The sequence below is a fragment of the Arachis ipaensis genome, chromosome B7 (genome assembly GCF_059453495.1).
Source record: "Arachis ipaensis isolate K30076 ecotype BB chromosome B7, ASM5945349v1, whole genome shotgun sequence".
Taxonomy (NCBI): domain Eukaryota; kingdom Viridiplantae; phylum Streptophyta; class Magnoliopsida; order Fabales; family Fabaceae; genus Arachis; species Arachis ipaensis.
The window spans coordinates 26,060,801-26,132,889 of NC_142442.1; the positions used below are offsets into that span (position 1 = coordinate 26,060,801).

Below are 72,089 nucleotides of genomic sequence, written 5' to 3' on the forward strand. Positions count from 1 at the left end.
AATATTGCCATGAGTGGTTAAAGATGGAAGCGTATAAGCGTACCTACTGTTTTAATGTCAATCCGGTTAAGGGGCAGGATCTATGGGAGAAAACGCCACATCCATCCCCAGTCCCACCCCCAGTGAAGCCTAAACCTGGGAGGCCAACAAAGAAGCGAAGAAGGGACAAAGAAGAACAACCTAGTGGGTCAAAGACAAAAATGAAAAGAAAATACAACTCAATCCGGTGCATGTACTGCGGTGAGGTTGGACACAACAAGAGAGGGTGCGCAAAGAAAAAGGCTGTGGATGCTGAGGAACATGCGAAGCAGATGCAGCTACAATTGGCAGTTGTTACCCCTGCTCCACAAGGTTCTGAACCCCAAGTAAACCCTTCTCCTACTGATACTGACATTGGTACACAAGCTGAGGCACTTATGCCTTCACTTCCATCACCCACTCAGGCTGACTCAGAGAGTGACAGCAGTGACTCGGAGTGCATCCCACCAACCCAGGAGCCCCTTAAGGTAGTATCATATATCATCACTCCTAAAAAAATTTAGATGTAGCCTAATCATGTAAGAATCTCATTTGCTACTAAATTATACAGGATCAATTGATTGGTAGGCCACCTAAGTTGCAAGTGATCAAAAGAAAAGCAAGGTCAATTTCCTCCCCTAAGCATATTGCAACTGGATCTGTGGCTGTTTCTGCTGAGACCATTAAAGGGACAAGCTCCGGAACTGCTAAGCGGCTGGAAAAATTCATGACCTTTGTGCCTACTCCAGTCTTCAAGGCTCCAAGGAAGAATGATGATAAAGTTTGAGTTGTTAGGAATGTCTACTTGTTAACTCATTTTGTGTATGAAATAACATTCTGTTTGTTGCTTTTGTTTTGTGTGTGGTAATTTAGTCTATGGACAATGTATTTTGTCAGCTAACAACCTTATGACTTTGTTATGCTATTTATGTATTAAGACAATGTGACAATTAGCCATCAATGACAAGTTACTATTAAGCTTTCTTATTATCTTCATTTTGTTTATGCCTCAACATAATTCATGTAAACACAGAATTAGTTCCACAGTTTATAAAATTATTCACAGTTGACAGGAAATTGCTTCCAACTTCAAATAACTACTCTCATTCAAATCAACAATTTCAATACATCATTACATGTTCATACAGTATAATCTATTCATTTAGAATTACATAAGAAACAACATATTATCACAACTACTACAAACAGCAAAATCATTAGCAGTTTCAAAGCTCTAACTTCAGCTTCCACAGTGCCCAACTTCCATGCCACCTTCACCCGCCATTCATCATACTCACCTTCAACCTCCATATCAGCTCCTGCATCTTTCTTTGTACCACACACACCCACTGCTTCAAATTCATCATCATCAACCCACTTAAAATAATTGCAGTGACTGCCCTTCTGCAATTTCATATGGGAGTAAACCAAAAAATCAGAGAACACCCAACAGAGGATAAGAACATGAAAAAGCTTTAACTTCCTTTACCATCACTCACCCGGTACCTTGGACATGCATGGAACAATCTATTCGGGTTCTCCGCTGTCCCAGATTTCTTAATCACAGTCTTCAGCCCACAGAAACATGATCCATCATGAGCATTCACTCTCCTCCTTCGCATCGAAACACTGGATCCATGACTGTCGTGCGATGCATGTGACAAACCGCCACCACAACCACCATCTCCTCTCTCCATCGACGCAGCTAGCCAGGGATTACGCCTCCTAGTTACCTCTACTGCCACCGAAAGTGATCACCTCGAAGTATTTATCGTTCGTTTTGGGATTAGGGTTTATAAACTCGAAGGACTGATTTGATGGCTTAACCAAAACTTATCTTGTCAGCAACAACATCCTACACCCTGGCGTTGGCCAGCTTGGCAATTAACGTGCCACGTAAGCGGCCGTTTGCCATCTCATCAACCCAGAAGACGGAAGGACGAACGTGATCAACACGGGTATCTTTCGAGGACGTTTTTGATTAATTTTGACTTTCGGGGACGAAAATGGAGATCGAGGACACTTTCAGGGACGAAATTGACTATTAACTCTTATCACTATTGTTATTTCCGTCATAAAATATAGGGTAATTTACCGAAATAAAATGTTTAGAAACACATTTTACCTGATTACAATTTTTTCAATCTAAAGACGCAATTACAACTTTCACTACTCTATAGAACCGCTACTGGTACCAGCGGATTAGGGATGAACATAAACCGCTACTGATAGCCATAGTTTATGTTAAGAATGTGCAACCAGAAGCCGCTATAGGCAGCAGCGATTTCTGAAGGAAGAGATTTGTACATAAACCGCTATAGACAGTAGCGGTTTATGTGTTGCATTTCTTAGGCGTAAACTGCTAGAGGCAACCGCAGTTTACGTGAAGAGGGGGCTATAAAATCGTGATAGCTAGTTGCGGATTCTTCATTTGGTGTAGAGTGACAATTTTGTTAGAGAGAGAAAATTCTAGAGAAGGGGAGGAGAACTTTGGGAGAGGGTTCGGGTTTTCTCAGCAATGACCTTCAACTGGACAGCATGGCAGATAAACAGAGCTTGTACCGATTGAACGGCGTTACCCACATTGCCGGTGCCATTGTTGACGAGGTTAGCTTTTTTTTTTTTAGTATTAGAATTTGGAAAATAGAATTTAGTATATAGGGTATAGGAGCTAGAATTTATAATTTCACCTTTATAGTTAAGTATTAGGTTTTGGAATATAGGATCTAGAATAAAGGGTATGAAAAATAAAATATATAATTTAATATTATAGTTTAGTATTAGACTTTAGAATATAGAATGCAGTATATAGTGTACAGGACATGGACAATATCATACCTTAATATTTATAGTTTAGGATGTAAGATTTAATGCAGATGAAGTATTAGACTTTGTTCTGTTTTTGTAATTAGGGAGGCTGCAGATGTTATTTAATTTTATGCGTGTATCAAGTAGAATTATTTTTAAATATTTAGTGTTTATGCGTTGTGGTTATTTATAATTATTTAATTATTTAGGATTTATGCGTGTATCAAGTAGAATTTAATTGCGTTGTGGTTATTTTTACTACATGGTATAATGGTATAGTCTACTAGGTGTATCTACAGCGTTCGGCGACAACAGAATATGCTTATGCATGAACAGATCATACCTTATTTAGAGAGGGTTGGTTTGTACTACTTGGCCAGGCTGAACAGTTGTTGATTCTGGTTGGATGAGCCTATGGTCAGTGCATTCATTGAGAGGTGGCGTCCCGAGACGCACACTTTTCATATGTCTTTCGGAGAGTGCACCATCACGCTGCAAGATGTGGCGTATCAGCTTGGGTTGCCTGTCGATGGGAAGGCCGTTAGTCGGTGCCTAGCTGAGTTCGAAAATTTCATGGAGGGTGGCCAACCAGCTTGGGAATGGTTTCAGGAGTTATTCGGCGAGCTGCCACCGTCTTGAGCAATTGCTAGCAGCAAAGTTGCTCCATACTTTCCATACAAGTGAGCACCGTCGATGCTGACTAGCAGCTTGCAGTGTCGAAAAGCCTCAATACAGGGAGAAAATGACCAAAAAATATGATGAAAGTAGACGGTTGATTCATCAACCTGATCACCAACTCTAATAGGAAAGGTTTTCAACAGAGCAATGGTACCCTCTATGGTGGATGTCACCCCAAGGATCCAACAGGGCAACTCGCTGTAAGACTCCTCCCAGTTGCCGTAGATCTGTGCTACTGTCTTCTGCTTCGCCATCCAGACCTTCCTATAGCTAGGGGTGAATCCATAGGTTGCCTCAGTAGCTTTTTGCAACACATTTATCGTAAATAATGCATCAACTCTAACCAACAGAAAGATCCTCGCACATATGACATTATGATCAAGCTGCTTATGATCGCTTGATATCGATGTGGCCAAGCACGTGTGCAGTCCGTTGTACCTCCGCACTTCCCAAGTGCTCTTCCTTTGCCGGGGCGTGATACGATAAATGTGGAAGATGTTGTAATTCTTTACACTCATCACAGCTTCCTCCTTACTTTGAAAAGATTGGCCAATCTGAAATTATGTTAGAGCAGTTGCATCGACTCCCGACTGTTGGCCTATGGCTTTCAAGTTCAAGGTCGATAAATATGGAAGATGTTGCTGTGTGCTGGAACTCAATTGCCCATGGGGTATAGGTGAACTGCTCAGAGTATCGTCATCACTGTCCCCAACAATGTCGACTGGCTCATCGTTCGAATCATCCTCTCGCATCGCATTTTCAACTCGATCCGATCCAGACTCAACTGCAAAATCAGGAACACACCGAGGTAAACTAGCAGTACCAACTACAACACATAGTGGATCAACCAATAGACAAGCAGGTGCTACCACAGACATCCACATTGAGGCACCCCATCATCGTCGAGTGAGGATTCGGCGTTGATGCCCCAGAGCTGTCGATGCCATCTTCCAACTTGGGAAATAATTCAGGTATTCTAACTTCGGAAAAAATTCGCCTACAATGAAACAAGACCTACTTATCTTCATCGGACCTTACCACAAATGTTTCATAGTTCACACTGCTTGACACAACAGCAATAGATATCTTGTAGAACAATTTTTTTACCCACTTTATCCTATACACCCTCAACTTCTGTAATATGCTGCTTTTTATATCGGCCAATGTACTTGATGACCGGATAAAAACGCTAAGCGGTTTCCCTATCCATAAATTTAACATTGTGCCTTTTGCTTTTCTGCATTTTACCAAAGCAATGCACTAGAGTTAGGAAACTCTCCTCACCATCCATTTGTGGAAAATGACACTCCACTACTACCTTATTGTCTTAGAGGGATATATATAGACAAGAAACGTAACCACAAACCACACATAAACCGCTACCGTCTATAGTGATTTATGTACAAATTTCTTCCTTCAAAAACCGCTGCTGCCTATAGTAGTTTTTGGTTACACCTTCTTCAACATAAATCGCGGTTATCAGTAATAATTTACGTTCATCCCTAATCCGCTGATACTAATTCGCTGGTGCGAGTTACGATTTTTATAGAATAGTAAAATTTGCAATTGTGTCTTCGGTTTGAAAAAGTTATAATATAGTAAAATGTGATTTTAAACATTTTATTTTAATAAATTATCCTAAAATATAAATTAAATCAAACTACAGATATAGGATTAAGATTAAAATTAGGATTGATAATAATTCTTTAGTCTTACATTTCTATTAATTTTTTTTATTCATTCCAAATTTTGATCGTTATAAATATTTCAAATTATGTCTTTAATCCTTCAAATAAAATAGAAGAAATATTATAATATTAGATATTTTTTGAATTTTCTTTGAACACGACATAAAATTAAGTTTAAATGAGAAAGAAGAAAACAAATTACTAAAAAAGAAAAATAAAAATTGATGAAGTGAAAATTACATGAGACGTTTTGTGAAATTATAAGTATGTATTATAGCATTAATAAAGAATCACATGGAAAAATTCTAACCTTGAATTGAATTGTTGCGAATGAATGGTCCAAAGCCAGATGAAGGGAGCAACACCCTTGCCTGCTTTGCTTCATCTGCTAATTTCAATTGCAGTCCTCTCAGCCTCTCAACTTCCCCTTTGTTCTTTTCAATCGAAGCTGGGAATTAAAACACAATCATTTTTAACTTATATATATTTGTAATTTAGAGACTAACATATATTTGCATTTTAAAATTTAATATATAGAAATCATTCATAATATCTCTAAGAATTATTTTTAAATTATATATATATAAAGGAAAAACAGAAGGGGTGAGATATGCCACCTTCTTGAATTAATCTTTGCTTTTCACAAGTTGCCATGAGTAGTTTCAGTTTATGCTGCTCCATTCTCAATGTGTTGACTTGACTTTGTTCAGATTCAATTTGTGATAGAATGACCGCTATCTGCTCCTGATGAATAGTAAAAATAAATAAATGAGTTCACAAATTAGCTTTTTATTTTTAGTATGGTGATTCAAGTGGTATTTTTCAGTAATGTGAATACTTGATAAATTTTTTTTGGTGTGAAAACTATAAATTTGTGGTTTATAATTTTTTGGAAAAAAGACAAATAGGTCCTTGATTTTTTAAATTTTTGACAAATACATTTCTGACAAAATTTAAATACAAAAAAGTCCCTGACTTTAACAAACGAATGACAATTTAATTCTTCTGTCTATTTTTCTCTCATACACAAAACGGAACTGGCTGACGTGGTTGAAATGGTGTTCAGGTGTCCGTTACGGCTGGAAGATGAATAAAGTTCAATAGACAAATAAGTCCTTAGTGATGAAAACGATGTCGTGGCACCGTAACGGACACCTGGATACTTGGACAGCGTTTCAACCACGTCAGCCAGTTCTGTTTTGTGTATGAGAGGAAAATAGACGGAAGGATTAAATTGTCCTCCGTTTGTTAAAGTCAGGGACTTTTTTGTATTTAAATTTTATCAAGAATGCATTTGTCAAAAATTTAAAAAGTCAGGACTTATTTATCTTTTTCTTTAATTTTTTTTCACAAAACTGATTAAATAAAAACTTTAGTCCCCATAAATATGTTATTTATCTTTTTTTAAAAAAAAATAGCCCACATAAATTTGAAGTTCAGATTTTTTCTATTATTCCAAATCGGATTTTAAGTTTTGTTTTTAAAACAAAATTGAACTTTAGATGTGTGAATTTCAATTAAAAAAAATTATTTCTATATCCATAAAAAATACATTATTTTTTCATAATTGAGCATAACACATTCTAAATTTTCATAACTAAAAAAATTAGCCTCACAAATTTATCCCAAAAATAAAAATAAAAACACAAACTAATTAAATAATAAGATAAACTTTTTAAAGAAATATGCAACAATGTTTATATGACCAATAAATATTATTTCTTTATACTAGTATTTAGTTTATAATAATTTATACCTAAATTTATAAAAATTTACATACAAAAAATACATAATTTATATATATTTATTTGCACCAATATTTATTAGAATTTATATTTAGGAGTTAGTAAAATTTATTTAATAAAAATAATTTGATATTTGTATGAATTAAATACTGACTAAAATTGCTAAAAACAACTTATTACTAAGAGTTTCTATATGCAAAACTACACTCACAGTTTGAAACTTTTATGTATCTATTTGTTTTATTATTATTTACATTCCACCAAAATCTCGTTTAAAAGAAAACCACTATGTTTAAAAGTTACTGTTTCCATTAAGCAAAACAACCAAGATTCTAAGAAGCCTTTGTTTTAATGTATTAAGATGGAAATAAAAAAATTGAAATTTAATATTATGTTTGTTGATTTAGAAGTTGGTACTAAAATTTTAATTTCTATTTTTAAAATTTTAGTATTTTAGTACCTCTAAAAAATGAAAATATATGAGACTAAAATTTTTTGAGATCAAAACTTAAACTTTAATAACATTTTATACTTAAAATACCCCTATTTCAATTAATTAATCCAACTTTACCTTTTATATAAATTAAATTAAAATTTCATTCTTATCTGACCTGAGAAAAACTTTTTCAGAGCGAGTAAATGACCACGTTGCTTCAAAACATTTAAGTGTGTGTTTGAATTCATGTTGGACAAACTGGAGTTTGAATGAAAGTGATTTTGTAGAATTGATTTTGGGTAAAAGTGAGTTTGTGCCAACATGATTTATGTTTGACAATTTTTACTAAAATTGATTTTGATAAAATAAATATTGTTTGGATAATATAGTTAAAATCACTTCTAGATAAATAATTAATTATTTACTAAAAAATATAATATTAAATTATAATATTATTTTTTTAAGTATATTTAATCTTTTTTTTTATATTTTTTTAGTATTTTTTATATAGTATTTTTTTTATAGTACTCTATTTTAATATATTATAATTTTTTATTATTATAATAAAAATTAGTATTTATTTATGAAATTAAAAATAACATATAAAATTGACAACTTTTTAAGTATTTTTTTATAATAAAAATTAATATTTATTTATTAAATTAAAAATAATATATAAAATAATATATTTTAATACTTTTTTAAGTACTCTTAATAATTTTATTTTTATTATTATTTTAAGTTCTAATTTTTTATAAGTTATATTTTTATTATTATTTATAATTAATTTTTTATTTAATTTATCATTTCTAATAGGAACAATAATACATATTATAAAAAATTAAAATAGTAAATAGTACACAAAAATTAGAATAATTGTTTTAATATTCTCAGTATTTATTTAAAAAAAATTATGAAAAAACCAATAATAACTAGCAACAACCTAAACATGCGTTGAGTAAACGCAGAAGCTATAATTTTTTGCTTCCAATGAACGAGTGTTCAGAGCATTAAAACGCACTTTTATCCTTTCTAACGTGTTTCACAAACATACCCTAACTAATGTTCCGTTCTAGTGTTTAATTGGCGAACCACAACAAACTAATTTCATTCTTAACAGTTCTGAAAAATGAAGAATCCAAATCAAATGGCTCCTTGAGAGCGATATAGTGAAAGATGTCAAACAATGTATTAGTTAAAAATTTTGCCTGAGAAGAATTACGATGTGTATAGAAGATAGTTGTAAAACAAAATTTTGAAAAGATACATGGGTGGGAGAAATGTGCTTGAAAGTAAAATTTTCGCAATCTCTTCAAATAAAGTCGACGTAATAGCAAATTGTGATTTTTGAGATGGTTTATCCTGAAGTTGGAATTTTCAATGGCAGAAAATCCTTTGGACTGGGAACATAAATTTTGTGAGGAATTACATTATCTTTTACAGAATATTTAGGATGAAGCAGTTTGGTCTTTTGCTGAGGATAGTAGCTTCTCAATCTCTAATTGCTTTTTGGTCCTCTTTGCCAAACTTGGGAACGGATTGGAATAACTTCTTTCAACATATCTTCTTTAAAAATACTTTCTCTTACTTCTTGTACTTCCTCTTCAACAACTTGTTGTACTTCTTTCTCAACTTTCACATCTTTTACCTCAATAATATCTTCATCTAGAGTAGTCTCCTTTACACTTGACTCCTTGTGACTTCCTTCTTATAGTGTGGTGCCGGACCTTGTTTCTGATCAATGTGGCAAATGAAAAAAATCTGGAGCTGTCTGAATCGAAACTTATTTTTGATAATATTTGAAGGGGAACAGTACCTCCAAGGGTTGAAATCATTACTTGGACAGCAATATTTGAAAGATTGAATACAAAAAAAATATTAACTAGACTGAATATTATAAGTCAAAATGAAGCGAAATGCATATTTTGTGGGCTGGAGGGTGAAAATCATCTCTTTATATACTGGACTGGCTATGGAGTGTGAGAATCATCTCTTTGTATACTGTAGCTTTGTGGAATTGATGTGGGCAAAGGCAATGCATCTTAAAAATATTTGTTGGGTGAAACAGAAATGGCTTAAAGACTTCTTTGACTCTTGATGCAACTAAAAAGTAGTGAATTATCTAAGAAAACAGTGGATCAATCTATGATTCGCTATTATTTGGTCTACATGAAAGGCAAAAAATAAAAAAATTTTGAAAATAAAAAAGTCAAGAGTGGAGAAATTTGGGATGAAATTATGTTTCATTAATCAGAATGGATAAAGATCAACATAGAAGGGGCTCAATGAAAAGTCAGTGTGAAAGGAAGCTGTTTGAGAGAAGACTTGCTACTAATCAAAATAATGGCAACAAGTTATGGTGGTTCTGTGTGTAATTCATATGTGAAAAATAGATTACGGCCTATGATGCACGGACACTGACACGGACACGGGACACGTCAACACGCGAATTTTAAAATCTTACATGACACGGGGATACACATATATATAAAATATAAAGTATTTTTTAGATAAATTGTAATGATATTTTGATATTTTATTAATATTAAAATATAAATTAAAAATTTTAATTATTTTTAATGTCTTATTTTAATTATATCAAGTATTTAAAATATTTTTTGTTTTAATAAATAATAATATGTACTATATCTAAATATATTTTAAGAATATATGTTAAGAATAAGACTGGACACGCGGACACGTGATTGTATTTAGGTGTGTCCAGGCGTGTCCGGAGAAGAATTTTTTATTTTGTATTAAGATACGGTTGCCGGTTGGACACAGCAGACATGCGTGTCGGACGAGTGTCGGTGAGTGTCGTGTCCGAAATGTGTCCGACACGCGGACACGATAACTCAACGAAGTGTCCGTGCTTCATAGATTACAGCAGTAGGAGGTTATCTCCTCAATTCAAATCATTTTCCTTTGGTGTTCTTATGTGAGTTCTTGAGTGACGAAAATAATATTGCAGTCGGGGTAGAAGGAGTAGAAAATGTTATCCAATTTATTCTTGAAGAAGTAATAACTTCAATGAAGGAGCTTGTCATTGTCACCATTAGTCAAATTTTGGTACACTAATCAATAAATAAAAACATCAAGAATTGACATCTCAACTTTGAACGAAATAGATTGATGAACCTGATAAAAAGTCTTGGATCATTGAATATTAAACACCGAGTATTAAGAGACTTTAGCCACCTGAATAAGTGGAGAAGCATTGCAAGACCATCGGAAACTAAGAGGATAATATGGTATAATAATTTTTAATTTTATCAAAGAAAGGTTGTATACATGGATGAAATTGAAGGAATGTAAACTAGGATTGTTATTTTCTAATATAAAATGAGATGTTTAACTACTTTTAATTTGGAACCATAGTCTGGAATTAGATACACTATTCGACAGAAGTGTATAAATTAGTAGTTTATATATATGAGTACAGGGTGTTAAGAAGAGATAATGCATTTGATGTGAATAACCTCAATTATTATGAGTGTTAATTTCTACAGGAAGGTGAAGTATAAATATTTGGTTTGGCACTTATCATTGAAAGTCTATAAACTTTTTAGAAGGTAAAAATGTAGTTATGTTGGTGTCTTAAAAGTGAATACTTAGTTGTTAGTTCTTTGAGTGTTTTTATAATCTTTTAGGCCTTATTTTGCTGTTGATACAGGGTTTTTTGTGTTTGTCTTTGGTTTGATTGATTTTGATTGATTATTTATTTTTTATGGTAATGTCAAAGAGAATTTCAATTAATTAAGGATCAGTCTTTCTATATTTTTCCCTTTCTTGAGTTGAAGTTGTAACTCAATAATAAAAAAAAAATTAATAGTCTTAATAATAAAAGTTTTTAATAAATAAATTTAAAAAAGAAAAGATGACAAACCATCAAATCATTGTAAAACAATTTTGTTACATATATGTCATGTTAAGTTTTAAAACTCCACAAAGTATCACGATTTATCGCTTCATTTAGATTTTAGCATAACATTATTTGTTCATAAAATCCAACACCATATAGCTGGAAGAAAACAGAAGTTATAACAACAGCCATATTTTTTAAGTGAAAAATACTATTTGTACACTAAAATTAGTTAGTAAAATTAGTCATTAATATATTTGTATATAAATATATGTGTGATTTAATTTATTTTTAATATATATTTATATTTTAATATGTATTTTATACTAGTGACTAAGTTTAGTAGTTAATTTTAATATACACGTAGCATAAACCTTTGCAAGTTATATGAGCAAATATTAAAATCTAAGCTCCTATAATCACATAAACCATGATACCTTATAACAATTTATGAACAAATCCATTTTAGGATTATCTGGTTATTCCACCTTTTTCACTTTATTAATTTCCTTAAAAAACCTAAAATAATAACTATATATTGTAACCTCGTTTGCAACAAAAAACCACGAGTTTGAATAATCACCTCGTAACCTTTTGATTTGTTTTCCAAATCCGCCACATATGCATTATTCTTCTCCCTTGTTTTTTGGGCAGAATTTCGATTTGCCATGATTCTGCGCACAACAAGTAAAATAAGGAGTAAAATAATAAATAAATTTCTAAAAAATTATATTTTAAATAAATTAATTTAAAAAAAAACATTAATAAGGTCCTTCAAGATATATTTAAAATGATAAAAATTTAGGTGCAGTCAACTTCACGTGAAGTTAATATATAATTGAAAGCCGTTAAATAAAAATTTAGTCAAATCATTAAAATTATTTAACGACTTTCAGATATAAATTTCACGTAAAGTTGATTATACCTAAATTTTCCCCATTTAGATTACTACAAATATACAAACCTCTTGAGCCTCTTTGGATCCATTTCTAGGTTGGTGTTGCTACTAGAACCAAGTTGGACTTCATTAGTGTGGTTGTCTTGGTCACAATCAATAATAATGCTGTCATGAGAGGGGTTTTTCCAAGGCTTAAATGACGAACCAAAACATAGAGGCGTTTTAGCTGAATTCCTTAGCGGTAAAGGTTTGATTAGAGTAGGTTTCTTAGGCCATGATTGTTCTTCTAACCTCTCATCATCGCTTCCTATGTTTCTCTTTCCATTACGGTCTATCGTCATTCCTCAATTCTCTTCTTGATTTTGTTTCTACAAAACAAAGAAATTAACATTGTCAAAGAGGCCGGTATTAGCATCATATCATAGATAGATTTTTTCATAATTTTTCATATAAAAATTTCTTAGAAATTGAATCGTTTTCTTACAAGAGAAAGTAGTGATTTGAATTGCACTAACTAAGAGTAATTAATCTCTCTCTCTCTCACATATATTGCTTTAACTTAATTGGTAATTGGGCTAACCGCTTTATTAATACAAAGCAGTACAATGTATCTATCAAAATATAATTATTGCAAGAAGATTTTTTACCTTTTATATCGCGTGAAATATGTATTTCAATTTGAAAGTAATAAAATCTCTTAATTATACGTGCATTAATGCAAAAGTGTCATTGAATTATATTGGGCGTTGAATTCTTTTTTGTTATTTAATTTAGAAAAAGTATAGTTAGACAATGAAAATATTAAATAATGTAAATAATGGATATATATCAATTTATTAGGTGTGTGGATGGTTATCCTAATATTAAGATTTAGGTGGATAATTTGAGGATGTAATGTATTTTTATTTTATTTGGCCAATTTTAAAACTTATTATTCATATTGTTCACAAAAACCATTGTTTACTTAACAAAATCCTTTAATTTATTTACCAGTTTAGCTAATTCAAAGATACATGTATAAGTAATTATTAGTATAAATTTTATTTCACAAATATCTTAAAAACTTAGATTTTATATATTTTTCATAAAAAAAATTAATTGATAATCTTAACATGCATGTGTGATAAGAATATTTGTTAGTTAAATATTTATTTATTTCTTTTATGATTATCGGAATAGGCCATTTAATCATTTTTAAAAATGTTTAGAGACAATAAAAAAAATCTAAAATATCTCTTAAAATTATTTTATTTTGTATTTATTAATTATTGTTGATCTTATTTTGTATTTTTAAATTAAGATTATAATAATTGAATAATTTTAGATGTAATAAATGTATAATTATAAATGTTAAGTTAAATAAAATAATTTTTAGAGTATCATTTTTCTAGTATTATTAAGTCGTTTTAATGATGACACATTACGTCGAACAAAAATACTATGTGTACATAAAAAACTAATTATCAAAATTAATTATCATTAATTATTATGTATTTATATATGTAAAAATATTATGTACATATAAAAATTAATCAATATATATATATATATATTATTTAACATATTTTTAATGTGTGTTTTATATTTTAATATATATTAAATAAAATGACTAATTATATATATATATATATATATAATAATTGTTATATATAAATATATGTATTATTTAATGTGTATTTTATATTTAATTTTAAGTATTCTGAAAATACGAACTGATTTTTTCTTCTTTACTATGAAGATCGAAATACTTGCTTGTATTTGCTTGTATTATCTTAGATATTAACTTAAGGCAACAATATTTAGGAAAGAAAATAATTGCATATCTTATCCATATTTGAATAATGCTGTTGTTTAAATTTATTTAAGAATATATATTTAAATAAATTCTTATGAAATTTGTTGTACAATATTTTTGTTTTTAAAAAAATTTATTACGTTGAGGTGTTTAAATTTTATAAAAATAAAATATTAAGTATTTTTGTCATATTTTTAAAGAAATAAAAAATATTTATCTTAATTAAAATAATAGATTTAATTAAAATAAAAATTTATATGTCTTTTTTTTTATAAAATTTAGGAATCTCAATTTAATAAAAAAATTTTGAGAGACAAAAATGTTCAACTTAAATCTTTTTAGAAACCTATTTGAGATATACAATAATATTTTTACTATCAGAATATTATACTTAAATCATGATATTATTAATGATAAAAGTACTATATGAATATCCTGTATTACTTATTTACATTCATAGAAGCCTTTAAAAAACAAAATTTAAAATTAAAGGGATTTTTTTTTTTAAATACATACATACATACAAGAAATTGTTTACCATGAAAAAAGTAAAGATTAGACCTTTAAAAAGTAAGCTCTCAGATTTTATATTAATAGTAAAAAATGATGCTGTACCATTATCTATGGTATTTAAAAGTTTTCCCCTAGAAATACAGTCAATTGGAAACATTCAGTCTCCTTGTTTGAAGGTTTAACATTTTTTTGTTAAATATTTTGCAATAATTATTAATAATATAATTATGAATAGAATAACTAATATAGAGATATTGTAAACTAAGTTAAACAAAAAAATAGGTTTTTTTATATAAATAAATATTAAAAATATTTTATTTTTCAATATAAGCACGGTTAGAAATGGTTACCGTATTGCTAATTCTGATAGCGCCTACGAATTGGGTTTATACTCCAAATCAAGGGGAAGGCCACAAGTTGGGAGAAATCAGGCTGGCGGGAGCGAATTGGAGTCAGTGCCCAATTGGAGCCAATGCGCACTCTCATAGATACACTTTTTTTTATTTATTATTTTATTAAATTGCATTGAGTATATATTATGTACATCTTTTATATATATATATATATATATATATATATATATAATATTTTTACTTTATATCAATTTTAAAATTATAGATTTTTTATTTTATAAAAAATAGTGATAATGAGTAGAAATAGTATCATTTATATAAGTACTTAAAATAAAAAATTAAGTTAAAAGTATAATTTAGACTTTAAAATAAGTCAATATTTATACATAATTGCATAATGATTAATTTAGTCTTTAATTATATATATATATATAATATTTTTACAAAAAATATGAGTACTAATAGTACAGAAATATAAAAAATTTCTAAAATAAGGAGTACACAAAATACCAAAAATTTATAATAATAAAAACTTAAAAGTATTAAAAATTAAAAAAAATTAATAATAAATCAATTTATACATGGTACTGGCTAATGATAAATCGATTCCATTAGCATTGATTTACTATGAATTTTTGTTTTTGTTAGTTTTAATACTTTTGAATTTTTATTATTATAAATTTTTGATATTTTGTGTACTCCTTATTTTAAAGATTTTTAATATTCTTGTACTATTAGTACTCATATTTTTAGTAAAAATATTATAAATACATAAAAAATTAAATACTAAATTAATCGTTATGCAATTGTGTATAAATATTATTTAACTTGTTTTAAAATCTAAATTATACTTTCAATTTAATTTTTTATTTTATTTTAAGTACTTATATAAATGATACTACTTTTTTGTGCAGTTCCCTCATAATTTTGACAACATTCTCAAACATGACATATACAGCAGCACTCTATTAAGTATTAACACTAATTGATGTGAGTCACTCCATCTTCACCAATATAAATAAATTAAAAAATATTTAAATGATTCATTTTTTTTCTTGTATTGATTATTATTTCTATTATTATTATGTGAAGGTGGAAATGCATGGTGCGGATGGTTATGATGGCCCTTTGTACATTGGAACATGCTGCTTTCATAGGAAGGATGCTGTATGTGGGATGAAGTTTAATGTTGGGTATAAGAATGAGTTATTAAAGAGTGAGAGAGACAATTGCTTAGAAGTAAACTTGAATGAATTAGAAGTACAATCAAAGGCTCTGGTAAGTTGCACCTACAAAGAAAACACACTTCGAAAAAAATACACTTTGACAAAAACACACATTGACTCTAATTCGCTGCAGTCGGTCCTAATTTCTACTAACTTGTGGGCGTCAGAGGTGATGTGCTCCGCGTATGCCAGTCGCGTAATGGGAGTGTAACTTTTTTTACCTACTACTGCTAGTGCTATTTCGTGGCCTTCCCTTTAATTTGGAGTGTAAACCCAATTTGTAGGCGCCATCCTAGAATTGAATTGACAATGCGTATTTCGGTAACCATTTTTAGCGATGCGTATATTGAAAAATAAAATATTTTCAATATTTATTTATATAAAAAAGTCCAAAAAGATATATTATTATTATTGAATAAATTAAAAAAATTAATTAAAAAATATCATTAATCTTGCATCTAATTCTATCTATTATGCAAAATTTCTGTTTATATGATTTATTTCTCATTATATCTAGATTAGATCTCATTAATAATTTTTTTTATAGATAAATTTCTTTTATTAATTGCATTGTAATTTTCCAATTATATCTTAGAACTAATTTTTTTTTATCTAAAGTTAATGTAAAAAAATAAAAAAATATTCATACCAAGTCATCTAGACTCTAGAATCATTAATAAGTTTTTTGACCAATAATATGTTATTAATAATTTCCTTTAAAAGTTTAAGTTGTATAAATATAATTAAATAATTTTAATAAGAATAATACTACATATCCAAATATTTTTATTAATCAAGTTCAATTAAGTTGGTCTAATATAATAAAAATAAATTATGACTAACATTATTCTTAGTCATATTATTTAACTTAGTTGAACTTAATTCGCAAAAAGACTTAGATATGCAGTATTATTTGAACTTCTCTAGAATCTGACCTCCATCCAACTTACTCCATTCCTCTCTGACCTTATTAACAAAGTTTTCATGCAACAACCAAGCATCCAAAATCCTAAAAGGCTAAGGTCCCCAGTCAAGATCCTTTGAGACTAGGAGCAAAGGACAATGATCTGAGAGAGCCCTATTCAACCCCTTTAAGCATAGGTCATTAGTCACTTCCTGCCACTCACAACTCTAAAAAAATACGGTCAATTCTACTACAGCACTTCCTCCCATATCACATCAATTTTCTCCCACTCAAATTCATTTCAATCAGTTCCATGTGACTCATCCATTGTTTAAACTCCCGACTGCTTTGCGATAGAGGCCTATTTCCTTTCCTTTCTTCCAACTTCAAAATCTCGTTAAAATCCCCACCATACATAATCGGAACTCCCACCGTCTTTTTAACCTCCTTCAGACCTTTCCAAAAAATTACTTTTTCACCTCTTAGGTGCGGACCGTATACCACACAAATAGCACAATCAAACCTCAGCTCTTTGATACAACCCTTCACTACAACCCATCTTTCACTTATAAAAATATTCGAACAAACAAAAAACTCTTTACGCCACATACAAATAATATCCCATGCTAAAAAAAAGACTCCACACTAGCCCACTCAATACCAATATTTTTTTCACAAGTTTCTAATCAACCCTATGTGAATTCCACCTTTCTTTGTTTCGAACAAGCCCACAAAATCAACTCTATTTCTTATACACACCCTTTTGACCATCTGTTCTTTTTCCCTTCCCCCCAAACCTCTAACATTCCAAAACAAGAACTTTATTGAAATAAATTTAGCACCTGAATGTAGAACTCTGCAGTAGCTCCCGTCGTTGGTCAAGCTTCCTTTCTTCCCTAGGTTCTTGTTTCCTCTGACATCACGCTTCCCTATTTTCTTCATGCCTTTCGCAATCCTTGAAGCTCCTCCAGTATGACCTTTTTCTCATTTTTTGAGAAGATCATGCCACCTTCTTCACAGAAACTCATAGTTCTTCATGTCTCACACAGCTCTGTCTCATCGTCTTCATCAACGTTATCATCGGAAAAGTTATCATTTTCACACTGGCATACCGACTTAAAGCCCTGGCTAGGTGCTTGCTCACGCCGCAGACCCTGGTCACCATCCCTCCTCAACAGTTTGTGTATGTGGTTGCCATCCTTAAAAGTCCCATAGCCAGGTTGAAATGGGCAAGAAGACTGGAAATCTATGCCTAAAAAAACTTTAATCTCTTTCAATCTACAACCCTTCCCTTCACTATCCACATCCAAGTAGTGCTCCGCATTAGCCCCAAAAGGTATATGAGTCAAAAAACCCAAAGGCCCACGTTCATTATACACAACGACATTCTCCCTTTTTCTGCACTATTCCACCTTCTAGACCCAATAGATTTTGGGCTGCATCTAACCGTAGCCCAATGTCTTCACTATGTTCCTCCATCCGATACCCTGTAACACCCTTTGAACAAAGAGGCCATATTCCCTTAACAACCCCCCCTTAATAATGCTTCATCAAGCACGATTCTGCTGGTTATGCCGATTCGTCGTACTTAGTTAGCATGCTCCAATCTCGCGCCATCAATTCCTCGAGAATAGTGTCATGCGCATAGAAAATGTCGTCACCTTATTCAATCAACTTGGACTCTTGGACGACACTTGAGCTTCGTAACGCCTCTTCCATGGCTACTGAGCTTAACGCCCTGTATTTATGCCCAGACACTGGACTGTTATTCCTTCCCGATTCGTTTTCTTCTCCCATACCTTCTTCCGACTTAGAAGGATGCACTTGGGCACTATACACCTCTCTACCCACCTCCTTCGCAAAAACTTGAAACTCAGACTCATCCACATTTAGGGTCAGCCATTCTTGAATAGGTTCCCACAAATAAGATTCCACAAGGATCCTTGCAGCACTAAAAGAACATGCCGCCTCCGCTATATCTTCCAACGTCACTAATCTTCCCCACAAGCTCCCAAACTTTGAGAAAGATTCCCAAGACCAAACATGCATAGGAACACCCATCAGTTCCACCCAAACTCTCTGAGACAGACTCCATGTGTTGCCTCCATGGGGCTTAAGCTCGTCAGTAGGGCTTCATTTTCTAACGCCTTATCCCTAGATTCTATAGATTCTAACGTCAGTAGGCATTTATAAGGACCTAGATCACGACATTCAATCCTCCCCAACCCAAACCACTTCTCACGTAGTCTTTCTATAACATCTCCAAACTTAATAGGGTGAAAGCTAGCCGCCACAATGCTACATGCTAGGACGTCCTTCTGTGGCGTAGAGACTTTAACGACCACCACCCTTCTTTCCTTTTTTTCCTGAGGCACCCTTCTATGAATGGAATATCTACTTGTCTCCTGCATTCCTATCGTTCATTTGAAGTTGTTGCCTTTACTATTCTAGATCTTCTCTTTCCTAGACCAAGCCTCTCCTCTTCTTGCTTCATCCTACGTTCAAACAGATCTACGAACATGTTTTGATTCCGATACAATCAAATTCCTCCCATTAACCCGAGTTTCATTAAACCTATCCACTGTCCTGATGATTTCCCCTGGAGTCAAAACGAACAAAGGCAAATGAGATTTTTTTATCTTTTCTTATTTTACGAGAGACGTAGACATCTACAATACCTCCAACCACACTAAACATTTTAAAAATGTCCCTCCTCAAAATGTCATCTGATAGATTATCAACAAATAGGGTGTAGCTTCTATCCTCACTCGCTACGTAGTCATTGCTACTTCGTACCCTTCGAATCGTACTTCTTTTCTAAACTTGCCATTCTTGTCCTCTCTACTTGCCCTCTTTCATCAAATATGAAAATTGCTTGTATGTTTATATTGGGATTGTGAATTCACAAAAAAAAAAAAATCTAAAATCTTACTATCAAATTTTTTCAAGTTTTTTGTAAGAATCTTTGGTTTCTTTACAATTTGAGTAATATATAATTTGAATAATATATGTTATTTTTTTAAATAATATTTTGAATATCTGAATAAATTTATAAAAAAATATAAAATAATACTTTAGATTCTTAAAAAATTGTTAGTCAAACATTTTAATCATTAACAAATTAATAGTAATTCAATTTTTAAAAGAATATCACGTCTGACAAATTAATTTTTACATTAGATTATTTAAAATAAAAGGTCATAGACTAATTTAATCATTAAAATTTCTTCAAAATTAAGTTATTCGATTAAATATTTTTTAAGAATTGAATTGTGATATCACTAAAAAATATAAAATAGAAAAATCATGTGTAAATAATATTAAGAAAATAGTAATTATATTATTATTCTATTAAATTGTATTATTAACATTAATATTATTAATAATCGTATATTTTTATTACTAATAATAATAGTATAATGAATTGAATTACTATTAATTACTAATAACATTAGTAATAGTAATTATTAATGTTATTAATATCATATATATGAATAATATCAATAGTAAATAATATTAATATCATAATTATTATTATTATTATTATTTGTACCTGTAGTAGAGTATTAGTGGGGGCACGTATGCTTTCTGAATCCTTTTTTTTTCCTTAATGTGAAACGGGGTCGTTTCATTATTTTCGGTTTGATTTTCAACTGATTCATCGAGTCATATTCTTTTTTAATTAGTAGTACTAGTTTTTTGTTTTTTGTTTTGTTTTTCATAGTATTTTTTAATTCGACAGGCTAAAGATTAATTTGTTACGGTACTGAACTTCATTTAAACATTTGTTGCTGGCTAATAAATTATTGCATGCACAAATTATATCTTTTTTTTATAATAGACCCAATATCTATGCATCTCATACAATAAAAAATACAAAAAACCCATATTACCAAGTGTAATTCAAACATGTACCTGACTGGACCAGTAGATCAAGTGTAATTCAAACATTATTTTTCAATACCTGCCATACTTAACACACATACATACACAGAGTAATTTGGCTATATTTTACTAACTTAACAATGACGCATGTAATCATAAATATTATATTATCAGTTCTAAACACAAGATATTTATTAAAAGTTACTTTTATTTTAATTTATCAAACATATATAGCTGTTATAACTTTTTTTAAAAAAATTTAATAAACTATTTTTGAATAGTAAAAATATTATCAAAACTCGAAATTAATTCGACAGATACAAAATATTAATAAAGAAAAAAAAAACACTTTTTGTTAGTGATATGGTAAAAGAAGATGACATTGGTAAATGGGTTAAAGTCAACCAAGTGGGAACACGAATCTACTCCGAAGGAGAAAGAACATTCAACAACTCAACCCAAAATCAAAATAAGGCCACTTAACGTAAGAAAAAACCGGTCTTAAACTGCTTACTGGAAGAATTTACAAAGATGTTAATGCAAGAAGGGGAACAAAGTTTGAAACTACAAGACACTGGTAATAGGACAGCACCTGAGTCACCTCAATCATCCAATTCTAGAACAGAATGCATGGAGGTTATTATAGCTGGTCAGTCCAATGCCAAGGAGGATGAAGGGCAGCCTATGCAATTCGCTATTGGACAGTGCCTCACAACAGAGAAAGGTAGGAAGTGAAAAAAGTTAGCAAGATAAGGGGTTGGAGGGTTGGATACTAAAAGTGGATCCAAAAGAAAGGTTGATGAGTGGTATAGATGAAGGATCTACAAAGAAAGTAAGGACAGAGGATGAAAATGCAGTTGAACACAGGGTGGAGGGTGCCAGCCTACAAATGACACCCAAGGCGCCATGAGAACTATAGTTTGAAATTATCGGGGTTTGGGGAGACCCTTGACAATTCACACCCTAAAAGGGATCTGTAAATCCCACTCCCCCAAGATTGTGTTCATAAGTGAAACAAAGAACCAATCTCGACAGGTGGAAGCAAAACTTCGGGTATGTGGCTACGAAAAATGGCATATTGTTAACTCGATAGGAGTGGCAGGAGGACTTATGCTAGCTTGGAAGGAGAGCATCAATGTTCAAATTATTAACAGTGGAGAATTCTTTGTGGCAGCCGAAGTTAAGAAATTCGGAAGCAGTGAGGTATGGGCGTTCATTGGTGTCCCTTTGAGTTGTTCGGAACAAATTCGATCCTTACAGTTTGAGGAGCTTACAACAATGAGTCAACACCTGGAAGAAAAGGTGGTAATAGCAGGCGATTTTAATGCTATAACAAGCCAAGCGAAAAAGGAGGGTGGAGGCCAAAAATCAGCAACCACCATTGCAATATTCACTAATTTTATTGACAGCAACGAATTAGTGGATATTGGAATAGTGGGGTGGCCTTTCACGTGGATAAATCAAAGACAAGGAGAGAATTTGGTGAAGGAGAGACTTGACCGCTATTTAGTTGGGATGGGATGGAAGCTGAAATTTCTGAATGTAGTGGTGCACAGGCTCACAGAGTCAGGTTCGGATCATACTCCTATCTTGATGGAAACCGAACCTCAATCCTGGTATAGTAAAAGGAATTTTAAATACCTGGAATGTTAGTGTGGAGAAAAGGATATCAAGAGAATTATTAGTGAAGTGTGGAGAATGGAAGTAGTAGGCTCAGCTATGTTCTCCTTGGCCCAAAAGTTGAAAGATTGTAGACATAGATTTGCTCAATGAAAAAACTTACAAAGCAAACTCCCAGAAAGAAATTAAGGGCCTTCAAGCTAAACTAGAGGAGTTGTGGGTGACTGGAATCAGTGGGGGAGAGGAGGTTACCAGTTTGGAGGAGAAGCTGGAGCTGGCATATTTGAAAGAAGAGAGCTATTGGTGCGAAAAATATAGAGTCAAGTGGCTAAAAGAAGGAGATCAGAATACCAGATTCTTTCACCAGAAATTTCAATCAAGGGTGCGAAGGAACATAATTTGGAGATTAGTTAAGAAGGACAATGAGATTGCATCGAAACCGGAGGATATTGCAAAGGTAGCTGAAGACTACTTTTACGATATTTTTACTTCTTCTTGTTCGGCTAATCCGAATCCATACTTAGAGGATTTGGAGCCTAAGGTTACAGCTTCCATGAACCGCAGGCTCCAAAGGCTCGTAACTATGGACGAGGTCAAAAGAGCTACATTTAGTGTTCATGCTCAGAGTACTCCTGGTGATGACGGGTTTACAGCTAAGTTTTTTCACTTTATCTGGGATATAGTTAGAGGTGACATTTTTAAGGCAGTGAGAAATTTCTTTCACAGTAGCAGAATTCTAAAAAGCTTCAACCATACTCAAATTTGTTTGATTCCAAAGGTGCCAGATGCCAGTGACATGACTCAGGTACGACCGATTAGTTTGTCCTCAATTATGTATAAAATTATTTCTAAAGTTATGGTGCATCGATTACAAGGTATTATGAATAAAATCATAAGTTATCAGAGTGCGTTTCTCAAAGGTAGACTCATTTCAGATAATATTCTAATTGCCCACGAATGTATGCACTATTTGAAAAATAAGAGAAGTGGGACAGAGCATGAGATGGCTACTAAACTAGACATGATCAAGGCTTATGATAGGGTTGAATGGCATTTCTTATGGTATATTATGGATAAGCTAGGCTTTGATGCTAAATGGATTAACTGGACTAAGGAATTAGTAACGACTGTTTCTTTCTCTGTTGTTGTGGAAGGTCAACCTTTTGGCTATTTTAGGCCAAATAGGGGCATCCGACAGGGTGACCCCCTATCTCCATATCTCTTTCTTTTTTGTGTAGAAGGGCTTTCCTTCTTGCTACACAAGGCAGAGCAAAACAAATTAATTCAAGGAGTTCAAGTTAATCGGAGATGCCAAACAGTTAATCACCTTTTGTTTGCTGATGATTCAATTCTTTTTTACAAGAGCTCACCTAACACAAGCCAAAGTATTCTAGAATTATTAGAGATCTATGAGGGTTTCATTGGAAAAAAAGTCAATTTGAATAAGTCGGCCATATTTTTTAGTCACAACACACCTTAAAACACAAGACTAGCAATTGCACAGAAACTAAATATTGAACATATCGGAGCACAAGACAAATACCTGGGGCTGCCCTCTATAGTTCAAAAATCAAAGAAAGCAACCTTTGAAGCTATCAAGGATAAAGTTCAAAAGAGAATCATGGGTTGAAAAAGAAGTTTATTGTCCTCAGGTGGCAGACACACGCTATTGAGAGCAATGGGAGAAGCGATTCCTATTTATACACTCTCTTGTTTCAAGCTCCCAGACAGCTGTTGACTGAGATTCATAGCATGCTCTCGCAATTTTGGTGGGGTAAAAAAGGAGCAGAATGAAGAATGGTTTGGATTAAATGGGACACAATGACGAGACCGAAGAAAGATGGAGTGTTGGGGATCAAGGACCTAAGGGCGCAAAATTTGGCCTTATTAGGCAAGCAATGTTGGCGTCTTATGAAATACCCTAATTCTACTCTATCAAAAATGCTCAAAACTAAATATTTCAGATATACAGATTTTTTACATGCAGAGATAGGAAGTATACCGTCGTGGGGCTGGAGAAGTATTCTTGAAGGGCGCAAGGTAATTGAGAAAGGCTTGTTATGAAAAATAGGCTCTGGTGCTAATATCCGCATCTTTCATGATCCATGGCTCCCACCACCATTACCCTTTAATGTCCATCAAGATGCAATCACAATCCTACCTGACGTGTACCCCGCTAAGCTCGGGATTAGCATCAACAACAACAATCCGACCATGAATCTCGGAAACAAACCAAAACTGAAACAATCACGCACGTGAGTTATACACTATCCCATAGACGTTACTTGCGAAAACAGAACTCACCATTCAAGCCACCAATATTGGAACAAATCAGGCAATACATGACGCTCCAGTCATCTATAAAATAAGAGTAAAAACAACCTAAGAAGGACAGGTGACAGAGTTTACTCTAACTTATTCTCTTTACTTCTCATAACTCATACACTTACTTGAGCGTCGGAGTGCTTTTTGCAGGTGCTCCCCCCGTCGTGTTTCACCACACCAAGGTCACCCTTGGAGACTACCTCCCTGACGACGCACGACTCCTGAAACTAAGCAAATCTCGTTGGGGACCTATACCTCGGTTGGTTTGAACGGAACATTTGGCGCCCACCGTGGGGCCCGGTTACACTGACCCCACTCTTTCTTTTGTATAGCACCTCGTGTTTTCTTTTTATGCAGGGATTCTCAACCTTCACACATGGCTGATAATGGAGTCCATCAAAACACTCAGGCCGAGCTCATGGCTCAAATGGCCGAACTGCAAGCGGAAGTCAAAAGGCTGGCCAAACTAACCAACCAAAATGACGCCAGTAAACGTGAAGACAACGGTCATAAAGGAAAAACAGACCTACGGAGTATTTACCCACCAAAGGAGAAGCTGACCTTGGACAACCCATTCTTTGAGGAGATCACCAACTACCAGATGCCAAAACATTTCACATTACCTTCTTCCCTCGAGCCATATAAGGGGATTGGTGACCCCCGGGCTCACATCAAGAAATTTCAATCTATGATGTTCTTTAATGGTCCTAATAACGAACCTGTCTTCTGCAGGGCCTTTCCTACTTACCTCGATGGCGCAGCTCTGCTTTGGTTCTCAAAACTACCTGCAAGATCAATCTCTTCTTTCGAGGAATTAGCAAAATCCTTCATAGACTACTTTGCTGCTGCGAGAATATATGTACATGGATCGGACTACCTCGGCACCATTCGCCAAGGACCCCAGGAGAACTTGAAAGACTACCTAACCAGGTTTGCAGAAGCGACAATGGAAATACCCGACTTAGACCCCGCCGTCCATCTGCACGCCATAAAAGCAGGACTCCGACCCAGAAAATTCAGGGAAACAATTGCAGTAACAAAGCCAAAGACGTTGGAAGAATTCTGAGAAAGGGCGGCAGGGCAGATGGAGATCGAAGAGTTCCGCGAAACCGAAAAGACAGAAAAAAGACAACCTAAAAGAGAGGATGAAAAATCCACAAGATCGGCAAACATCAAAGACCTCAAGAGACCCTTCAAGCTAACCCCAAAAAAAGTGACAATTACACCAAGTTCAACACAAGAAGGGAAAGGATAATCAAAGAAATACTCAACGCCAAAATTATAAAACCACCAGCAAGGGCCGGGAGCTATCAAGACCAGAGATTCGTCGACAAAAGCAAGCACTGTGCTTTCCACCAAAAGTACGGCCACACAACCGACGAATGTATAATAGCCAAAGACCTATTAGAAAGATTGGCCCGGCAGGGCCTCCTAGATAAATACATCGAGGGAAGGAAGCATAAAGAGATCGATAGAGAAGAACGCCAACAGACCTCGGGAGCAAAAGAAACCAACAAATGGCCAAACAACACACCACCTAAGGGGATCATAAACACCATATCAGGAGGATTCGCCGGAGGAGGAGAAACAACTTCGGCGAGAAAACGTAACTATCGCGCGATGCTTGCAATAGAAGGGACAACACTACATAACAACAAGGACACATCAAACCTAGAAATCATTTTCAACCAGAGGGACATATGCTCGGCCGCACCACACTCAGACGACCTAGTGGTAATTTCTATCCAAACAGGCGAGTTATTGGTAAGAAAAGTCCTCTTGGACCCAGGTAGCAGTGCCGATGTTCTGTTTTACGCTACTTTTCTAAAAATGCAAATATCTGAAAAACTTATACAACCTTCATCCGGAGAATTAGTCGGATTCTCCGGAGAAAGAGTACCAATTAAGGGCTACATATGGTTGAAGACAATGATGGGAAACCACCCATTGTCACGAACCACCGACATACAATACCTTATAGTTGACTGCCCTAGTCCTTATAACATTATTCTCGGAAGACCTGCTCTGAACATGTTCAGGGCAGTAGTTTCAACCTTTCATCTATGTGTAAAATTTTAGGCACAGGACGGAAAAATAGCGACACTTCACTCGGACCGACAACAAGCTCGGCAATGTTACAACGCAAGCCTGAAAAGGTCGGCTCTAAGACTAGAGTTCCAGCAAGAAGTCAAAGCGATCCATAACGCAATAGAGGTACTGTCCTTGGCAGAGCTTGATCCGCGTGAGGACACCCAAGAAAGGCCTCAACCAGCAGACGAGCTCCAGAAAATCCCACTGATGGAGAAACCAGAACGGTTCACATACATCGGCCAGGCACTACAGGGAAAGGAAAGATCAGAACTGGTGAAAGTGTTGCAAGACAACGCCGACCTATTTGCATGGACCCCGGCAGATATACCAGGAATAGATCCGAGCATTATCTGCCATAAACTCGCCACAAACAAGGCGAGCCGACCTATAGCTCAGAAAAAGAGGAATCTCGGAGCAGACAAATCAAGGGCCGCACTGGAAGAAACCGAAAAGCTACTTAAAGCCAACTTCATCAAAGAAATCAGATTCACTACATGGCTCTCGAACGTAGTAATGGTAAGAAAAAATTCAGGTAAATGGCGCATGTGCGTCGACTTCACAGATTTAAATAAAGCATGCCCCAAGGATGCTTATCCTCTACCATGCATCGATAAACTCGTAGACAGTGCATCAGGTTTCAAAAGCTTGAGCTTCATGGATGCATACTTTGGTTACAACCAGATACTCATGCACCCAGAAGACCAAAGCAAAACCGCATTTATAACCGAGCATGGAAATTTTTGTTATAGAGTAATGCCATTTGGACTAAAGAATGCAGGTGCGACATACCAGCGACTGATGGACAAGGTGTTCCATCATCAGATAGGTCGGAACATGGAGATCTATGTGGATGATATGGTCGCCAAGACCACCCATGGGAAATTACACTGCGATGATCTTAAAGAGGTATTTGAACAAGTCCAAACATACAGAATGAGGCTCAACCCAGAAAAATGTGCTTTTGGAGTACGAGGGGGGCAAATTCCTCGAATTCATGCTAACATCACGAGGTATAGAGGCAAACCCAGAAAAATGTGAGGCAATACTCAACATGGCAAGCCCCAAAACAGTAAAAGAAGTACAACAGCTAGCAGGGAAAATAGCAGCATTATCCCGGTTCCTACCGTCAGCATCAAGCCGATCATATCATTTCTTCCAAACAATAACAAAGAACAAAAAGTTTCTATGGACAGAAGAATGTGAAAAAGCTTTCGCTGAACTCAAAGTCGTCTTATCATCACCTCCAGTACTACAAAGACCTGAAATCGGCAAGCCCTTATACTTATACCTATCTGCTTCCGAGCATTCTATAAGCTCGGCCTTAGTGATCGAATCAGGAAAAGCACAACAACCAGTATACTTCGTCAGCAGAGTCATGCAGCCAACAGAACAAAGGTACCCAAGGATTGAACAGCTAGCTTTAGCGCTTGTAACAACGGCGAGAAGACTTAGACATTACTTTCAAAGCCATACAATAATAGTACGAACAAACCAACCATTACGACAAATACTAACAAAGCCGGAATTAGCTGGACGACTGACCAAATGGTCCATAGAGCTCTCAGAATTCGATATCCAGTTTCAACCAAGATCAGCACTAAAGGCACAAATCCTAGCCGACTTCGTATCAGAATTAACCTCGGCCGAACACAACAAGCACTGGGAGCTACATGTAGACGGAGCATCCAGCCGAGAAGGAAGCGGAGCCAGAGTGATTCTGAAAGAAGGAGAAAACGTAGTGGCCGAGCAGTCGCTACAATTCCACTTCCCAGCAAGCAACAACCAGGCCGAATATGAAGCCCTCATAGCCGGACTCAAGCTCGCCCTCAACCTCCAGATACAAAGCCTGACAGCACACTGTGATTCCCTCTTGGTAGTCCAACAAATCCGAGGGGAATACCAGGTAAAAGATCCCTTGCTAGAGCGTTACTGGCTGATAGCAAAGGATCTTATTTCAAAATTCAGTTCATTCACCATTCTACATGTGCATAGAGAAAAGAACACTAGAGCCGACGTATTATCTAAACTTGCATCCACTAGGGCAGACACACAAACATCAGCATTAACACAGCTGACACTTAAAAAACCCAGCATTGAATTTATATCTATAAGAAACATTAACCATCTCCATGACTGGAGAATGCCCTTTCTTGAGTACATCAATACAGGTACCGTGCCTAAAAACGAGCTTAATCCACAACACTTCAGACGAAGGGCAAGCCTATATACAAGCGTAGCAGGGGAACTGTATAAGCGCGGCATCTCACAACCATTACTGAAATGCCTGAACAACGAGGAGGCAAGAGAAGTAATGAACGAAGTACATGAAGGCGTATGCAGAAACCACATCGGAGGGAGAGCCCTAGCCGCAAAAATCGTCCGAACAGGATACTTCTGGCCGACCATGAAAAGAGATTGCATAGCGAAGGTCAAGAAATGCGACAAATGCCAAAAGCATGAAGCCATTTCTACAAAGCCAGCCGAACTATTGCACAGTATGGAGGTAAGCTGGCCTTTTCAAAGATGGGGACTCGATATCCTCGGCCCATTTCCAGTAGCACCAGGTCAGGTAAAGTTTCTTTTAGTGTCAATTGACTACTTCTCAAAATGGATAGAAGCGCAACCTTTAGCAAAGATAACAGCCGAAAAGGTAAGATCTTTTATATGGAAAAACATAATATGCAGATTTGGAATACCAAGAGAAATAATATCAGATAACGGTAGGCAATTTATCGATAATAAGCTCGGCACATTTTTAAGCAATTTTAATATACAGCACTATTTTAGCTCGGTCGAACACCCACAAACCAATGGGCAAGCCGAAGCTGCTAACCGAGTTATATTGCAGGCAATAAAGAGAAAACTTGACAATGCGAAGGGTGAATGGGCCGAGCTAATCCCAGAAATACTATGGAGCTACAACACTACAATACAAACAACCACAGGCGAAACACCCTTCAAGCTGGTATACGGGGCAGAGGCACTAATCCCGGTAGAAGTCGGAACACCCACAATTAGGACCGAGCTATACGACGAACAAAACAACACCCTCATAAGAGGCGCCGAGCTTGACCTCATCGAAGAAGATAGGGATATCGCAGCAATCAAACAAAGAGCCACGAAACAATTGGCTGCAAGAAGACACAATAGCAAAGTCGTCCCAAGGACTTTCTCAGAAGACGATCTTGTCCTCAGGCGAACTGAAGATGCAAGACGACCTCCTTCACACGGCAAGCTCGCCGCGAACTGGGAGGGGCCTTTCCGAATAGCAAAAGTACTCGAAATGGGGGCTTATCAACTACAGACACTACAGGGCAGCCCAGTATCAGGAAACTGGAATGTTTCCTCATTGAAAATGTATAGATCATAAATTGTACAATTAGCGGATGAAGGCACTCTTTTTCCCCCTTAGAGCTTTTTTCCCAAAACAAAAAGGGTTTTGCCTAAGGAAGGGTTTTAACGAGGCCGGACGCCCAATATATCCAAATTATCGAATGTTTCTCTCAAATCTAAGCCTAACAAACAAAATATAAAGGAGAACGACGTATACAAAATCACAACAAAGTGACATCACTAACTTGGCCTAAACCTTGGCCAAAGCAAAATAGTTCAAAATATCAACAAAACAAGACCAAACCTCGGTCAAAATAGTCAATAATAGTCAATCATACACAAACTAAGAGGGAGGAGCGTTCTCATCATGCTCCTCCGCAGTTCTATCTACAACTAATTTCCCATCAACAACTATCTTAGTCATATCAAGCTGATCACTGTCGAAATCCGGGGCCAGTACAGCGATCTGACTCACAGCTCGTTCAAATCCATAAGAGAACATCTCCATACCATGCTCCTCCAACTCATGAACACGAGAAGTGATCCGACCTTTGGCCAGATCATGTTCCATAACTTCGGCTTGCAGCAAACGGATCTGATCCCTTAAGCGAGTCACCTCCTCTTCGGAATCCTTTGCCCTAGCCAAAGCGCTGATAACAGCATCATCTTTCTCCTTAGCAGCCTTTTCCAACTCAGCTATCCTCATATTATGCGACTTCTCCAGATCGGCAACTCGATTCACAATCTCCTGTTGCTCGGCGCCGATAAGCTCGGTGGTTCGACCGACACACATCAGGCGAGAAGCAACAATCTACACAAACATAAAAAACCACAAAAAGTCAAAAGGCAAGGAAAAAGTATACCAAAATGCTCGAACTATAGCAGGCATTACCTGAACAAATTTACCAAGAGACTCCATGCCAACACGGCGAGTCATCAGCATATCTCCAGGGTATTGAGACACTTTATCAGAAAGATTGGCAAAGTCAAATTGATCACTCCACAAGGAATGCGATCCAGAGCCAGGAATAAAGCCATGGAGTTTTCTTTGACGATCAAAAGCAACCCCACCACCTCCAGCAACTTCCCTTACTTCCTCCGAGATCACTTCCACAGATTTTTCAACATTATCCCTCTTCCTCTTAAAGGAAGACGTAGCTTGAGCAACAGATTGAGCAATATCACCTCTCCCCTCATTTACTGCCAGAGAGGCATCGGTGAGTCTTTTCTTTTTCTTTTTTAGAAAAGTCTGAAGACGTTCTGGATCAAGAAGAGGTACCCGTTCACCTACACAGAAGACAAAAGGTCAGAATAAATAAAGCAAGTGAGAAACAAACACAAAACAGTCAAGAAATACCTAAATATGCTTTCAAACCATCCATATCACCAGAGTCATAATAGCGAAGAAGGTCAGGAATAGACAAACATTCCCCCCAGCAAAACTCTCAACCAAAAAATCTAGTAACCGCTCCTCCTCCTCACTCCGTTCAACAGCTTCAAGAATCTGGCAAGGTTCCGAACACCAGTATAAGGGAAATCTCTCTACCAACTCGTCATCTAGATAGAAGGGGTATTCAGATTCCACCGACCTCACCTTTACAAACAAATATTTAAAGTTTTTGAAGGAAGACTTATAAAGAAGGAAGAGAGACCAACCAGGGTAACTGCTCAGACATATCCATAACCCCTTTCGAACCCCTTTCGCTTGAAACAACGAGAAAAAGACAGCAAGAGAACAAGGGACAGAAAGAAAGCTCATTAAACACTGGAAAGCACGCAAAAATGCCCAAGAGTTAGGGTGTAACTGTGAAGGTGCACAGTTCAACTGGGTTAACACATCACATTCAAATGCAGAAAACGGGAACCTAACGTGAAGCTCAATAAGACAAGGCGTATAAAAATAGAAATACTGCCAATCCCCCCTCCTCTCGCAAACCCTATCTTCACTAGAACAGGGAAAGAACTCAACCGCAATACCAGAACCCTCCTTCACAACATGCAAGCTACGAAGCTCACTCATGGAGTCAGCACTAACAAATGAAGAGGAGCGGGTCCTCACATCATCATGAACCCAGTAATAGGGATTAGATTCATCCTCTTCCACAACTTTATCTTTTTCTTTATCTCTCGCCATCCCAGAAGAAAGAATAGAGAAAAGAAAACAAACTACAGAGGAAAAAACGAACCTTTAGAAGTCATGGCAAGGGTCAGAAAGAATTTGAAACAGCAACGAAATCCCCAAAGAAAAATTATTGCAAGCCCACTAACTTAGTGGGTAAATACCTCGCAACCGTTAAACAAGCGTGGATAACCCAAACAGCAAATAAAAGCATTAAAAGCGGGCACGTTTTGCAAGAAAAGCAATAGCAACGCCTTCCAAGACCATTTAACACCGTTGAAGACCAATTTGGAGCGGCCCAAGACCAGAAGACACAACGAAAGCAACTCAATAAGCTCGTCTATCATTTACATGCAATGCCAGCCGAGCTTGGGGGCTATGACGTGTACCCCGCTAAACTCGGGATTAGCATCAACAACAACAATCCGACCATGAATCTCAGAAACAAACCAAAACTGAAACAATCACGCACGTGAGTTATACACTATCCCATAGACATTACTTACGAAAACAGAACTCACCGTCCAAGCCACCAATATCGGAACAAATCAGGCAATACATGACGCTCCAGTCATCTATAAAATAAGAGTAAAAACAACCTAAGAAGGACAGGTGACAGAGTTTACTCTAACTTATTCTCTTTACTTCTCATAACTCATACACTTACTTGAGCGTCGGAGTGCTTTTTGCAGGTGCTCCCGCCGTCGTGTTTCACCATACCGAGGTCACCCTTGGAGACTACCTCCCTGACGACGCACAACTCCTGGAACTAAGCAAATCTCGTTGGGGACCTATACCTCGGTTGGTTTGAACGGAACACTACCAAATCTGCAAGTATACTACGTTAGTTCGCTACTAAATCCTGATAGAAGTTGGAACAGAAATCTGATTGAGTCAATTTTTTCAGTTGATATATGCAATAAATTTTTTCAATCAAACCACCAGAGGAGGAGGATGAAGTTAATTGGTACTGGACAAAATATGGTATATATGAAGTTGGGTTAGGATACAAAATTGCTTATGGATTCTTTCATTCTCCTACTTCATTGAGGCCCCAGAACATACAGAACAACAAAGTATGGAATAGCATTTGGGAATTGAAATTACCTCATAAAATTAAGATTTTCCTATAGAAGAGTCTTCATAAAAAGCTTCCGGTGTTACAACAAGTTCACAGTCGATTTGCATCTACCCCTGCCACTTGCCCAAGATGCATGCCGAAGGACGAATCAATTTCTCATGCTTTGTTCCAATGCCCCCTTCTTCAATAATTTGGAGTCTAAACTTAATAACTCCTGACCTATGGATGAGAGAAGAAGAGACATTTTTCAGTTGATGGCAACAAGCCTTATTCTGGACAGCAGCTCAATTCGACAGTAGACAAAAAAAGACCTTCTTCATAGCGGCGCTGTGCTGGAGCACTTGGAAAGTAAGGAATCCATGTGTTTTTGAGAAGATAATACGCCCAGCACCAGAAATAATAGAAATAATGAAAGAAGCTAGCAGTTTAGTGCGTGAACTCATTATCCATACCTGATGGATGCTGCTAACTTCCTTTATTCTTACTTTACTTGTTCTTAAACTAATAGTCTTTCAGTCACAATTGATGATAAATGAAAATATCCAATTCTTTTGTACTTCCTTACGAAAATACTTTTATTTTATATTAATAAAATAACATTTATCTTGGGAAAAAAAAAAACACTTTCTGTTTATTTATGTCATAGAGAACATAATATACATGTATGTATGTTAATTTGTATAACGCCTAAAGAAAACAACTTAGAAAGGACAATTGTTTATCACTCAAACAATTCCCAATTTTGAGTGATGATAGTAGTTGATAATTTGAATGGAGTTGGTGACGTGAAGCTTCCAATTCCTGATTCAAATGGCTCCCATTTGGTGGTCACTGACACCGCATTGTTGTTAGCATCATTGCCTAAAGGAGCAGAATTTCTTGCTTTTATTTTGTCAATTTTGTCCACATAACTTTGTACACGCTGAACCTGTATGTGTTACAAAGAAATTACATGTGACCTCTTATTATCAACAATAACTGTATTTGACAAAATAATGTGTAACGTTTTTAATAACATCATCCATAATTTTAACAGTGAATATATATGGTCAATTTGGTTTTTAATTGGTTTTTTATAGTGTCTTCTGTCTTACAGGTTAATAACTAATTCGTCGTAGATTGAAACTTTATTTAAGAGTTTGTTAATGGCCAATAAATTACTGCATATACAAGACAGAATTCAAACCCTAACACTTATTTAAACGGACGAATGAGCTAGTAACTTAATCAATCCAAATTAGTTTATATATGGTCAAATTTAGTAGTGTGTGACAATGCTAAATTTGAGTCACTTATTTTAAAGTTTGACTCAGCGAGAGGCAGCATCATGAACAATGAGGTGTAGAATAAGGATTAGACTAATCACTTGTACATATAAATGTTGAAAACACTGATAAAATTATTCAAAAAATAACTAAATTAAACTTGTAAGTTGTAACCATAAAAATAAGCTTTATTTGATAAAAAGTACTTAAATGTTAAATTTGCATATTAAATCTCTAAATTAATCTTTGGATCATCTTCAATCATCCTCATACACATTCAAAAGAAAAAACACAAACCAGGTAGGAAAACAAGAACACCTAAAGTAATATCAAAACCTTCCAATTGTGAATCTAGACATTCTTGTAACATTATGGGTCTAATTATTTGTTAGTGCATTATATGGTGACCATGAAATTTTAGCAACACATACATAGCTAAAATTAAAGTTACAATTTTTTTACTATATAACAATTGACGAAAATGTGATCTTTTAAGAACCATTTCGAAAATTGGTCCCTAATAGGTGACTTACAAAGCAACAAGAAGCTTTGTAGTTTATATCACTAACCTCAATTCTTCTCTGTACTTTAGCTTCTCCATCAGCAGCAATGGAATCCAACTCAAGCAATTGAACTATTAGTAGCTCTGTCAAGACAACAAACTCTTTGTCCTCAACTTTAATACCACCACAAACAGTCCTCTCCAAATCAACCACCTTAAAAAAAAGTTTCACTTATTTAATAATAGCATCTTCTTGAATAATTCGTGTGTATTAAATCACATTTTTATATATAGATGTTTATAATTTATACGATACAAAAATACAAAATCAATTATAATTTAGTGGTTGAAGGTAGTATGTAAACAATCTTCATAGTTTAAAGATATCAAGATCGATTCTCACTATAGAACGAGTACACTTAATATAACTCCTTTTCGAAAGAATATCATAATTCCCAATGTTACCTTTGAATAGTATCTCACATCGGTCTCTAAAAAAATGAGTAGTGTTAATTTTTAATAAATTTTAATCACTAAATTAATTTCTAATCTTTTATTTTGTTAGACAAATCTATTATTATGTCAAATTATAATAAAAATTAGATAAATCAGTCTCTGTTTTTACTTAATAAAAGATATAATAGTCTCTAAAGTTTTTAAAATGTTCATATTAATCCCTCAACAATAACGAACAACATTATATGGACTGTTTTAGTAATTAAAATTTGTTGAGAACTAAAATATTGGACTAAAAATTTCTTGTGATTGATTTGGGAAATTAGTCGTTACCTTTTGTTGTAGCTTGTCCACTTGTGTTCTGACATTGGAGACTGATTCAATTGCCTTTGCAATTATTATATCTTCTTGCCTTCTCTGCATCTCCTGAAGCTTCCTTTCTGTGCTGGCTGGATCCTCTAACAATATGACCTTAGACATGTCTTTCACTCCCTCCATGTGCAAGCATTCTTCATCCTCCTTCTCTTTCCCTCTAAATATTAGCCTTTGTTCCTTAGGTTCTAGGCCAGTCTCAGATGCAAGGACACCTTTTAAATGCCCTTCAAAAATGAGCCAACTAAAGCAGTTAGTTATGCTTCAATTTCAGAATTTTAATTTGTCAAAAACAAGCTAATACTAAATATTGTCCTCCTTTAATTAAAGCCAAATTGTAACAACTTTATTAACCTAATAATGCAATAGATGTACTCAGTAAAAGTTATACACTATTACTGCTTAAATTTATAAGATGTTTAAATTGCTAAAAGGTTCAATAAAATACTTTTTCTTATGAAATTATGTGATAATAGTAAATACATGATTATATAATCGTCTAAAAATGTATGTAAATTAAATCCAAATCATACTGCAATGTACTAAAAAACATAGAATAATACCAAACTTTATGATGAATTCTGAAGGCCAAATTCCGTAACATTGAAACAAATTATTCTATACAGAGACAATTAGAAAATGCAGCTTTCTTTACAAGAATAATTATTCTTTACAAAGAATGCCCACTTGGTACCTCTCATCATCAAACAAAACCACACAAAAAGTTAACTCTTGATATTTTCATATTATTATCACCAAAAGGGGCAAATACTAAGAGAATTGGATAAATAGAAAAGAGTGAATGAAGACAAATGCATATAGGATCATCATATGCTTACCAAAAGTGGATTGTGAAGGAACATTAACCTCATGGTGATTACAACCATGAGAGACCTTAACTTTGATCATTGGACTTGAACAAGAAGAAGAAGAAGAAGAGTCAACAATTTTTTCTTGTCTCTTCTGAACAAGCATTCCACCAGGCCTCACCTCCCAATCTATACTAATACTACTTTCCTTAACCATCATGTAATAATTGTTATTATTATTAGTAGCTGGTGCACGTTTTGATGAAGATAGTGATATTCTTTTCATTTTCATCAACAGTGAAATTGGTGAAACATAGCAATAGAAGAAAGAAAGAAAGAGAGTGAGTGAGTGATTGCGAGAGATGGAAGAGGAGGAGTGTGAGATTAGCAAAAGGAAAGGAAGACGAATTGAGTAAGCAAACAAAGTTGGTTTCAGAGAAGGGGACCCCTCAACTGTCTCTCTTTTACAAAAGCAGCGCTACGTTACTCTCATACTACTCAAAAGTTTTCTAAAGTTGCTACAAAACTATGTACCGTACAGACCTTATAAAATATTGGCACGTGTTGTTTCTGCGAATATCCCCCCACATCTCATCATGTTCGTCGTGTTCAGCCACAAATATTTATGGCTGTTTTTTTTTTTTGAAAAAATAAAAATAAATGTATACTATAATTTAAAAAATTAATTAAAATAAAATAATATTTTAAATAAATATCTAATTATGTATTAAAGAGAATTTTTATTTTTTAATTATTTTTTAATCATAAAAAATTATATCATTTTTATCTATGTCTATTATTTCTACATATCTCAGATTATCTTTTCTACCAGTGACGGATCTAGAAAAATTTTACAGTAGAGGAAAAAATATAATAAAATTTAAGTATAGATATATTTTTTTAGCTTCCAACAATACCTAACAAGTTAAGGACTAATCTATTATGACTTTGAATTTTATTTAAGAATATGTAATTGGTCAATGAGTTGCTATCCATACGAGATGAAATTCGAACTCCCAATACTTGCTTAAGAAGATGACGACTAAGTTGATCACTCGACCAATTTAAATTAGTTTACATCTATTTAAAATTTTAAATTATAACTATCTATACATATTGATAAAAACTACCCACAGTATAATATTCCAAATAATAAAAATAATAATTTATAATGACTTTTTTTTTATTTTTAACATGATAATATTATTTTTTATATATATTTTTAAAAAATTATTTTATTTTTTATTATCTCATATTTAAGTATCTAACTGGTAAATCTATTTATTATAGTCTTTATAATATAAATAAATTTTTAACCAAAGTAATTACTATAATCAAGACCATTTTAATAATGGATATTAATACAATATATTAATATATAAATAATATATTTTTTAACTTAAATAATTTTTTAAAAAATCACTAATAATTTGAGTTGTATTTAACTAAAAAACTAAATTTTAATTTAACTATCAACAATTAACTAATATAATAAAATTAATTATCACTATTTTTTGAATTTATTTATTTTTTATTATTATACTAAGGTTTAATTACTCTGTTGGTTCCTATAATTTCGTAAAATTTTTAATTAGGTTCCTATACTTTTTTTTTTAATTGGGTTCCTGCACCAAATTTTTTTTTCAATTAAGTCCCTCTTATAGTCTTAGTAGTAATTGGATTAATTTTATATGGATCCAACTAAAAAAAAGAATTAGTACAGGAACCTAAATAAAAAGAAAAAAAAAGTGCAGAAACCCAATTAAAAAAATTTGGTGCAAGGACTCAATTAAAAAAAAAAAGTATAGGGACCTAATTAAAAATTTTGCGAAACTATAGAGACTAGTAGAGTAATTAAACCTTATACTAACTCAAATTCAATAATAATAATATTATTATTATATGTTAAGTTTAACAAAAAAAATTATTTATATTTTATTTTGAAATTAATATAATATAAAAGGGATATATATATATATATATTATTTTTAAAAAATTTTGTGGGGCGAATGCTCTCTTAATTACACGTAGGTCCGTCCCTATTTTCTACTGACCACTCAACCAAAATTAATCCAATTTAACAAAATTAATATATTAAGCTAATATATCAACCTAAATACATAATTAATGCAGATTTTCAGAAAAAGATTAACAACAAAGGTTCATAGCAATGTGCACCAAAACTAATAGCCTCACTAAATTGAAGCCAATTCACACCGTTGAAGCACTAATTTAAATTTCTCAAACATAAAGTCACAATTCTAATTAGGATGGTAGATGAGATAGAAGATGGATAAGAGGTGAAAAATAGATAAAAATTTAGGAAGACCATTCATGAGGTGGTCAAACGAAATCTACATGTAAACAATCTCTCTATAAATATGATATATGATAGAGTTTAATGGCATTGTTTGATCCATGTAGCCAACCCCACCTAGTGGGACAAAAATTCACTATTGTCGTTGTATAAAGTCACAATCCCACGACTACAAAATTAACTAGCAAAAAATCACATGTCAAAAAATATAGCCACTGATAAAAAAATACAAAAAAAAAAGGTTTAATTACTCTGTCGGTCCCTATAGTTTCACTAAATTTTTAATTAGGTCCCTATACTTTTTTTCCTTTCAATTGGGTCCCTACACTACTTTTAATTTTGTAATTACATCCTTTTCATGTTAAAAATGTTAAAATTAACATAATATTTTTACCAAAATACATGCGGTCAAAGATTTAATTAAGTTTTTAATTATAAATACCTTCAATTTGCGAAGAAATGTTCAGTTAACTCTAATATTTTTTACACTAGGAAGGACTTAATTACAAAATTAAAGCAGTGTAGGGACCCAATTGAAAGGAAAAAAAGTATAGGGACCTAATTAAAAATTTGGTGAAAGTATAGGGACCAACAGAGTAATTAAACCAAAAAAAAAATATAGAAAATCATACCTAAGAAACCACAAGAAATAAGAGAATCACACAAAAAATATAGAGGATATCGAACCGCTGCCATAAGGAGGAGGTAGAGGAAGAGGTGTTAGTACTTCATTATAAAAACAAAAATTAAACAAAGGGGAGAATGGCCATGCAGAAGAATTAACTTGAGAATGGGAGGAGAAGGGGAGCAACAACGACGGCGGAGACGAGAACACTGACCATGATGGTGCTTCAAAGAGGAGGAGGTGTAGCGGAGCTTCTCGCCAGTGACAATGGTAGCTGGTGGTGAGAGAAGAGAGAGAAAAGAGAATAAAAGAGAGGGAGGGAAGATACAAAAATGAGGGATGGGATATGCGAATTCAAATTTACAATAGGTTTACCGTCAGATTTTTCGTCGAAAAAATCCGACGAAAAATTGGTTTTCTTTAATGAAATGATGCATTTTGAAAGCTTAATTACCGTCTGATTCATCCGATAGTAATTCCGCCAGTAATAGACACACTATTTTAATTTGGATTCGTGCCAACCTTTGCCGTAAGATTTTTCGATAGTTTTTTTAATCCGACAGTAACGTTAATAGCTCAACAAAACTGTCACGCTAATCATTGCAAAAACTGATGGTAAATTCATCAATAATAGCCGACGAAAAAACCGACTGTATGCCAAAATGATACGAAAAAGAAGTTGATCATTAGTAATGTAACTTGATAAAGTCGAATAAGAGGATAAGATTCAAGTTTACATATATTTATCAACTTATCATGTAATTTCATAAAATCGAACAAGTTGTGATTTGTTTGTTTGTTTGTTTTTTTTTTTGGTTAAGTATGATTTTGGTCTTTAAGGTATAGGCTAAAAAATTTTTTTGTCTCTAACCTTTTTTTGCATATAAAATCGTCCTTATGACCAAAATACCCTTCTCTTCTTCTTCTTCTTTAGCAGCAACCAGCTGTTCATCTTCTTTTTCTTCTTCCACACCCTTAGCAACAACGGGTTGTTCATCGCCAAGTAGAGATGCCCTGTCCATTTTAGATATATTCGGAACAACAGCTCTCAAGGCGTAGAACCATTGGTTAAGCTTTTTCCTCCTTTGTCTCTCTGCTTCAACATGATTCAGGGGTTCCTCTTTTCCATTAGATTTACCAAATGCTGTCCTGACCAAATCCAAAGCACCCTGGTCTTCTGGTACTGTTTCCACATAACCAAGCTCAACAACTATGGCTTTAAGAGGCACAAAAACAGCCGTTTGAAGACTAGCCGAGCTCCCAAGAAATGATCATGATTCTAGTTGGTTTGAACAGCTAACAGAATCAGAAACCCAAATTGATTTGCCAAATGTGAAAGAACCACCAGGGCCACAAGGCAAATCGAAACCAAACATATTAAAAGAGGAAGAGGGTTGAAACGACGGCACATAGCAACAACTGGTAGCGGTGGTGCCACTGTGATCGGAGCCGGAATCAGAGATTTTGAAACATTTTTTTTGATGATTGGGAAAAAAAGTTTCTGTTTTGTATGTAGCAGTTTCACTTTTTTATTTTGTTTAACAATATTATTGTTATTCTTGAATTTGAATACTGTATTGTTGAATATTATGTGTTATTGTTGTTGTTCCTTTAATGGCTTATTTGTGATTTTTTTCTCCATTAATAGTTTTTATGTTCTTTTCTTTTTAATTTTATAATTTTTTATTAGGAGTAATTTAGACAAAATTTTAAGATTTAGGTCAAAATGATGATTTTAAAACTACGTTGAACCTTAGGGACAATTTTGTATAAAAAAAGGGTTAAGAACGAAAAAATTTTTTAGCCTATACCTTAAGAACCAAAATCGTACTTAACCCTTTTTCTTAGGAAAATTCTAAGGTGCTGAGGGAAAGATTCCTCAACACCTGCGGATTGCACGTGTCATGGATGGGTGTATTCTGCAGGCTCAATAGGAGCAGAAAAGAGCAGGTATGGGTCCCCCAATGACAGATAATGAAAGTGACACTTGATATTAATTAGTTGATCTAATTAAAGTGATCAAAATTTTAATTGAGTGTTTACGTAGTGGGCCGCACGCAGGATTTTAAATGGATTGGTGTGGACCTAAATTTTTTGCTTGATGGGTTTTGGATTGTAACCTTTATTATTGTGAATGGAGTGTGGTAGTTAGATTTTGATTTTGAGGTCTGAGTTGGATTTGAAGAAAGTTGGCTGGACTAGTGGTGGTAGGTCCAAAAGGGTAGTTGGGCTATGTTAAGAAAGTGGTTATGGAATACAAAAAAAAATAATAAAAGAAAATTTGTGATGGAAGTTGCATGGAAGAGTGTAGAGATAAAGAACATTGCATGAAGGAAAGAATGAAGTAGTATTTGGCCGTCACACTGGGAAAAAAAAAAGAAGTTTGTGGCTGTCTTGAATATTATTAATTTCATGTGTTATAATATTATTAATTTAAAACACTGTTTAGAGTTGTACTTATAACATCTTCAATTTGTTAGATATTTTATATAGTTTTCATGTATTATTATTCCTTTAATAAAATATTTTATGTTCAAAAGGTAATTTATTTTATTTATTTTAACTAAATCATAATTTTATTTCTATGTTCATGTTTTCGTTGGTTTTTTAAGATATTGTTAAGATTTGCTATGTCATTGTAGGTTATTTAAAATTTGATGTTGGGACTCGTTATATACTTTCAATTTTGTTAATTTACAAAACTGCAAATCCAATCCAATTCAAACTGCACCACAAGTAAAATAAGTGTTCGAATCGGATGAGTTTTCGACTTAAAATCGGTTCAAACCGCACTGCCAAAATCGCTAGTTGCTGGTGGTGAATTGTCAAGGTTATCATGTTAGAATAGTGTTTAATTGTTTAATTCTTTGGAATGTTTTATACATAATGTGAGAGATGGAGGGTTCATATGTTTTAGGGTTTAGAGTTTATGTTCGGCGGTTTAGCAATTGGAAAGGTGAATAGTTAGCTGAGTATTTAGGGTTTAATATGTGTGATGAAGGTCTGTTAGATGTGTTTAGAATCTAGGGTTTAAGGTTGATTGGTTGGAAATGGGAATAGCTAGTTGAGGATTGAGGGTTTAATTTGTGTGATGAAAGTCTTTTATATAGGATTATGGGTTAGGGTTTAGGGTTTAGGATTTTTTATTTAGGAAGGTAAATTTATTCTATGTATTACATGTTACTAATATGACAACCAAAATATGTCACGTGTCACTTTTTCATTGTAATTGAAATCAAATCTCTCCCTCCAATATTAGAGAGTTCGACGCTACTCCCCGCTATTTTTTGAACCAAACTGTGATACATGTCACTCCCTCTATGTGTCGCTGTCCTTATGTCGGTATATGTAATTTATTCTTATGTCGGTATATGTACTTTATTTAGTGCTTATGCGTTATTATCTAATTTGATAATCAAATTGTTCACATTACATTCTCGAATTAAAATATGGAGAAAATATTTACTGCGAAAACTAATAAAGTCCGTTCCTAAATATTCTCGTCTATGTCGGAACATTTTTCTATTTCTCTCTACCCTTTCCACGGTATGTAAACAATTTATAATTTATTCTTTGTATTAGTAATTTCAGAAATCAAAATGTGTCGCCCGATATTGTTTGTTATGAGTAAAATAAAGTTTTTTTTCTTGTAAAATGTACAAACTCCATTTCCAAGTTAATTTTGTAATTATTAATTGTATGTTTTTTATACGCGAACATCTAATTATAATTTAAAATATAGAGACAAAAAAACATATTATTTTTAAATCTTAATGAATAAAAATTAATTAATTTTATTTGTGCAACCGGTTTGAGATCTGATTAAACATAATAGTCTATACGGTCAGGGACGGACTGGGGGGGGGGGGAGCAGTGGCTTTGGCCCTTCCAACAAATTTTAAACTTATATGATGAGGTTATAATAGATGCATTATATAGAATAAAATTTAATAGCGTAATAATAACAAAAAGAGTTATTATTTATCATGTATTAGAGTTTAAAATTCTCTACATACATTTATATTATTTGTATTTTTTTATTTGATTTAGAGTTCTTTTTATATTTATTTTTAAAAAATTAATTTTAATATCTATAATCATATAAAAATACTTTAATATTATTTATGATAATATTATTCTTTTTTAATTGGTATTTTAGTTGTTTCTTTTTTATTATTTTTCTATTAATTTTTACCCGTACTATTATATAAAAATACTTTAGTATATTTTAAATTCACACAACAAAATTGTTAGTGAAATTCATTTATATTATTTTAGATCATATTTTACAATGATATAAAACATAAAAATTTAACTCGCTACACATAAATACCTACTGAAGTAAATTAATTAACAAAATATTAAAAACTAAAAAATTTTATACTTTGTTAGATGTAAAATCATAAAAAATTATGAAAAAAATTAGAGACTGAGATAATTCTTTTATTTGACAAGTATTCATTAATTTTTTAATTAAAAAACTAATTATGCTTATATGACATAATCATATATATGATATTATATTTGATTATTCAAGATTTTAATTTTCGACCCTTCTTTTATTTGATTTCTAGATCCGTCCATGTACACAGTTGGAGAATAAATTAATTAATTACGCGCTTTAAAAAAATGTGTATTAAGAAAAATAAAGGTAATTGGTATTTGAATTTTCGTTTGTTTGTTGTATTTTTAATAATCAGTAACGAAATAAAATGGGAAGAATTTATAATAAAAGGAGATTAAAATTTTTAGAAGGTCATGTAAAAAGAGGATATTCCATGAGAAAAATATTTGGATTTACTAAAATGCATTATTATTATTATTATTATTATTATTATTATTATTATTATTTGATTGGGGACAAAAATTAATACACGTGGGCATCCATGTTTGCACATCATAAGTAATTATATGGTGTAATTCATTATATGCGAAAAATTTTAAGTTCCAACAAATTACAAGGATTGAATCCAATTGAATGCAGCTATTATCATAATGAAAGGTTCGAACGGAGGGGCTGTGACAGTTCAGTAGAGTAGGAAGCTGAGGATGCTTCCTTTATAAGGGAGTTCCTTTCGCACAGGGTTTGTATAAAACCAAACCAACTTAAGTTGTTGCATACATGGATATTGGTCGGTTCTATTACTATGTTGTGAGGAGAGGAAGAAAGCCAGGCATATACACGTCATGGAAAAAATGCAATCAACAAGTGTATGGCTTCAAGGAGAGTCAGTACAAGGGCTTCATGGTAAGGCGCGAGGTGAAGTCGTGGTGGAGTTTGCCAAGACAAGACCCCAACGGTGATAACACTGTACCTGAGGCTCAAGAGTTGGCGGTAAGGTTTGAAGATCTCAAGGTTGGAGAGTGTGTCAGCATTACGGGAGACGGGAGCAATGGATCTGGCACCGCTGCGACGGACTTGTTGCTTCATGAGCTAGGTGCGTTTAGGTCATGTTTGTGGTTTATTTTTTTTTTTTTTGGTGTCATGTTACAATCGGTCTTGATGTAGAGGTAATCTGTTTTGCACATGTGCCCGTAGATATCGCACCGAAGCTTGACCCCACCTCGTTCATGATTATGGAAGACATGGTGCAACTGCTGTTAAGGGTTTGTGTTCATCTTCAGGTTGGTCCTCCAGTCTTTTTCCTGCGTGACGGCTTCCGCAGGGAAGAAAATAACTATCATGGGTTTGGGGTTTCTTTGCAAAGCACCGCGAAGGGGATTAACTTCTTTGTGTCTAGGAGGCTGTCGACTGATGAGCGATTGGCAAGACAGGATGCCGCCTTCATCACTTTGGAGAGGCTCCTGGATGAGGCGGAAGTGAAAATATTTGACTTTAATTTCCAAGTTGCTCTTTGATAAAAGGAAGAGCTTGCTGAGGCACAACGCATGGCAAGGTTGTTGGTGATGGAGCATGTAATGATGCTGGAGAAAGAGAACGCTGAGCTGAAGCATAGGTTGGGACTCTACAACCAGATGTCCAGCTAGGCAAGTGGGATGGCTTTCGCTGTTGGAGAAGGTTCGTCGTGTCCGGTTTGTTATGTATGTGTTTTGTGCTTTTGATTAGTTTAGTGGTGTGGCATTTATGAACATAAAGAACTTGAATGTTGCCAGTTATTATATGTATGTCAAATGCATACTGGTTTCTCTGCTGGACAACGTGTGTGTCATGTAGAGCCTTAATTCATGCCCAGAAAATTATCTTCTTCACTTGTTATGAAGTTTTACAGTACGGTAAAATTCTTTGGGGGCGTTTACACTTGGACGAAGGCAGGATAAATGCCGTAGTATTTCAACTTCTAAAAGAAAAAAAAAAATTAAGCTTGTAGTCCTGCGACGAAAATGGCTTCCAGGAAGAACAAGTTGTCGGTGTTGGTAGTATGAAGCTGCAGGCGGCAGAATGGCAAGGATTAGGGTGAAGGGTTATCACTGGGATTTTAACGACAGAACGAAAAACGTAATCGAATCCGAGTTTTTGAAAAAAAAAGTTATGGTTTGGGAGGCGTGTGTTGAAGGGGATAGAGGTCATTTACCCATCTTTTCACTATGCAGATGATGCTCAATCCTAAAGCCCGTACACTGGTAACGGTCACATCCAACCTTTACATTAGTTGATGTATTGCTTCCTTGATGAGTGATAGCAGATTTTAGTGATATCTATAACTGAGAAAATAAAAGAAAGCTTCCGATGCACGTTTGTGACTATGTTAATCTTTTTGGTTTGATGTTGATTAGCCTTTTCCATGGTAACAGAAAACAAAATTAGGTAAGTGTGGAAAAATTTCCAAGAGGATCAATTTATTGTTGCGGTCCGCGTGTATAGAGTTTAGGGTTCAAATATGATGTTTTTTAATTTAATTTGTTTTTGGGCGGATAGTGTATTTTAGAAATAATATGCTCCCAAAATCACGGTTAAGTCCTCTAATTTTAAGTTATGAAACCTTACAAAATAAGCTGTTACAAAATCGTGTAACAAGGACTTTATCTCAGTGGATTTGAACTTCTTAGAAATTTTTAATGTGGTTCGTGGAAAAGAAAAAGTTATTTCCACTAGATTTTGGCCATCTTATCACATCTGATGAGCATAATAACCCTAAACCCCTAGAGTATGCATGTCACATCCAACTTTACCAACGATTAGACAAGGACTTTAGTGTAGAAGGTTTCTTTCTCTCTCAATATGTATTATAATTTTTTGTTGGCGCGAGAAGCTGTTTTCCTACAACTTGTGTTTAAAAAAAAGTTTCAATCATTTCCAAAGCCCATTTTTCTTTGATTTTTAAATGGATGTTAATTTTATGAGTAATTTAATTTATGTTTGGGATCCGCCTATACACAAAGAAGGTTGGGAAGTCATGGAGATTGGATAGGGTTGTTATCATATTGGGCCTATTTATACCCAAGGGGGTTCTCTTGGATCCAACTTGGTGTAACTTAGCAAAATATAAGTGGAACTTTCCTTCATTGTTATCCTAGCTAATGTCATTTTAACTAAGATACAGGAAATGAAGTATCCGACTTCGGAGGAGAAGGAAAAGAGCTCCATGAAGGATAAGAGTACTTTGCTCGACAAAGATGCGGAAGCCACCGACCTCGACGTCTCTCTTGCTAGGTATGAATAGAGCATTTTATATTTACGCTAACTGAATGAAGTTAGGACCTCGTTTCCAACTAACAGGGTTGGCGTTCATGTTTTTTGTTGTAGCAGCGTAGTGGCAAAAGGAGCAGACGGTGGGGGTAGGTCGCTGAAGGAGAAGATGTTGAATGTGTTGAACATGGTTCAGGAGGTAACGAGAAACAATTCATGTGGTTTTCTTTGTCTTTATTTAAACATCAACGGCGGGTGTTCCGGGGCATAAACCATTGTAACTATTTGAACGCAGCATGTGTTGGCGGATAGGGATGTGACGAAGATGATTCTGAAGACCCACAACGACCAGCTGCGCACCATGATGGAGCTACTGGCGGATCACGGTAAAGCCATTCAAGCGTTGATAACCCTTGTTAATACCACCAAGGACGACCAAGGAGGGGACAAATACTCCAAATCAAGGCATGCTGCATGTTTGAGGACTAGGAGGAGAAAGCCTGGTAAAGTCGATCGAAAACTGAAGACTCCACGGGGAAAGAAATCCTCCGCGGGTCAGAAGGTGCCTCCTCGAAGACGGCGTGCCAAGAAGACCCTGGGTTCGTCCTCTGAAAGAAAGTCTCCACGCTGCACGGATAAGCATTAGGGAACACCCCTTCAAGCAGCAGCAGCCGAGACCAAGGTCATGTCGATGAAGGTAATGCTTTATTTTTTTACCATTACGTTAAAGGTTCTGTGTCCAGTTGGGTGACTCTCTGCGTCTTACAAATAATCTTTGTTACTGGTGCTGAAGACCTGCCTCGGGTAAGAATATGGACTACGATATGTTTATGTTTTATTTGTTGTTCACTTGCAGAATAGTGTTGTGTTGTTCTGATCATGGTGTATTTTGGTCCACTAGTGCTTGAATCTGTCATTCCGCCCACCGGAGGGTATGCGCTTCGTCAGGAAGGAACTCGCCGTTGCGGCTTTCATATTCTCGTCGGAACTGGACAACAGGTACGCTTGTTACGTTCAGATACATGCTTAGGAATATAGACGATGTGGTTTACCGAAGAATGTCTCTCAGTTGTCCTATGACCACAAGCCATTAGTTAACAATTCACACCCTTCGGTACAGCGAGGTCCTGGTGGAGGACGAAAACTCCTGCAAAGACCGAGGTGCACTGCTGACACTGCGGCCGGGCCAGATGGTTGTTGAGGACCTAAGTACAACCTAGCCATGTGAAACCTTATGCATCGGTTAGTCATAGATGTCTAGTTTTAAAGGAACAAGCTTTTTCCTCTTCATGCAGGTTATAAATCTTGTCTGCACGATGTTAACGCATGAGAATAGGAATGAGTCATGGTTTCTGCCGACGACCATTTCGGTACCTGTTACGACCCCACCTATGTTTTGACACATATCTCCGCATGATTCTAGTATGACTGGATTTTTTTTGTTGCTAATCCTCTTACAGCAAGTGGCTCTTAGCCCGGTGAGTCATAGCATCGACACGTTCGAGTATATCCGCAGTAGGTTCATGGGATATGCAGATGATTTATGAATGGTGAGTATATTGATCCCATCAATGGTCTTGTGTGATATGTGTTTCTGTTGACTGTATTATGTATCATTTGTTCATGTTGCGACGCAGATACATGTCCCCATGCATAGAGACAACCATTAGTATCTAATGGTGGTCGAGCTTGTCAACTGCAAACTGCTGTATCTCGATTCCACCAAGCACAGTGACCACAGGGAGTCAAGGGTCTCACAAATGAAGTTTGTGGTAAGAGTATTCGGTTTTCTCAAACTATGGCCTTTTCCGGATGTTGATGGTGACCTTTACATTTTATATTTTTTGAGATGCCTCTGTGTGGGAATAACTTACAAGAGCTATAACTGGTGTCAGGCTTTCTTTGTTGAGAACATGCTAGAGGACAAGAGATTTTGGAAAAAGAAAGACCATTACAAGCCACACCCATCAACTTTTGACGTTACAGAGCCCCCCATAGGCCAGCAAGCGGAGCAATCATAAGCTTTCTTTTGTGCCTACCCCCTGACTATTCATTTGTCACAAACATTCATGCCTTAGTGGATTCCATTTTGGGAAGTTATGCACTTGCTTACCTACTTATCGTTAATTAACAAGCAGGAATGACTGCGGAGTTTGGGTTTGCCAATGGATGATGCTGAATTGGGTTTGGGGGAATGTTGATTTGGAGGTAAGTTATGGATGGACTCACTCTCATATTCCGTGTCCAGTCACTGCCACATCCCTAACGAGTTCGTTGTTGTTTTGTAGGATGTGAACGATCACACAAGAATGAGGCTTGCCTTGGACTTGGTGATAGGAGCTTATAATCCCATCGCTCGTGATGTTGGGCGCAGAGCAGTCCGTAATTGGGATAGTGAGATGCAACGGACCACGAATAGGGCAAAAAAGGGACGAAAGAAATTAGCGAAGCCAATCGCTTCTCCGAGTTAGAGCATCACCATATGATGTGTGCTATTCTGGCGTAATGCTAATCTGGCGTAGTGCCATTCGTTATTGTTACAATCATATGCTGTTGCCATCAAATTGGTGTTATTTTGACAGCATATTAGGGACCCTAATATGCAACTCGTATGTGATATTAGGCACCATAATATGCTTATTTTGTGTAAAACCTTTGACGATTATATTTTGGTATAAGTGTAACAACCTACTGCATGAAAGATGGCACCGTTCCTATGTCTATTTCCAGTTAAAAATCTCATCTTGTTACGTATTCAGTTATTAAGTAACGCTAAACTTTTATCTTGTTACTTCAGCATTTCGTATCTAACCTTGCGCCTCAAATTTTGCAGTTCATGCCCAAAACCCGTTGACCTAATTGTTTCATGGGCAGAGAAGCGTGTGAGATTAACTGTCTTTTGCGACCCAAAAAAATTTCATCTACACTAAGCTTTGGCTTGGTCTCCATGTCTGGCCTTTCAATAAGTAACCATTTACTTGGGAAACATCATTAAATATTGAGTACAACATAAAGAATGCCAATCCATCGGGCACTAAACAACCAAACCGTTAAAAAATAATAAAGCAGTAACTACGGGCTTTTTTTTTCTTGCCCATATACAAACAAAATTAATCTAGGATCCCTTTTCAACCACATGACTTCGCATCCTCCCCCAACCAAATCAACGGTTGGCATAGGGGTTAACAGATTGCTCGCGTCGCGTCCTAAATCCTGCATCGCATCTGCAACAAAATAAATCTAATTTCATATGAAATAGAAGGATGATACATCCCTCAAGGGATGTATGACATAAAGAGCTCTAGATTTAGAAAGCTTGACGAGTCATAATGCATGGAATACATAAGGCTAACTTAACTCCTATCCTACCCTGGTACGTACAGTTGACCAAAATTAATTCAAATAGCTATAAGTGCACCATATTAGCAGCATAACCATAACTGATTTTATACTATACTGATGTTTTTAGTCCAACATTAATGCAACCAGCCGTCATCACACTATATTTGGCCATAATCCACTAAGTCATGTTATACTCCACTAATAAGTGCTTATTAGTTCTAAAATCATACCTTTACAATCGAAATTAACTCATACTCTATCAAACTAGTCGGCATTCTCTTTGCCCCCGGGTTCGACACATAGGTTATCACCCACTATCGACTCCCAATCATCATTGGACATTAAGGCGGTGCCGTTTACCCCCACCCCCACCCCCACCCCCACATTCATCGTCCTGTAACAAAAAAAAAATACTAGTTAACAAAAGGATGTTGCAGGTAGAGAAGTAGTTTAATAAAACATACAAATAAAATAACTAACCCGGTCCGGCCTGTATACGTCGTCCCCCTCAAATGCATTGTCACGTAAATCCGGCTGTTGACGCTGTTCACCCTTACAGCCGGTGCATTGCCTCCTTTTACCAAGTGCCTTCTTCTTTGCAAGTTTTGGGGCCCCCTTTGCCTTAGAAACAACTGGATCCCTCACGACAAGATTACCTTCACCCACGTGTTCGTCGCTCCGTCGAACCCCAGTACGAAATGCCCTATAATCTAACTCGAGGTCTTTTCATAACGATTCAATTCCACACATTGCCTTTTGGAACATGGACAACCTTTGTGCCCCCAGGAAAAACATCTACTGCGAGGCGGAATGGAGTGCCCATGACGGAGGATGACACCACACTCGCTAACGTCTCCCCAATTTTCTGTGTATTGCTCAAGGGACTTTGCATCAGTTCTCCACCTCCGCAGAACGATCTTATCGCGTATCTCCTTTAGGTGCTCTGCCTTCATGACGAAGAACATGTGCTTGCATGGATAACCATGCTTCTTCCAGAAATTACATTGGCAACTTAACTTCCCAGTTGACCGACCGAAGGACGACATTATGTGAACATCAGGTTCCTCGTACTCCTCCAGGGTGTATACAATTGTATTCATGATCCTCCTTTTGCTAATTAGGATCAATGCACCAACCCCATCGATCTGCTTCTTAACATCACCAAACACTTCTCTGGTGTACACTGAAGCGGCATGTCGTTCAATACTTCTGAGGCATGTTGTCATAACCGGAACCGAGTTTATGGATTGAAACTGGAGCAGCATCTCCTTATTTGATACTCGCGGGCAACCATATCTAAGCTCTGCACCAGCTCCAAAATTGTGTGGGTGGACTTCGAAAACTTGTTCACATATGCATTAATTCCTTCACAGCGGGATGTAATCCGATAGCCAGCACAGAACTTGTCACGCAGATAAGCACTTGCCCACATCTCCTTTTTATCATACATCTGGCATGACCACTGCTTCTCGCGTAGGCCATACTCATCGGTGGCCTGCTCCCATTCCGATTCAAAGTCCTCTATCGCCATCTCCACGTACAACCATCTTCTAAACAGCCCACGTAAATCTGCATCCTTCACATTTGATGTGACATTCTTCTCCACATGCCATGCACACAAACGATGCGTCGACTCGGGGAGGACTTCAGAAACTACTTTTATCATAGCTTTGTCCCCGTCAGTCACCACTACAGACGGCTTCTTACTACACATGATCTCCATCAAATTCTCCAGCATCCACCGATAGGATGCCAGACTTTCATCAAGCAACAACCCGAACCCGAAGATAGTGGTCTGCTTATGATTGTTTGATCCAGAAAAATCACAATCGGTCTCTTGTATTTATTTTTCTTGTAGGTTGAATCGAACGCCAATACATCACCAAAGTATTGGTAATCGACTCAGTTAGATCCGTCCGCCCAAATCAGATTTGCGAGCCTGTTGTCACTAATCACATTATATTTTGCGATTGCCATGGGGTCTGATTCGGCTTTTCCCTCTAGATACACTAATGCAGAATTCGCATCACCATCAGTTATTTTAATATGCCGCCGTTTGTCAGCATAGTTATAGACATCCTTCTTCAGGAATCCCAACAACGAATAGCCACCGGCCATACCAGCCATGTACCCTACAATCTTAGACGTTGCAATACCATGCGCTTGCATCCCAACTATTTGACTCTTTGCTACTTCCGTTAACCCACGATGATTGGCAATCATGTGCACAATTCCTGCCGGTGTCAGCTCGTGATTGTGTTCGGTAACTAACTTCCTAACCTTCCAATACTTATCATTTTTATCTAAATAAACCAATAACATTGCCTTGTAGTTAGTTCTTGTCTCCGGTTTGTGTACCCTCGTTCTGTCAACCCTGTCGTAGTGTTTATGTTTCCTCAAGCCTTCCTTGTTACAAAAAAACCTATACCTAACCAAATTCCCCTTACAATCTTTTCCGGAGTCACCCTTTCGCACCCCAAATCCATGTAGTTTTCCAAACCCCCGATAGAACTCATATGTATTATCAATGCTGAACCATACCTTCTTCAGGATGTCATCCACACTCAGTCCGGCGAGGTCTTCCAACTCAGAACATTCATCCTCATATGCATCACTTTCACTCCCTCCACAATCAGCATCCTCCTCGCTCAGAGTCACCTCCATTGAAATACTCTACCTAATTAATTATTATATACCTCAAGAAATTTCCCACATAATGAAAATTGAACACAACACATAGCCTTACGACAAAAATAAAACATCACTAAGCAATCAATCACCTCTTCCAAACACAGCCTTAGAACAAATAACTTTTACTATAAGCATTGATGACAAAATTGATTTCTGGAACATAAAAAAAAAGTTTTGACAAGGTTCAAAATTTGAGCATTCGTGACAACAATTTTGACTCCTGAAACAAAACAAAAAACAGCATAACAACACCCAGAGTTGGACCATTGATCACAGAAAACTGATTTCTGGAAGAAAATAACCACAACAAAACTAGCAGAACAGCATTCACAGTTTGAGTGCCCATCACAAAAAAATTGACAAACACTCAACAAAACACTCAAAACAGATTTTTTTTCTCTTAGAAGAAGAAACCATGCCGCAAATAAGAAACCAATGTTCACCAATATCCAGCAATAATCTCGAAGACAACACTAAATACAAAAAAAATCATGTAGCAAGTAATCAAGAACAGGACCTAAATAGATAATCCAATAAATTAATTCGCAGCGCCCTAACAACTTAGCAAATTACATCATCATCATCCCTACAATTTAGCAAAGTTTCAACATAACAAGTTCACGCACAGAAAATCACAACAAAAGCAAAAAAATTAAAATGAATCGACGAACAGCGACACAAGAACAATTAGCAAATCCACAAATTCACAAAAATAGTTGAAATTTACCAGAAGATACTAATGCCAGTGGAATCATCATGCTAACATAAGTTTTCTGTAAACATGCTATTTGTGCAGCTAAAATTTTCTAATTACTAAGATCCAATTATTCTAATTTCACATGCAATCAACTTACCAAGTTTCTAAAAGCTAGAAATTATAAAGCCATCCAGTGACATGGTTAAAGCACTTCATCAAACATGTTGAGTGCAGTAAAATTAAAACAAAATAAGAGAATTCACAGCTTAACATCAATGTGATACAGAAGAGAATATAACTACAGTATACTTTAATTCAGTCTATTGAAAAAAATCCAACCTACTACTGAATCAAAAACTTACTTATTATAATAGAAATCAGAAGTTGCAGAGTTTGAAGCAGAATATTCGTCTTGTCTGGGTGTATTGTCTGGTGGCGGGTGTTAGGGAACTCACCCAGGCGACAAAAGAGAGCAGTTTGACGGCCAGGTGGAGCGCTCAGTTAGGTCCCAGCATTGGCAGGAGAGAGGCGTCGCTTCTGGACGACTGGGAATGTGAACTCAAACCGTGAACAGAGACTGAATGTGAACGGTGAATGCCGGGTGAACGTCAGCGGCGGAGAACGGGCACGAAGACGACCTCTGAATGAAGACGCAAACGTGAACGGCAAACAGACACTGGCTGAAGTGCGCCTGAGAAGACAACGACGACGGAGGCCGAGCTCGAAGTAGCAGCTGTGATCGGTGACCGCGAAGACGGGCTGAATACTTCGATCACTAGGGAAGCTACATAGACAGACGACCGGCGAACTTTGAACTCAACGTAAGCTACGGCTAGAGTTTCAATTTGGTACTAATTTGCTTTACTTCATACAGGGGGTTGGGGGTAACTTCACAAGTGACGGAGGGTGTGGAAGATGCTGACGGGTTAGGTTCTCTTCTTTTTTTCTTTTGGGTATAAAATTTTTCCAGGCCCATTCAAATTTTTCACCTAATTGAGGCCCGAACATAAAAAACAAAAAAACAATTATATTACATTATATTTAATTTCCAATTAATTAACTTACTGTTACTTCTTAATCTATTTGATAACAACCTCGATTCCAGCACCTCTACTGAATTGTGGGATCCTCTGCTGCACCAACTGCCTTTCACTGTAACACCTGCAGAAGCAATGAATGTTTGAACGGGATACGTGTTTCAACCACGTTGAGACATGCAAGATCCACACCTGTTAAAGAATCTTTCTTTCAGCACAGTAGCAGCTCCCTTTTTCTTATCACTACTTTTAAAAAAATTCTTTAAAACATTTGCAATTGTATGACAACTTTTGTATAAAACCTTTTCCTTATCACTACTTTTAAAAAATTCTTTAAAACATTTGTTATTGTATGACAACTTTTGTATAAGGTTTAGTAAGTGAAAATCAAAGTGAAAATTAGTAAAGTTTCTCGAATATGTAATTTTCATAATATATAAATTTATTTATATATTTTAAAAAATTATAATTTTTATTATTTAATCATACTATTTTTATTATTGTCTAAATTATTTAATTCAGTTTCATCTTATTTCATTTAAAAATTTTAGTGGCGTTATTTTGTCTCATTCAGGACTCAACAAATTTTAACAACTGAGTAACCTTTTTTCCTTAAAGTATATATGACAATTTTAGCATTTTGATATTGAATTCTTCTTAAAATCCATATTTTGGTAACAAAGTATCCATACATGGTCCATTTATTTTTTCTTTTCAATAGTCACATTCTCTATGTAAAAAAATTATGGCTTCTACATTTTCATCCGTCAATTTTTATCTTTTTCTCTATAAAATTTACAATTTTTTTTATTTAAAAGAAAACCACTAAAATTACAGTGGTGATGCTAATATCTTTATTCTTTACCTGCCGGCTGCATATGGGCACTGGCCAAGTCATTTCTCCAAAAGTACACATCCAAAATTTGTCATCATTACAATTCTTAACAACCTCAAAAAAAAGAAGAAAAAACAAAGTCGCACCAAGTCTACTTTGTAATTTCGTGTGGAATCCGAAAAAAGCATATTGCAAGTGACAAGAATAATCATAGAAATTAAACAACAGTCAACACAGTAAAGTCTTCGAAATTTCATCTGCAACTCTCTAATCAATTCCCACTCAACTCCTTCTCTTTCATCCTTCAACTAACTCTTTGGAAAGTGGTATTTATTCAAACTTTTCTTGTTTAACTGTATGCTTACTATCATGTTGTTCAAGGCTACTAGTTTTTTATTTGATATGAATTTCATTTCATTTATTTTGAATTTTAGTTTAAGATAAAATCAAAGCATATGAAATTTGTTGATTTAGATAATTCCTTCTTTTCTCTTAACAAGATTTGATTCACAGTCTGAAGCAGCAGTTCACTTTAGAATTGTGAGCAAAATTGAAGAATTTGTTCATAGCAGATGGATTCGAATTCTCCAGAGGTTGTGCAAGTTAATTCAGGTTCACAAATGGATGTAGATTCACAAGAACAAGAAGAAGACATGCAAGTGGATTCAGATGAAGCCGTGCAACAAGCCAATTCAGAATCGCAAGAAGCGAAAACAGATATTGCTCTGATCATGCCAACACTCACTGCTTATATGAACGTGATAAGGACTAATAATTCCACGGTGATTGATGCGATTCACAACTACTTGGGACAATACCTTCAATCCGAAGAAATCGATGACTTGGACTTCATGGAACATATCTCAATCGATGCCTCCAACTTGGTGATCAACGCGATTCATCCAGATATGATTGATAACCTCCACAAAGAAGTTAAGATGATGCTCGAAGCAGGCTTTGACAGAGAATGTTGCAACGAGTACAGCAAATTTCGCACTAAGTGCTTAGGAAGCTACCTGTCATATATGAAGACTCTGCAGCCACAGCTTGAATTTGAGGAAAATGCTAAGAAGGGGACAAAGTTTTTTAATCATGAGATTAGGGAATGGACTAAAGTTTCAAATGTAATTGTGAGGGTTTTGCTTCCAAGTGAAAGAACACTCTGCCAGCGCGCTTTCTTGCGTTACACGGAAGCTAAGAATCTTGCTTTAATGGAGGTTTGTAGGCCGTTGCTGATTAGAATACTAGATTCCGCGGTTAAACATGCAGTTGAACTTGCTCGCTCCAATAAAATTGAATATTTTTCCAGGATTTCCAGAGTGTTCAAAGCATTTCATGACTTGATTCCGGAGATTGAGTCGCTGTTTCCCAGCCCTGAGCCACTTGGCGATTCGATAAGAAATGAAGTCATCAACACTAGAAAGAGGTTGGGGAAAGCAACTATGGACATTCTTGAGAGGCTAGAGGATTGGATTTACAAGGAGAATGAGATGGCGAGTTTTTATGGAGGGCTTTATCCGATAATCTCTTGGGATGTGATGAACTGCCTGGGGGAAATCTGCGAAGCTTGGACTGTAATCGGCCTTGAGAAAGTTCTAGAAGAGATTCCAATGGTTTCTGATGGAGAAGGAACTGCTTCTTGTTCTTCATTCTCTGTTCAGTTTGATAGGATAATAGAGATGTTAAATAGCCATGTGGAAATCGAATCTAAGAAATATACTGACCCTGCTGAGGGCTATATTTTCATGATGAATAGTCAGAGGTATATACAACAGAAGATAATTGAGTGTCAATCAAAAATGAGCACGATTTTGCTGATGATGAATGGCGCGATCGATGAGAATAATGCCAAGGCGAGACAGAATCTCGAAGATTATCGAGGAAGCTCGTGGGATGAGGTTATTGGGCTTTTGAAGCAGGGCGACGGAGACGAGCCAAATGAGGTGGAATCTATGAAAGAGAATCTCAAATTGTTCAATGTTCAGTTTAAGGAAATATGCAGGGTTCAGTCTACATGGTTTGTTCTTGATGACGAGCTAAGAAAGGAAATAAGAGAGACCATAGAGGAAATTTTGTTGCCAAGTTATGGAACCTTCATTGGTAAGTTTCAGAAAGTTCTTGGTTCTGATGCTGATAGGTACATTGAGTATTCAATGTATGACATTGATGCTCTACTCAATGATTTGTTTCGCGGAGGCAGTTGAGTTGTGTATCATGTTAGAAGCATCTGCATTGTGGAAAATGGTTACAATCTTATAGCAAAAGAATAGAGTTGAAGAGGTTGTGTAACTAGTATAATTAGGGTTAACGAAAATTTATTAGGGCCAAATAAGGCTTTCTTCTTTGTTTGGCACTCTGTTTGTTAAACCCTGTTGATCCAATTTAGTTGAAGAGGTATATATATAATATAATCTTTGGCATAGCAGTAAGAAGTGATGTCTCTGATAGTTATGATTATATAAATTCACAAATTAGGTGATAATAAGTTAATAACTAATAATCATAGATAATTTGATAAGGGGCATACTGCATATAATTTATATCGTTCACTTAAATCATATTCCCATTGAGACACTGCTTCCTTGCTTTTGAAAAAATAATAAAAAAATCCTGACATATCACAAGAACATGGTTCAGTGGGCAGTTTGAAAAAACCATACCAGAGAAAGGGAAAAGGATCGCGATAATCCGAGAGGCATGTGCTCAATTTACAGTGTCATCCCTAAAAATGCTGCACTGAGAAGCAAAAGCAAATGGCTTGCATAAGAGTATATGATTATGAAGAGAATGAGAATATATCTCTGATTAGTATTACTTGTATATTATTATTTAAGTATTAAAGTTTCACCTCAACCTGGTTAAACGATCAATTTGAGAATCCTCAGCCCAAAACAGAACTCAATTGCACACCTAAATGAATGAAAAGTTTAAAAAATTAATTAAAAAGAAAAACAAAAAAGAAAGAAAGAATAAAAGATACTATTATACGAAATACAAAATGGACATCTCCTATACTATCTAGAATAACCATCTTCCCAAAAGTTTAAATTGATTTTGGAGTTCACCAAGAATTGAACCTTTGATTTTTCGGATCTAGCACTTTAATACCATGTCATGATACCATTCATTCCAAAAGCTTCAGCTAATAAGAAAAGGTAACATTAATAGTTATATCTCTAATACTCCCTAAACCTCCATTGGCTCCTCGTATTTTCCTTTAAAATTATTATCTTATATATAAAAGAACAACGCATATAGTAAACAAATGGAACAACGAATTAAAAAAATAAAAGTAAAATTAATTTTAAAATTAAAAAACCCATTAAAAAACATTATACCAATTAACTCTAATTTTACTTTAGAAAATCTTCTCCTTCTTCCCATCTCTCATTAGCCGTCGCCCAGCATCTTCCGTCGTGCAGCACGAATTCCCCCTTGCGCTGCCCCACCCCCGTCGCACCATCACAACCCCAGCATCCTCCGTCATGCCGCACGGATTCCTCCTTGCGCCGCCCCCACCCCCATCGCGCCAGCACAGCTTCCTCCCCCGCACGCCGCAACAACCACCAACCATGCAAGCGCAACCACCGTTCGTCCTCTTCTCCCCTGCATCACGCTGCGCATTTCGGATGAAGACACACCCTTCCCCGTCGCGCTATCACAGCTTCCTCCCCTGTGTGCCGCAGCAACCCCTGACCATGCAAGCGAAGCCGCCATGAGTCCTCTTCTTTCTTGCGTCGCACCGCGCATTCTGGAAGAAAATGCCACCGATCCACATCCGCATTCCACAGTCGTCACTAGAGGCAGCCAGAGTGCCGCTGTCCCGTGAAACCCGCACAGTCGCAGCCGTAATTGATTCACGATCCCGTTCTCCTGCTGTCGCTGCTGTTTCCTTCCCTAGATCGCGCCTTGAATTGCTGTCACGACTCAGGACCGCCGCATTGAATTGTCGTTGATTTTATTAGTAATGCGGATGGTTATTATGTTTATTTAATTTGGATTTAAGTACATACAATGAAATTTGGTGGATGTTGTGAATAGTTATTTTTATTTTAGGGTGGATGTTTATTTAATTTGAATTGAATTTAAGTAGATACAATGAAATTTGTTGGATATTCATTTTATTAGATATGTGAATGGTTTATAAATCGACGGCTTGATGGAGAAGAAGCTTGACGGCACTGAAGCTGGCTGGTGAGGGAGGGACCGACGGTGCAATGAGAGTTTGGGGAGGGGATATGCGACAGTAAGTTAAAAGGTGGATAGTTAAAGTGTAAAGGGTGAAAGTAAAATTTTTTGGAGGATAATTTGTGATAAATTGTGTTTTTTTCTATCTTTTGTAGACTAAAAGTGCAGTTTATTGTTTATGTTATTCATAATTTTTATATTTTTTATTATAAACAATGTAAATAATAAATTAAAAAAAATAAAATTAATTATAAATGTTATCAACCTAAAAAAAATAATGGCAAGTCTTCTTTGAAATTATGTAAAAAATGAGAAAAATAATGTCTTAGAAGAAAAGAATTAATAATGGTGCAACTCTTCTATGGAAGCTTCATGTGAAACAGGGAAGAAGCTAAAAACTTCAGTTCAGACGGAAAGAAAGAGGCTAGTTTTTCACATGCATGTTGTGCTCTTTTTTCTTTTTTTGGTGGCAAAATGCTTGATGACACTAAATTGGCATCAATTCGGTAAGTGTCTATTTGCTTGTTGCGCTTCATGATTTAAGGATTAATTTGGATTGATCTTTTTTAAAAAAAAAAATTAATAGATAAAAATTATTTTATATTTATTTTTTTAATAAAAATATTTTTTTTAAAAGACATATTTAAATAGATTTTAAATTAAATAAAAGTACTTCATTTTTGAATAATTGACACTACTAAATCAATTGATTTCTAATATTATATAATTGTCTTAAAAACAAAAGTGCTACATAGATGTCCAAGTTTACATTACATAAAGTACGTGTAAATTGAATGTATTTTTTATTTACCAAGAGAAGAGCCGTAGTGGCAAATCAATAGAAGCTATTAGGTTCGATTTACTTGAATACATTAACAAAAATATAAATCGAAGCTACCTAATATATTGGATCAATGTGATAAATCGAATTTAGTAAGTTCGATTTACCTATGTGCATCACCTATATAAATAGGAATAAAACATTAAACTCTCATTAAAGTAGAACTCACAATAGCTAGTGAACATAATTTTCTAGTTCTTATTAATGTATTTAAGTAAATCGACTTTAATAGATTCGATTTATTTGCTAGTACATTCCTCTCTTGATAAATCAAATCAAAGTCGATTTACATAGTTTCAATGTAAATCTAGACATTCATGTAACACTTTTGATTTTAGGACAATCACGTAGTACTAGAGAGTAATTGATTTAGTGGTTTCTATTACCCTTTATTTTTTAAGAAAGTACATTTTTCACTTAAGAAAACTAATCCAAACTGGTATTAAGTTTGGCAAACATGTTTCTATAATTGTTAGGTAACCAACTAGAGTACCAGCCAACCTTTTAAATTTCAAAAGACTCCATCCACCGCGTCCTCTTCTTGAAGAGAAACATCTCAAAACCTAAGAAAAAAAAATATCTAATAACCTATATAAAAAAAACCATCAATTTACTTAGAGAAAAACCTCTTAAACCTGTAAAAAAAAATACACATTTAATCTGAAAGAAACAATTTAAAAAAATAGTTAAAAAAATAGGAAGCCAATGAAAAACATCATCTGAAACTCATAATGCATTGAAATCACCTTCCATCAAAACGGGCGTGATTCGAGATAGCTGACGACGAGGTGATCGAGTTGACTGCTTGGACGGCGCGGGTAAACGCCCTTGCGTGAACCGCAATGGAGGATAAAGCTGCGGTAGATTACTTAGACATCCGCGAGGATTCGGAATGTGCGGAGCGATGGGGTGTTTGATCATATGCGAGCACTTCTGTGTGACAATGAAGGCCGCGCGATGGCAAGGACGATGCTGACGTCAATAGGGGGACCATGGCATCACAATGGAGAGGACAAGATGTCGGCGACGCGACGCAAAACGGCTGCAAGGGATGACGCGCGGGGAGCGGCGATTGCACGTGATGGAAGACCAAAGCGGAAGTCGATTCGTGCAATGAGGGTGACACAACCAAGACATGACGGCGGCTCGACGGTGTGGGAGGAGGCAGATGTCGAAGGTATTCTGGAGGAGGAACGAGAGAGAATACTCCGCCGTGTAACAACCGCCCCTTCTAGAAACAAAATTAAATTTGAAGTTTGAAAATCAGTTAGGAGATAAGTTTAGAATTTTGAAATTTTGGGATAGGAACCTGGTAACCACCCTCAGTTTGAAATTTAAAATATCCCAACCACCCCATCCCCAAATGTATATAAATAGGGGAGCACCCATAGGTAGAAAATCACTTCTCTCAAACACTTATCCTCTCCCTTCTCTCTCTACAAAGAAATAACATTCTGTGGGCAAACATAAGAGGCAAGCTCAAAGAAGCGTTAGAAAAGAAGGTAGGGAATTATGCCTTTCTTACTTATGTTGGCATGTAGTATGCTTTATTTTGTTTTCTTCCATCCATGCATGGCTATCATCTTTCATGTATTTTATGGCATGAATTATTCTTTGCTTATCTCTCACCTACATTGAGCATGATTATCTATTTTGTCAATTATACCCTCTTGAATCAATTAATATGTATCCCATATCTTTTCTATGTGCATTTACATGACCTTTTAATTACTATTCCTTTTATGTTGAGAGTACATGCCACTTTATAACGTTTTATTAAATTATTTAACATTCCCTAATTTTACTATGTGCTCTTACATGACCTTTGATACCGTTACATTATTATTATTCCTTTTATGTTGAGAGTACATGCCCCTTTATAACGTTTTATTAAATTATTTAACATTCCCTAATTTTACTATGTGCCTTTACATGACCTTTGATACCGTTACCTTATTATTATTCCTTTAATATTGAGAGTACATGCTCCTTTTTATATCTTGTTCAAGGAACCCTATTTTATTATATGCAACTAAATGACCCCTTATATCATTATGTTATTATTGCTCCTTTATTTTAAAGATCAAGGGTACATACTTCTTATAATATCTAATCCAAGTATTTCAAATACTCACTTTCTTACTATATACACTTAGATTATACTTTTTACATTATATCATTAATATCTTCTTAGGGTCAAGAGTACATGTTCCTCATAATTGTTTTATTCAGCTAATTAATATCCCTTATTTTATTACATGAAATTATATTGACTTTTATACCATTAGATTACTATTAATATTTCCTTGAGTTAAAAAGTACATGCTCTCTTATAACTATTTTATTCAACTATTTAAAATATCCTATTTTTTTTAGTATGTACATTTATATTATTAATACCCCTCTAGGGACGAGAGTACCTACTTTCGTATAAAATCTTATTCAAACATGCTTATTTTATCATGATATATGCCTCTCCTCTCGCATGATTCATTCTTGTATATGCCTAAATAACCGTACTTGTTAAAGAACTGAGGGAATGATCCTTCGGTAAGGGAAGGTGACCCCCAAAGACAAGATAATCGAGATGATCCTTCGGTAAGGGAAGGTGATCGAAAAACGTTTGGGATAAGAACCTTCGGTAAGGGAAGGGGACTATCCCATCAATTTTATATAATAAGATATCTTTTTATATGACTCCATTCTTGTGTATGTCTAAATAACTTTGATTGTAAATTAAACTGAGGGAATGACCCTTCGGTAAGGGAAGGTAACCCCCAAAGACAAGATATCGAGATGATCCCTCGGTAAGGGAGGGTGATCGATCGAGATGATCCTTCGGTAAGGGAAGGTGATCGCCAAGACATTCGAGATAAGAACCTTCGGTAAGGGAAGGGGACTCTCATTTATACCGGTTTGAGCTCAATACCCTCCATATAAGTTATAAGTTAAGAAAGAAAGAAGGCACGAATGAAAGCTTGAGTTCTATGTTTTCCTTAGATTCGATTATGATTATGTTGAGGTTATCCTTCTGTTTTCCTATATGTTTTCCCTTTCTTTTACACACATGTTTTACAAAAAAGAAGATGCATATCACATGCCATGTTATACGCTTGTTTTTAAAATCCCGCACGTGGGCTGGAGATGGATAAGGAGGTGTTACATAGCACTCCTACTGAGACGTTAGGTTCTCACTCCCTTTCTTTTCCCATACTATCTCCAGAGGAACATGGCACAGCGGATAGAGACGACGCAGTGCCCCCGAGGGAAACTTCTGAGTATGACCCCTCGAAGCACGCGTGGGTAGTTGCGACCACTACTACCGTGCTCCAAACTGTCTACTTAGGTCGAGAACCCGTGGAAGAAGAACCCCAGCTGCCCGTCATGACCTTCCTAGATAGGAATGCTTCATCATCTAGAAAGCGGCCACCTAAGGTGGTACACCTCGAGTCCGACTCCGAGGCCGAGGAAGAGGAAATCCGACGACCCTGGCCAGAAGGAAGACACCATGGAGGAGGATCCAAAGGAGGAGTTGAACCCTTGCGGAAGTCCAAAGGTGGAATACGTTCCCCCACTTCGGCACCCCGTCGAGTTTTGGTTCATCCCACGCAACGGAACTGGGTCTTCACTGCGCGAAAGGGTGTTGGAGGGAGACCCCTGGTACCTCGATTCATAAATAACTGAAGAGTCCTGATCAAGGATGGGATAGGATGCAAGTATGGGAGCCTCTTCGGCAAGATTGGTTTAGGACGTATTAGTTTCCTTTTCTTGTTTTAGTTTACCTTAAGTATTTCATACTCACGGTTAAGATGCTATTCCATTTTTATCAAAATTCCAACGTTTTAGTGCTACCCATTTTCCGCTCTACGCGCATTTACTCCTTCCTTGCGTAACGATTTAGTCATTTCTTTGCTTAACCAAGTTGGCACCTTATTTTAAAGACCCCCACGATAGTATAAAACTTAGGGTGTTACAATTATTGGTATCAGAGCAAAGTCGATCCTAGGAGATATGACTAATGAAGCCTCTTCCTATGGTTATCCATAAATAGGGAATGTCCAACAGTTCCCCCACCCTCTGCCGATGCACCCCAACGTCAAGGACGAGTCTTTGCCCTCAGCAGGTCTGTCAGAGGGTTTGCATCCTCATTTCAGGTAGATCATACCTTGCTAACCTAGTGTGCCTCCCTTTAGTAGGATTAGACATCATCCTAGGAATGGACTGGCTCAACGAAAACCGAGTCTTGTTAGATTATTTTGAGAGAAAAGTCATCTTCCCTTCTCAATCCATACGAGACACACGTGACCTTCCAAGATCCTCCGAAGACACCAGTACGAGGCAAGAATATGCCTTGCTAAATTCGGTAAAAGCAGACTCCCATCAGGAGTTCTGTGAGATACCAGTAGTACACGACTTTTCAGATGTCTTTCCCGAAGATATACCCTCGTTTCCCCTAACACGAGAGGTTGAGTTCTCCATATAATTGATGCCTGGGACAGGGCCAATCTCCATAGCCCCTTACCGGATGGCTCCATTGGAACTCACTGAACTGAAGAACCAACTAGAGGAGCTGCTGCAAAAAGGATTCATCCGACCAAGTGCCTCTCCCTGGGGAGCTCCAGTATTGTTTGTGAAGAAAAAAGACGGCAGCATGTGTCTCTGCGTGGACTATAGGCAACTCAACAAAATCAAGGTGAAGAACAAGTATCCCCTCCCAAGAATAGATGACTTAATGGACCAACTACAAGGTGCAACAGTGTTCTCAAAAATTGACCTGAGATCAGGGTATCATCAAATAAGGGTAAGAGAGGAAGACATTCCAAAGACAGCATTTCGAACGAGATACGGACACTACGAGTTCACCGTAATGTCTTTTGGGTTGACCAATGCCCCGCCGTCTTTATGGACTACATGAATAGAATTTTTCGACCTTACCTCGACAGTTTCGTGGTGGTATTCATAGATGATATTTTGATTTTCTCCAAGATAGAAGAAGAACACAGGGAGCACTTGCGTGTAATACTGGGAACCCTTCGAGAAAAAAAAGTTGTACGCAAAACTATCCAAGTGTGAGTTTTGGATGAAGGAGGTACAATTTCTTGGACACATGGTTTCCGGCAACGGAATATCAGTGGATCCCAGTAAGATAGACTCGGTACTAAACTGGGAAAGGCCGACGTCAGTCATAAGGAGTTTTTTTAGGATTGGCGGGCTACTATAGAAGGTTCATAAGAGGGTTTTCTCAACTAGCCCTGCCGTTAACCCGTTTAACCAGGAAGGATACCCCGTTTGCTTGGACGCCAGACTGCGAAAGAAGCTTCCAAGAGTTAAAGTGTCGCTTGACATCCGCCCCAGTACTAGCCTTACCTAACCCTGACATGGCCTTCGAAGTTTACTGCGACGCCTCAGGACAAGGATTGGGTTGCGTACTAATGCAATGCAAAAAGGTAGTGGCGTATGCGTCAAGACAACTGAAGACCCACGAAGCCAACTATCCAACTCACGACCTTGAACTAGCCGCGATAGTATTTGTGCTGAAGACATGGAGGCATCATTTGTACGGAGTTGAGTATTCTCCGATCATAAGAGCTTAAAGTACCTGTTCGACCAGAAGGAACTCAACATACGACAAAGGAGGTGGATGGAGTTTCTTAAAGATTATGACTTTGTTCTAAATTACCACCCAGGAAAGGCTAACTTGGTGGCTGACGCTCTGAGTCGGAAGGTACTCAAGGCATCATGGCTAATGATAAAATAGGCAAAGTTGATAAAGAATTTCAGAGACATGAACCTACAAGTCACCCTCGCTCCAAAAAGCATACGTCTGAACCACCTAACAGTGGCAAGTCAATTCAAAGAACAAATAACTAAGGCGCAGAGTTCCGATCCCGATTTTCAAGAAACCCTGAGCCTTGTCAAAGAAGGAAAATTGAAAGGCTTCACCGAAGGAGAGGACAAGGTGTGGAGATACCAAGGTCGAATCTGTGTCCCAAAGGAAGGCGATCTTCAAAGCAAGATTGCGGAAGAAGCCCACAAAGGAGATTTTACCATTCATCCTGGCATGACAAAGATGTACCATGATTTGAAAAAGATGTTCTGGTGGCCAGGGATGAAAAAGGATTTAGCTACGGTCGTGAATAAATGTCTGGTTTGTCAGAAGGTAAAAAATTGAACATTCGAAACCATCAAGGGTATTGCAACCCCTTGGCATCCCAGAGTGGAAAATGGGAGGACATATCGATGGATTTCGTCATGGGACTACCTCGTACTCAAACAGGGCGTGACGCTATATGGGTCATCGTGGACCGACTTACAAAGATTGCCCACTTTCTACCAGTCAAGGCGACCGACTCATTGGAAAGACTAGCCACGCTATATATCAAAGAGATCGTGAGGTTACAACAACCATAGTCTCGGACAGAGACCCAAGATTTACCTCGAGGTTTTGAAACGTACTGCAGAAGGCATTCGGGACAAAATTGTGCCTGAGCACATCGTACCACCCGCAAATAGATGGACAAATGGAGAGGACCATCCAGACGTTGGAAGACATGTTATGAGCTTGTGTCCTGGACAGACCAGGAAAGTGGGAGAGTCACCTACCACTAATCGAGTTTGCTTATAACAACAGTTACCATGGTAGCGTCGGGATGGCACCATATGAAGCACTGTACGGGCAAAGATGCCAATCTCCTTTATGCTGGTACGGACCAGAAGAGAAAGGCTACTTAGGACCGGAGTTAGTAAGACAGACCACGGAAGATATCAAGAGGATAAGAGAGGGAATGCACACCGCCCAAAGTCGACAAAAGAGTTATGCAGATCAACGAAGGAAACCCCTCAAATTTCAGGAAGTCGATCACGTATTCCAAAAAATCACCCCCACCACCGGGGTAGGGAGGGCTCTTAAGGTACAAAAACTAAGCCCCCGGTACCTGGGTCCATTCCAAATCCTCCGGCGTATAGGAAAGTCGGCATACCATCTTTCCCTACCACCAAATCTATCAAGACTACATGACGTGTTCCATGTGTCCCAACTCCGAAAATACCAGCACGATCCAAGCCATGTGTTGCAGCAAGAGGATGTAACACTCAAAGACGACTTGACTTTTGAACTACCAGCCATAGAGATTGTAAACAGAAGCATGAAGCAACTAAGGAGCAAGACGATACGACTGGTAAAGGTGGCATGGGGTAGCGGCAATTCCAGAGACTACACATGGGAAAAAGAGGCAGACATGAGACAGGAGCTCCCGGACTTATTTACAGGTAACAATCGTGGTGAGGATCTCCTTTCTCCCCAACAGTAAGGAAATTTCAGTAGGACCCCTAAGTTATCTAAACGACCATTATCGACCAAGTTCAGACATGGAATTTGGGGACAAATTCTTTTCTTATGGGGGTGATAATGTAACAACCGCCCCTTCTAGAAACAAAATTAAATTTGAAGTTTGAAAATCAGTTAGGAGATAAGTTTAGAATTTTGAAATTTTGGGATAGGAACCTGGTAACCACCCTCAGTTTGAAATTTAAAATATCCCAACCACCCCATCCCCAAATGTATATAAATAGGGAAGCACCCATAGGTAGAAAATCACTTCTCTCAAACACTTATCCTCTCCCTTCTCTCTCTACAAAGAAATAACATTCTGTGGGCAAACATAAGAGGCAAGCTCAAAGAAGCGTTAGAAAAGAAGGTAGGGAATTATGCCTTTCTTACTTATGTTGGCATGTAGTATGCTTTATTTTGTTTTCTTCCATCCATGCATGGCTATCATCTTTCATGTATTTTATGGCATGAATTATTCTTTGCTTATCTCTCACCTACATTGAGCATGATTATCTATTTTGTCAATTATACCCTCTTGAATCAATTAATATGTATCCCATATCTTTTCTATGTGCATTTACATGACCTTTTAATTACTATTCCTTTTATGTTGAGAGTACATGCCACTTTATAACGTTTTATTAAATTATTTAACATTCCCTAATTTTACTATGTGCCCTTACATGACCTTTGATACCGTTACATTATTATTATTCCTTTTATGTTGAGAGTACATGCCCCTTTATAACGTTTTATTAAATTATTTAACATTCCCTAATTTTACTATGTGCCTTTACATGACCTTTGATACCGTTACCTTATTATTATTCCTTTAATATTGAGAGTACATGCTCCTTTTTATATCTTGTTCAAGGAACCCTATTTTATTATATGCAACTAAATGACCCCTTATATCATTATGTTATTATTGCTCCTTTATTTTAAAGATCAAGGGTACATACTTCTTATAATATCTAATCCAAGTATTTCAAATACTCACTTTCTTACTATATACACTTAGATTATACTTTTTACATTATATCATTAATATCTTCTTAGGGTCAAGAGTACATGTTCCTCATAATTGTTTTATTCAGCTAATTAATATCCCTTATTTTATTACATGAAATTATATTGACTTTTATACCATTAGATTACTATTAATATTTCCTTGAGTTAAAAAGTACATGCTCTCTTATAACTATTTTATTCAACTATTTAAAATATCCTATTTTTTTTAGTATGTACATTTATATTATTAATACCCCTCTAGGGACGAGAGTACCTACTTTCGTATAAAATCTTATTCAAACATGCTTATTTTATCATGATATATGCCTCTCCTCTCGCATGATTCATTCTTGTATATGCCTAAATAACCGTACTTGTTAAAGAACTGAGGGAATGATCCTTCGGTAAGGGAAGGTGACCCCCAAAGACAAGATAATCGAGATGATCCTTCGGTAAGGGAAGGTGATCGAAAAACGTTTGGGATAAGAACCTTCGGTAAGGGAAGGGGACTATCCCATCAATTTTATATAATAAGATATCTTTTTATATGACTCCATTCTTGTGTATGTCTAAATAACTTTGATTGTAAATTAAACTGAGGGAATGACCCTTCGGTAAGGGAAGGTGACCCCCAAAGACAAGATAATCGAGATGATCCTTCGGTAAGGGAAGGTGATCGAAAAACGTTTGGGATAAGAACCTTCGGTAAGGGAAGGGGACTATCCCATCAATTTTATATAATAAGATATCTTTTTATATGACTCCATTCTTGTGTATGTCTAAATAACTTTGATTGTAAATTAAACTGAGGGAATGACCCTTCGGTAAGGGAAGGTGACCCCCAAAGACAAGATATCGAGATGATCCTTCGGTAAGGGAAGGTGATCGCCAAGACATTCGAGATAAGAACCTTCGGTAAGGGAAGGGGACTCTCATTTATACCGGTTTGAGCTCAATACCCTCCATATAAGTTATAAATTAAGAAAGAAAGAAGGCACGAATGAAAGCTTGAGTTCTATGTTTTCCTTAGATTCGATTATGATTATGTTGAGGTTATCCTTCTGTTTTCCTATATGTTTTCCCTTTCTTTTACACACATGTTTTACAAAAAAGAAGATGCATATCACATGCCATGTTATACGCTTGTTTTTAAAATCCCGCACGTGGGCTGGAGATGGATATGGAGGTGTTACATAGCACTCCTACTGAGACGTTAGGTTCTCACTCCCTTTCTTTTCCCATACTATCTCCAGAGGAACATGGCACAGCGGATAGAGACGACGCAGTGCCCCCGAGGGAAACTTCTGAGTATGACCCCTCGAAGCACGCGTGGGTAGTTGCGACCACTACTACCGTGCTCCAAACTGTCTACTTAGGTCGAGAACCCGTGGAAGAAGAACCCCAGCTGCCCGTCATGACCTTCCTAGATAGGAATGCTTCATCATCTAGAAAGCGGCCACCTAAGGTGGTACACCTCGAGTCCGACTCCGAGGCCGAGGAAGAGGAAATCCGACGACCCTGGCCAGAAGGAAGACACCATGGAGGAGGATCCAGAGGAGGAGTTGAACCCTTGCGGAAGTCCAAAGGTGGAATACGTTCCCCCACTTCGGCACCCCGTCGAGTTTTGGTTCATCCCACGCAACGGAACCGGGTCTTCACTGCGCGAAAGGGTGTTGGAGGGAGACCCCTGGTACCTCGATTCATAAATAACTGAAGAGTCCTGATCAAGGATGGGATAGGATGCAAGTATGGGAGCCTCTTCGGCAAGATTGGTTTAGGACGTATTAGTTTCCTTTTCTTGTTTTAGTTTACCTTAAGTATTTCATACTCACGGTTAAGATGCTATTCCATTTTTATCAAAATTCCAACGTTTTAGTGCTACCCATTTTCCGCTCTATGCGCATTTACTCCTTCCTTGCGTAACGATTTAGTCATTTCTTTGCTTAACCAAGTTGGCACCTTATTTTAAAGACCCCCACGATAGTATAAAACTTAGGGTGTTACACGCCGCGTCCTCTTCTTGAAAAGAAATATCTCAAATCCTAAGGAAAAAAACATCTAACAACCCACATAAAAAAAACCATCAATTTACTTAAAAAGAAACCTCTGAAACTCTCTAAAAATATATCCATTTAATCCGAAAGAAACACTTGAAAAAATAGTTAAAAGAAAAAGAACTTACTCTCGAAAAGAAACATCCCACAATCTAATAAATATAATCCAGTAACCCATATAAAAACCATCGAAAGCAACATCTAAATCCTGTAGAAAAAACATCTCTTTACTTGTAAAGAAATATTCAAAAAAAAAATAGATATACATATAGTGAAACATCCAAACTCACAATGCATTGAAATCACCTTCCATCGAAACGGGCGTGATTTGGGGTGGCCGACGATGAGAAGTAGACTTCTTCACAGGAGACAACCGCTAGGATTCGAAATGTTGCGGAACGATGGGATGTTTGATCCTACGCGAGCACTTCTGGGTGACGACGGTGGAGGCCGTGGCAAGGACAACACCGACGTCAAAAACGGGACCACAACGTCGCAATAAAGAGGACGGAATGCCGGCGACGCAGACTGCAAGGGATGATGCGCGGGAAGAGGCGATTGCACACAATGGAGGGCCAAAGCGGAAGTCGATTCGCGCAACGAGGGTGATGCAACCAAGACATGTCGGCGGCTCGACGGTGGCGCAGGAGGAGGCAGACGTGGTATTGTGGATGGGAGGAGGAAGAACGAGAGAGAGTACATGAGCTCATATAAGGAATAGTTTGTAGTTCAGGGTTGTACCAGGCTTGTA

The 72,089-nt window shown here is 36.0% G+C and overlaps 5 protein-coding genes and 1 pseudogene across 7 annotated transcripts in view; 2 read left to right on the forward strand and 4 right to left on the reverse strand.

The window, feature by feature from the left end:
* The window catches only part of LOC110264525 (uncharacterized), a 17,890-nt gene extending 5,152 nt beyond the window's left edge, over positions 1 to 12,738 (reverse strand). Inside the window, exons 1-5 of the mRNA XM_021106683.2 lie at positions 12,618 to 12,738; positions 12,200 to 12,501; positions 11,819 to 11,909; positions 5,810 to 5,936; positions 5,503 to 5,640 (exon numbers count right to left, since the gene is read on the reverse strand). Coding sequence (XP_020962342.1) covers positions 5,503 to 5,640; positions 5,810 to 5,936; positions 11,819 to 11,909; positions 12,200 to 12,474 — 631 coding nt within the window. The 5' untranslated portion in view covers positions 12,475 to 12,501; positions 12,618 to 12,738. The remainder of the gene's footprint in view (positions 1 to 5,502; positions 5,641 to 5,809; positions 5,937 to 11,818; positions 11,910 to 12,199; positions 12,502 to 12,617) is intronic.
* An 8,238-nt stretch (positions 12,739 to 20,976) lies between these two features.
* On the reverse strand, positions 20,977 to 37,256 carry LOC107608108 (BAG family molecular chaperone regulator 4). 2 transcript variants are annotated; one of them, XR_015892237.1, is made up of 5 exons: positions 36,813 to 37,256; positions 35,935 to 36,200; positions 35,213 to 35,359; positions 34,001 to 34,306; positions 20,977 to 21,157 (listed from the first exon to the last, which is right to left on the reverse strand). XR_015892237.1 is itself a non-coding variant. In XM_016309999.3 (4 exons), exons 1-4 carry the CDS (start codon positions 37,072 to 37,074, stop codon positions 34,100 to 34,102), a joined length of 882 nt encoding a protein of 293 aa, XP_016165485.3. In that variant the 5' UTR covers positions 37,075 to 37,256; the 3' UTR covers positions 33,990 to 34,099. The 2 variants fall into 2 exon arrangements, 1 of the variants encoding a protein (XP_016165485.3); XM_016309999.3 differs by lacking the exon at positions 20,977 to 21,157 and having other exon boundaries at positions 33,990 to 34,306.
* LOC107607011 (uncharacterized) lies at positions 26,375 to 27,883 on the forward strand. The gene is made up of 2 exons (XM_016309003.1): positions 26,375 to 26,734; positions 26,834 to 27,883. The coding sequence occupies exons 1-2, from the start codon at positions 26,375 to 26,377 to the stop codon at positions 27,881 to 27,883; spliced, it is 1,410 nt and encodes a 469-aa protein (XP_016164489.1).
* LOC148550629 (uncharacterized) lies at positions 30,522 to 31,253 on the reverse strand. Its single transcript, XM_088492579.1, has 2 exons — positions 31,071 to 31,253; positions 30,522 to 30,989 (listed from the first exon to the last, which is right to left on the reverse strand). Exons 1-2 carry the CDS (start codon positions 31,119 to 31,121, stop codon positions 30,522 to 30,524), a joined length of 519 nt encoding a protein of 172 aa, XP_088348705.1. The 5' UTR covers positions 31,122 to 31,253.
* A 13,729-nt stretch (positions 37,257 to 50,985) lies between the features above and the next one.
* On the reverse strand, positions 50,986 to 53,318 carry LOC107607009 (protein FAR1-RELATED SEQUENCE 5-like; annotated as a pseudogene).
* A 2,707-nt stretch (positions 53,319 to 56,025) lies between these two features.
* LOC107608235 (exocyst complex component EXO70B1-like) lies at positions 56,026 to 58,336 on the forward strand. Of its 2 annotated transcripts, none has more exons than XM_016310085.3 (2): positions 56,026 to 56,240; positions 56,428 to 58,336. In XM_016310085.3, exon 2 carries the CDS (start codon positions 56,487 to 56,489, stop codon positions 58,116 to 58,118), a length of 1,632 nt encoding a protein of 543 aa, XP_016165571.1. In that variant the 5' UTR covers positions 56,026 to 56,240; positions 56,428 to 56,486; the 3' UTR covers positions 58,119 to 58,336. The 2 variants fall into 2 exon arrangements, with proteins under 2 accessions (XP_016165571.1, XP_020963165.1); XM_021107506.2 differs by having other exon boundaries at positions 56,108 to 56,240; positions 56,415 to 58,336.
* Positions 58,337 to 72,089: the final 13,753 nt, after the last annotated feature.

What these genes read in the sequence shown, in the direction of transcription:
- LOC107607011 (XM_016309003.1), top strand. Translation starts at nt 26,375, where the DNA reads ATGCTTGCAATAGAAGGGACAACACTACATAACAACAAGGACACATCA. An exon ending in CCGACATACAATACCTTATA is followed by an intron (nt 26,735 to 26,833) that starts GTTGACTGCCCT and finishes GTAAAATTTTAG; the next exon opens with GCACAGGACGGAAAAATAGC.
- LOC148550629 (XM_088492579.1), bottom strand. Translation starts at nt 31,121, where the DNA reads ATGCTGATGACTCGCCGTGTTGGCATGGAGTCTCTTGGTAAATTTGTT. An exon ending in CTCTTGGTAAATTTGTTCAG is followed by an intron (nt 30,990 to 31,070) that starts GTAATGCCTGCT and finishes ATGTTTGTGTAG; the next exon opens with ATTGTTGCTTCTCGCCTGAT.
- LOC107608108 (XM_016309999.3), bottom strand. Translation starts at nt 37,074, where the DNA reads ATGAAAATGAAAAGAATATCACTATCTTCATCAAAACGTGCACCAGCT. An exon ending in TGGACAAGCTACAACAAAAG is followed by an intron (nt 35,360 to 35,934) that starts GTAACGACTAAT and finishes CTTTTTTTTAAG; the next exon opens with GTGGTTGATTTGGAGAGGAC. An exon ending in AAGTACAGAGAAGAATTGAG is followed by an intron (nt 34,307 to 35,212) that starts GTTAGTGATATA and finishes TAACACATACAG; the next exon opens with GTTCAGCGTGTACAAAGTTA.
- LOC107608235 (XM_016310085.3), top strand. Translation starts at nt 56,487, where the DNA reads ATGGATTCGAATTCTCCAGAGGTTGTGCAAGTTAATTCAGGTTCACAA.